This window comes from Vicia villosa, linkage group LG7 (assembly GCF_029867415.1).
Source record: "Vicia villosa cultivar HV-30 ecotype Madison, WI linkage group LG7, Vvil1.0, whole genome shotgun sequence".
Classification (NCBI taxonomy): Eukaryota; Viridiplantae; Streptophyta; class Magnoliopsida; order Fabales; family Fabaceae; genus Vicia; species Vicia villosa.
The window spans coordinates 44801544-44873632 of NC_081186.1; the positions used below are offsets into that span (position 1 = coordinate 44801544).

The window sequence follows — 72089 nt, forward strand, 5'->3', positions numbered from 1 at the left end:
TGTTGAGTAAGGGCATTCACCATTTCATGGTTGCTTTCGTCTATTTGTTGTCTGATTGACAACATTGACGTAGTACTTAGGGATGGCAAAGCTTGGTTAATGTAACCTATGCCTGTAGGTCGACCCCCTGGATTTGATGTGCTTGTTGCCATCATATTATCGGAATATAATAAAGGATTCGTGTGTAAACCTTGCATCATAGAAGTGGGCATTCCAAACTGAGGGTTAAAACCTGGTGGAGGTATCATTCCTTGAAACGGCAGTCGTAATGGGTTAAATGGTGACCGTACATTCATTGGCGATGATACCAATGTTGCTGCCGTCGATCCACCAGTATTTGTTGTTCTAACTGGGGACGAATTTGCAGCATTTTGTGATGTTGTTCCGGTTAGAACAACTCCTTAATTTCCAGAAAGGTCAGAATCATTTGTATTAACTTCAGACATGTTAGTTAATTTTCGACCACTTCTTAGTATCATACATAACTTTTACACTAACAAATATCAAACAAACAGCAATTGACGGGTCCCACCGGGTGTGCCAATTTGTTTACCCAGAAATATGGTAAACAATCGCTAGTTTCCTTTTTAAAGGTTACTTTTGCATAATCAACTAGAATATTCCAGGACTAATTGCTTTTATTTGTCTATTATGTGTATCTGGTCTGTATTAAATGCAGTAATAACCTTAAAGTAAAAGTATATACTGAAGTTTAAGACTTTAAAGTAAATGAAAACGATAAAATGCAGTAAATGTGCACTGAAAGTAATGCGTAATGTAAAATGATTGCATAAATTAAATTGGTACGCATACATACATTCCAAAGTTGCACTCGTCATTCATTTTTGCATAGAGATTTGAGTTTACTTGTGTTTTTGTAGAAAATGCGGACCCCAAACTGTTCATCTAGAACTTGCTTAAATAGTGAAAATAAAATAACTACTACTAACGGTCGACTGATTACTAGCCAACACGTGTCCTCGACATGCAGCACCTTCGTCTGTGAGGCTTCCACGCGTCTTTTAGAAACTGCTGAAAACTGTCTGAAACTGCTTCCTTTTACTTCTGATGTCTTCCGACTTCAAAACTATACTTGGCAAAACGCCTAAGTTTTCTGCATACTTTAGTCGACCATGCATGGCAAATTTGCCAATTTTAGTCGAACCACCCCTGGCAATGATGGCATTTTTAGTCGAACGGTAGTCTTGACTAAGAAAGTTTGTTAATCAGACTGCTTTGCCTTAGACTATTTAATAATCTCATATATCTTAGAGACCACTTACCATTATTAGCAAGTCGAAATCCTAGGGTAACAGCGGCGCAGTTACAATTCCATGCACTATTGGGAATAGAAGTTTCAAGAAGGCCTTGATTGACTTGGGAGCTAGTGTAAGTTTGATGCCTTTGTCCATTTACAAAAAATTGGTTATTGACACGGTTCAAGATTCTAGGATGAGACTAAAGTTTGAGGATCACTTAGTTAAGAAACCTTATGATGTGGTAGAGAATGTCCAAGTAAATATAGACAAATTTGTTTTCAATATTGACTTTGTGATTCATGATATGCTTTAAGATGAAGAGATCCCTCTCATTTTGGGGAGACCCTTTTTAGAGACCGGTCGGTGTATGATCAATATCGAAGAAAGAACAATGACCCTTAAAGTCTATGATGAAGAATTGAAAATTGATGTTTGAAACACGATTAAGTACAAAGATGATGTTAGTACTAGTCACACTGTGGAAGTAATAGACAACGTGATTGCTCAAGGTATTTTGATGAAGACACTGTAGCTACCGATAGAGCGGGTTTTGAGTTTGTAAACTTTTTAAAGTGATGAAGAGAAGGATGAAATAGAGTTAGAAGTTTTAGCCATGATGGAAGCAGAACCTCAGTGGATCTGAAGAAATGTGCCCTGATATTGTTAATTCAAAATTTAAAGAATCCCAAAAGGGAAGAGTCATCCAAGTACTTAAGAAATACAAGAGTGCTATTGGATGGGCTGTAGCAACCTGCCCTAAAAATTAAAGATTTTAGAGTCGCCACCTATTCTACCAGGGCGAATAGGAAACCCTACGCAGTATAAAGATTCACGGTAAGATTATTATAATCAGGTCGAGGGAAGGTGTTAAGCACCCTTAACCCTTTCCTAAGGTTTGCATCTTAAAGTAAAGGTTTGTGGCTAAACATAAAGAAAGATGACAGAAAGTTAATAGGGTAAATGACAAGATTTAAACCTGATTAGAATTTTGAGGAAGGGGACTCGCCGTGTTGCCAAGTGCCTACGTACCTCCTTATGGAGGATCAGAGTCTACGTAGTTCGGGGTAGGGTTGTACGCCTTAGAATTTGATATGAGGTTGTTTGAAGGTATTTTGAGTTACCTTGTCGTAGTTTTTGAAATGCGAAGTTCGCGAGGTATTTTGAATTACCTTATCGTAGTTTTGAAAATTGCAGTATTGAAGAGATGAATTTTGAGTATTTTAAATGTGGTGTACAACCCTGGTTTAATATGTTACCGTTAGTTGCGATGATCAATAGGTTTGATCACCATAGTTAACGGATTAGCAGAGGATTGCTAACAATTCTAATCGATAGATTCGATTATCACTAATAGCAAATAAATGTATTTTAATTATTTAATTTTATCGTTATCCCTCATAATCAATAGGTTTGATTACAAATAATAACGAATTTGATAAAGAAGAAATGTTAATCATCATAACCAATATATTTGATTAAAACCATTTAGCAAAATAATATGTATTTTTTATTTTAATTTAATTGATAATTAAATGATCGATTATTACCCATCGCGACCAATAAATTTAGTCGAAACGAATAATAAATTGAATCCTAATATTTTGGCCAAATGGCCAGTAGGATTGGGCAAACCCTAATACTTTGATAAGCCATCTCTAAGTTTTTTATGATTCTTAAACAAATAAAATTAATTAAATCAATTAAGTCGAATAATCGAAATAATCGAATAATCAGGAAAAATCCTAATATTAATTATATTATAATCCTAATTAAACAAATCAATTAAATTAATCATTATTAGTTAACTTTTAATCTAAATAATTAAATAAAAATATATATAGAAAAACCTGGTTTTGATTCTGTGTGGGGAGCCTCTGAATGTCCATGGTACTCCTCCAGCCTTGTGTGCGTCGGATCTGAATTGGGGGAGATCCAATGGTGCAGATCGAAGGGTACATCGTGACTACGTACGGACTGGCTGCATAGAATCTGTGGCTGCAGTTTTGACCGACCAATAGTACTTGGAGAGAAGCAAAGAATGTTTGACTGGCCAACCCAACAGTCACGTGTGGCTCGTCTTCTTCATTACTCTGACCGGAGCTTTGGCCATTCTAATTAGCTACGAAACCGCCGGGGATTAGCTGCGAATCCTGCAACTAATTTCGTAGCAAATAGCTCACGAAATCCAAACCTGCAAAAACAGCCATAAACAGAAAAACAAATTGCCCAGATCCATTAAATAAGGCCCTGTGGATTCAATGGTGGTCGGGGTTTAGAACGAAAGCGTATGAAACGTTGAGCACAGAGCTTCATCCTTCTCACGGCCTATCAATGGTGAAATTCAATTCTCGCACCAAACCTCATAAGCGAAACGTTGGAACATTCTTAAACATCATTAAAATCACGAATATGTGCATATAATGGTTCCATGTTGCTTGAAAATAAAGATTCGAACCTAGAAAATGTTACCACGGAAACCTTGGTTGGACGTGATGATTTAGTGAGCTGCTGACTCCAACGATGATTGAGATGTATCCCTGGGAATCTCAGAAGGACGATAGAATGCTTTGAACAACCTGAAACTGTCTGTAGAGAATTTTGGATCGTGCCCTAATCTTGCACAATTTTCTTCTCTTTGAACCCTATTCTCCTCCCCAATTTTTCGTCCCCTGGTGCACTAGGTATATCTCCATATTTATATGAATGCATTAGGGTAATATATTTGCATAGGATCCCTCTTGAATCAAAGATTGGAAGTTGATTGAAATTTGCCTTTAAATGTTTCTAAAATTAGCCAATTTGCTCCTTCTCTTTCCAATCTCAATCTCCACGAAATTTGAGTGATTGATGAGTTATTTTGTGATACCAATCTCATAGCAAATCATGGTCATGCATCTCTTAAATATTTTTTATGATTTAATTATTTTAAATTGAATTAAATTCAAAATAAAAATGAATAAAAATCATGGGGGGTGGAGAGATAAATTTATGGGCCTTAAACATTGTCACAAGCATGTTTAGAAACAAAAACATAGGCCCATTAAGTGAAAAATCCAAGTTTGCTCAATATAACCTTTGTGCATTTTCTCAAAATTTATCAACTTCATCAAGCCATAACTCTTCCAATTTTTGTCATATGAAGGTGTTCTATGACTTCTTGGAAAGATTAAAGAGTCCTCTAAATGACCCTTTTGGTTTCATCTCCATTGAAGTTTCCATGCTCATGTTATGGGCTTTTGAAAAAGATGACCTTTTAATGACTTTTTGGAAGACCTGTAATGTATTGGACCATATCTCTTGAATGAAGCATTTCTGGCCTTGGCATGTGAGAGACAAAGTTGTAGAGGATCCAATTTCCTTCAAAATAGGCTTTGGTTGGGAAATTTTTGATACTCCATGTGAAAGTTATGGCCAGTCAAAGTTTGTTGCACCCCAAAATTTGCCCACTTATTTATACCCAATCGGCTTTCATATCACATTCATGTGCATACCCCATCTAGGCCATTCATCCATTACATTCATCCATATCATCGTTGTTATTCAGAATTGATAAGAAAAGAGCCTCTGCAGAAGAAATTCCTGATCAAAATAACGGAAGATTTGAAGTCTGATTGTATGGCATCATTCCCATTTAAATCCTCCTAAAATCAGGGTTCCACTCTCTCCAAGTCAAATCTCAGGTTAAAAGAAACAAATTTCAGGTTCATCAGGGCTTTCAAAGTGGGGTTTTTGACCAAAGTCAACCTTGTTGACTTTTTGGTCAAAATTTAATCAGGAGATGACTCCTGGATATGAGAATATGGTTGTCTTGAAGAAATACCATGCATTGGGTTTTCTCTGGTTGAAAGTTGATTGAGAATTGGGTCAGAAACTGATTAATCGGGAAAGTCATCTGGAATCGGAAAAAATCAGGAAAATATGACTTTTTTGTCAAAGTCAAAGTCAACTGTCAAATATTGACTCGTGGTGGGAAATCGGTCAAAGGAAGTCAAGGAAATAATTAAAATCAAGAATTTATCAAAGTTGCCAAAAATGGAAGGTGGTTAAAATAGGAAATTTCCAAAATGGGCAAGTCCTAACACTTAGAAAATATTTGAGAGTTACAAATGTGGCTGAACAGCTTACTTCAGGTTCATTTTTCACAAGTTTCGAGGCTCCAATTCAAGACAAGTTCAACATGAAAAATGTTCACTTCGTGGCCCTCTACAATTTTATAGTTGGGCATTTTCCCAATTAAGGCATGGATCAAGAGTTATGAAAGATTAAAGTTGAAGGTTTTCATTTGATACAAGTCAAGCTGCCAGACAGGATTTCTGGGCAACGTTGGTATTTTTACAAGCACGTGGCGTGCATTTTTTGAAGTCAGTTATAGGAAGCTACAAAGGGGTTTTTGACTCAAGTTTGGTACTAATGCGCTCTATCCCATGTATTCTATCCAATGATATGAGAATCATGGATTTTGGGCAGGTGGAGTGAGAAATATGAAGGCTCAAAGTCAGGTCCTCACAAAGTCATGTGTTGCTTCGGACAAGGGCATATTTCCTGGGCACACGTGAGGCATCTGACCAAGCACATCGTGGAACATTTTCAAGGCAATATTCAGAGAATCATAAGAACTTGCTAAAGTCAAATGTGAGACCAATCCATTCACCTCCGTGCCCTCTATTCAGTGAGACAGAAATCACGGCATTTGAATGTGTAATGAGCAAGGTATCTGACCTCGAAGTCACGTAGTTGGAGCTGCGTATAGGCCGGTGCAAACAAGTCACGCATGCAAGACGTATTGTAACATTGCCCCTAGAGTTTTATGGTAGCAGCATCTCTTACTCGATATGGCCATACACCATACTGCATACGTAAAAGAAAAAGGGAAGCTGGCCGCATATGCACAAAACTTGCTTGCTAAGTTGATCAAGGAGAGAATCTACTGCAACCTCACCACACCATAACAATACACTCATCATATATAAGTTGAAACTTCATCACAACACAAAAGACACTTCATTTTTAGATTTTTCTTCTCACTCTCATTTTCTCTCTCGTGTCCTCTCTCCATAACAATAACAACTTCACTTTCTCTTTCTCTCCTCACCATAACTCCCACCATCATCTTCGCACTCACTTCTTGTAACAACCATCTGCAACCAACACCTCCACCTTCAGACTTCATCAATCACCACTGTCGCCTACTTCAGATTGTTCTTCTCCGTGCTTCCCTCAAGCAAACGTTCATCACCTCCATCAAGATTCAAGAATGGTACACAGATCTTGAGTTTATTTCTCAAGACGGAATCTTCTCAAAGTTTATCATCACTCTCCTCAAAGAAGCTCGGAAACTAAAGTTTTCTCAAGTTCGGAATCAAGAAATTTCAAGTGAGTTTCTGCATCCTTCTCAGCATTCTAGTTTCCATGCTCTAGGTTCATTTGCATCTAGCGCGCTCCTCACCACCGGGAGGCTGGACGATTAGCGTCAACTGTATGCGGTGGTTGCTTGTTGCATTATTGTTTGCAGGTTTCGGTTTTTCCTTTGAATGGCTTTTGGTTTCGTTTCAATGCATTTAAATGTCATGGCTATGATCTGCGCGTGATGGCAAGTTGATTGATATGCGTGGTCATGATTTTGTGGAGTGCTTGAACTTTAGGGTTTTATAAATGTGACTCGGATTGCGTATTAGAAGGAGAGTTAACGAAAACAAATGCTAGATTCGGTTTCTGCACGCGAAATCGAGTCAGAAGGTGGTGGCTTTATGTTTTTCTGGGTAAGTTTGCCTTTTCCGGCGGAGGAGGGATTGAGGAAGACAACCGGAGAAGGTATCTCCGGCGCCTGCATGTTCATTGTGTCCACCTCCGTTTTGCATACGTGTCACTGCGGGATTGGTTCCCCTTTCCCCAACTTTTGATCTTTTGTTTTACTCATATGATTGGCTTGGTTATGTGTCAGCTTTCTATTTGCTTTGAATTATTTTGTCTTATTAGACTTAAAATCTCATTTGACCAATTGATAAAGGTCCCTAGTAGTACCATGTCACGTTTCTAAATAAAAACCATAGTGATAAATAAAAAAAAACATACAATATAAAAATGCTGCATAAAAAAAGAATAGAACAATAAGACAGCCTGGGCCACGTTTTGGGACAAGGCCTTGCGCCACTTCTGATTCGCACCCCCCCCCCTGGATTAGGCCCAGATGCATTATAACATTGGCATAGTTCATTAGGCCTTTGCTAACACACCCCTAGTTCTAGACAGACTTAGATTTTATTTTTAATTTTGTTTCTTCCATAACTTTTGATTCATAAATCTGTTTTGGTTCAAATAAAAAATCAATAAAAATATTTTTTAGATAGTTTAATGTGTGTAATAATTGTAGTATTTTTTCTAGATTTTTAGAAATTGTTTTCCTATTTTTAATAAATCCTTTCTTTCAACATGTTCATTGTGTTTTTAAGTTTGATCGGTTTTGCAAATTAATTTTGTTTAATACCTTAGGAGTAGAATTTAATTGCCATTTTTTGGGTGATATCAGTAGACTCATATACCATATGGTGTGAAAAAGATAAAAGTCTAATTCTATGTTTTGGTTAGGTTTTCATTAGATTTTCTATACCCGATTTATGTACGTTCCTAAACGGATAACCATGTGAATTTGACCTATAATTTGCTTTGCCTTTATGCAATTGACTTAGTTTCTTTTTGTACATATAAGTAGGGATGTTTAGAGGTCCTAAGACCTGGATTTGAATTTTTCAAGCCATGTTTTCTTATGTTACTCGATTTTTCTTTCTCGCATGTAAATAACTTGCTTTTGGCCAACGATTGTATCAAAATTTATCCAAATGACCTATAATTTTGTATGAAACTTTGTGACTTGATTCCATGATTGTTTAGACACATATTAGAGGCTATTTGCTACTGACTTCCATCATTTGAATACATCTTTCTAACTTCATTCCTAATTTGAATTCTATTAACTAGTTTTGACCTAGTTTTGTATAGCTTTGTTAGAACTTTGTTTGTTTCAAGTTAATTGACTAACATAGATTGGTATAAGATCTTGGACCTATAAATGAACTAATAGCTACTGACTTTAAACTTTATTCATGCTTTTATTTGCTTTTTGTTTTGATTAATGGATGTTTGTTCGCTAATTGTTAAGTAACGATTCATGCGATACTTTGGTAACTTCTTGCAAATATTTTCGTGTGATGCCACGATGCTTTTGTGTTTGATTTAGGACACTTTTTCCTTGGTTTGCTACTGCCCTAGGGCTTTCTTCCCTCTTTCTCATGCTTTGCCTCTTCTTATACACTTTGACTGTTGTTAGTTTAAGAGGCGACGATTGTTTGTTCTTCCTCCACCTTTTGTGGATTGTTTTCTCTTGGGATTCATTGTGTGTAGTCTCTCTTAGGAGTAGACTTGGTTAGGGACTTCATTAAGTCACCTACCTTGCTTGTTGCTTTTACTTATCTCTTACTATATGCTTACCATGTTCCCTTAGGGTGGTGACTTCAATCTTCATTAAGATTAGTCACATAAGAACAACTTAGGTTGTAGTCTACGCATGATAACATAGGTAGAGATCCCTTATCCTTGACCTTAGGGCCATTTGTAGATTAGAATAACTTAGATTAGAAGATAGGTTAGTTCCCCTTGTTCATTCTTTTTCTTTTTCAACTTTAAAGCACTAATAAATAAAGAGGCGAATCACATTAAGAAAGTGATAGAGAAATGAGTGGGATTCATTCCCTAATCTGTTTCTCAATCACTTAGTGGCATAGAAATGAGTGGGATTTATTCCCTAATCTGTTTCTCGGTCACTACTTAATGGGAGAGAAATGAGTGGGATTCATTCCCTAATCTGTTTCTCAAACATTAGTTAATGGGATAGAAATGAGTGGGATTCATTCCCTAATCTGTTTCTTGAACATTATATAATGGGATAGAAGTGAGTGGGATTCATTCCCTAATCTGCTTCTCGATCATTATACATTTTTATGTGATTCTAATCGCAAAGTAAATTCCCTTAAAAAATACCCAACCAAAAACACTTAAAACACTTAATAAAGGCTCGAATTAAAACAAAGTGACGAAGTGGTGCGAAACCTTGTATTGGGTTTATTTCATCATGTAGTTACATAAAAAACACAAACCCAAGTTCATTCTTTTGCCTTGTTAGGCGCTTAAGAGCATGTTGAGTCCATTCCAAATTAGGCGTATAAGTCTCCAAAGGTCGAGCATCGTGGGTTGTGACCTTAACCGCTGTTCAACTAAAAAACACAAAACAAATGGAAACTATGGAGCCGAACTACGGTCGTTCTGATTCCTGAAAAGGATACGTAGGCATTGGGTCGCGGGGCCTAAGCGAACACACTTGTAAATAATTCCTTCTTTTCCCCGTAATTTCTTTTGCATTCATTCGCATTTAGATTTAGACATAGATACACCCTTTAGATAGAAACAAACATAGGTGGATACCATCGAGTACGATGGGCGTGAGGGGTGCTAACACCTTCCCCTTACGTAACCGACTCCCGTGCCCTGTTCTCTGGTCGAAGGACCTTGTTCTTGTTCTGAGTTAGGTTTTCTGGTATTCCTTTCCCTTATGGGATAAATATATTAGTGGCGACTCTGATTCCATTTTTCGCGGTAGCGACAGCTGGCGACTCTGCTGGGGACGTTGCTAGACCTGTGCTGGTCCGTTCTTAGCGAGTCGATCCTAGCCTTTGTTTGTTTGTTTGTTTATTGGGTGTTTCTTTGTTTGTTTGTTTATTTGTTTACATGTTGTATATATGCTTGCGCATCATGTTTATTTTCCGCTTGCATATCATGCATCTGGACTATATTATGGGTCCCCGTGGGGACCACATATTTTCTGCTTTGTTTTGCAGATTGGGTGGGATGTTTTATGAGGTAAAAGGCCCAATACCCAGGCCAGAGTTGACACATAGGATACCTAGGATAGAGTGGATAGTCATGACGCCAACAGAATGTCAGGTTCTGTTGATTGCGATCATGAGACCCACGACCAGCCGAGACTCGAATGGGATACCGTTGTTGGCATGTATTTGCAACAATGATGGTGTTTCAGGAGAGTTGTTAACGCTGGAGACCTTTTGACCTACCCTGACCTAGATTCACCTGTGAGTGGGGTGGGATATACATGACAGGTACCGTTGGTGACTATTCTATTCTGTTGGTGACTATTGGTTCTTCTGGTATTCAAAAAGGTGTCGGACCTTTGATTTCATGACATTTGACCTACCGAGGCTTTACATCAGTTGTTCAGAGGATTGTATAGTGGTTACTCGGATTATATGGATCTTGATCCCATGCTTTTGCATTGCATAACGTCATTATTTTATCCGCTTCATTTGTGGGGGATTCTAAAGTCTATTTTCAAAAAAAAAAAGGAAACGAAAAAAAAGTAGAAAAAATAAAAGATGGAAAAAAGAAGAAAAGATACTATATGCAAAAAAAAAAAGAATAAAAGAGAAACAAAAAGTGTGTGAAAGGACTTTAGGATCCCTTGTAAATGAAACATGCATTCATCCTATCATTCATTTCATAGTTCTCTCAGAAGCTTATGAGGGCCCTTTCCATTCAAATTCTGACTTCAACAACAAATTGACTTCTCACCGCTACTTGCTCGAAAGTTAATGATGGAACAACTTCGTGAGTACTTGAATGAGATGAGGACAGGAATGGGGATTAACATGAATCAGTGTATGGAGGTTATTCAAGCCCTTTTGACAAGAAGAATTGAGACAAGTTCCTTAGAGGCCAAATGACAATGTTAACTTCACCTCAGGGGAAGTTCTTATGAATTAGAATGTCTAAATTATTGTTGAGGTTCCTATTCCTGTTAAGGAGTCTTCACATCATGAGAACAATTTGGAAATTGAAGTCTTCAAGTTTCCGATTATTGAAAAATGAAAAAAGGTTCCATCTATTGGAGAAGAGGTTGAAAGCCATAAAAGATTGTGACTCCCTTGGTTTAGATATTGTTGGTTTGCGCCTAGATTTTGATGTCAAGAACTCCAAGGATCATTCATGCTCATTCCTGATGGTTTGGATATGCAAGCCGAAGTGATAATCATCTCTTGTACATATATGGAAGTTGCTTGGGGATCCCGACCGAGGGATAAGCAAGACCTTGTCTATCTTGAGCATTGCACTATTCGCATTGCTCGAATCCCTAAAGCATTACAAGTTCTTGTGCAACTTCGTCAGAATCTTTTTCCATGTAATAATCAAGAAGTGTTCTACGAAGACATTCCTCATTCTCAAGGTTCCTCTTTATGTCATGGGCTTCCTCCTTACGGAACTTCCTTCTCAGAAGCCTTTGCTCGTCAACAGAGAAAGAAAGAATATGAGAAATAAACTGAGGTAATTCTAATGCCTTGTGCCCAATCACATCCTTGCTAGTCAGAATCTCAGTTGGTTAAGATTTGTGTTGTGGGTATTCCTTACCACATATAGCTCTCCTGAGTTTGATGATCATACTAGCTTCTTCCATTTATATTGGTGATTACTGTTCTAGAATCTATATTTGGGGCTCCCGACCGAGGGATAAGCAAGACATTGTCTATCTTGAGTATTTGCATCATTTGCATTGCTCGAATCCCTAAAGTAAGGCAAAAATGCACCACTCTTGTACGCCTTTGTTGGAATATTCTTTTGGGAAGTAATCTAAAGTGTATGGAAGGAACATATGATAATGCTAAGTGGTTACCATGCTGGGGCACCTAGCTATTCAACTGAAGGTGGTAGGACATTCAAAGGCAGAATTCAAGTATTCGTTGATTTCAGAATAATCACATCCACTCCAAGAGGTTTTATGCACAAATTGAAGTCTCGATGGGGTATCAAAACTGCAAAAGGCATTCGAGAGCAATAAGTCCATACGGAGTCAAGTCTCCTCAATAATGAAATTCATTTAAGATCTTTATTGCATTCTCATTTGTAATATTTCATTGTTTGTTTAAGCATTGATTGCATGTAAAAATTTGTTAATTTTTGAATGAAAATCATAATACATTGTTTATGTTTGTCTTGAAGTAATCCATTCGTTTTCACTCATAAAAATGTTTTGGCTTTACGATACCAACTTTACTAATCTCTTGCTTAGGCAAAGAGCGGAGGGAGAATGATGAAAAAAAATGCAAAATCTCTAATTGTGTGTTTTTGAATAAAACCCTACTGAGGATGTACAGGCATTGTTTCAAATTCCCAAACACTGGAGATATAAGGGAGATAGACCCTTGTCAACCCCTTTGAGCCTTGAAGTAGGAGTTTCTTTTCTGGAAAAAAAAACCCTCATTTTTAACCCTGGGGCAGGGTAGTGTTCATTTAACTCGACCGAGTGTTCAAAACTCACCAAAAAGTATGCATCTAAGGATACAACAAGGGTTATCCTTCAAAAGGTTGAGGAAAGTCAAGATCGCGATGGTTATCCTTCATCTACCAAGAGGACAAAAGATGACAATACCACAATGGTAATTCTTCATCAATCATGGAATGAGGCAGTCGCAATCACTTCCAACGAATCAAAGACAATGTGAGGTCACACGACTTGTTCAAAAAAAAAAAGAGCAAAAAATATATGATGAAAAAAAATGAAAAAAAGTGATGAAAGAAAAGAATATAGCAATAAAAAGAAAAAACGATGGGGAAAATAAAGCAAGAACAAAGTCGTGTGATAATGAATCAAAAGAATAAAAGGTGAGCGACTGCCATGTCCGAAAAACCTCATTGATTCCTCAACCGTTTCAAAAAAAATTCCTTGTGAGGGATGAGCACTCATGTTGAGTTAATTGAACTTAGGAGTGGAGAACATCACGAAGGGGGTGGGCACCAAATAATTTTGAGCCTAAAAATCCTTTGTTTCTGAAAACCGTGAACCCGGCCAAGTTACAACCCTTAAAAGTCCTAATTGAAGTAGGGTTTATTTCGAAGACACACTCCGGAAAGATAGCGTTTAGCTGACTCCCCATGAAGCGTAACACATATCCATGTTGGTATCGTATGCCCGCTTTATCATTTCATTCACAAGAGGTGGCCACCTCATTGCATAAAAAGTTTTTAAACTTCAAGACTAGCATAGGCTTTGAATTAGAATTGTCATTCTTATAATTAACATTCTTTTGCATACAAGACATTTGCTTAAACATCAAGGAAATTTCCATGATGAGAATCCATGAAGAGCTTGATCATGTCAAAATAAAAGGACTTGAGAACTCCTTAGAGTAAAAAGAAATCATTTCAGAAACTGATATCAAGGGGCATGTTGCCTGAAGACCCCATTGAGCATAATCAATTGATACTTTCTTTGATTGGTTACCCAGAGGGGAGAAGTCTGAATACTGTATTGAGTATGAGCAGTGGATACTCTCTTTGATTGATTACCCTGAAGGTTTTGAATACTCTATTGAGTATGGTAAAGTTACTTCCACGATTTGTGGGATCTTAAGGGAAGTAAACTTGAGGATTCTGATAAGATGTACATAATTAGGGGCAGTCACGACGAGGAATCTCTCTCGTGAGTTCATCCTATCTGGGGCAAGCAAGTCAAGGTTTGACATCTCAAACTCAATCAATCTGGGTTAATCAAGTCGAGGAATCTCTCAATTGATTTCAATCAATTTGAAGTAGTGACGTCGAGGAATCTCTCAAGCTCACTCAATATGGGGCAATTACGTCGAGATTCGACAAATCTCTTCAAGGATCCGTGGATCAAGAGAAAGAATAGTTCAAAGGTATGAATATGCTGGGGCATAATTTTCTCAAGTAATGGGGGTGTAAGGATCTTCTCGAGGCAAATGCCTTTCCCCGAGAGTTAGTTCCATTCCTCAAGCATAGGAGTTTATTTCTCCTAGAAAAGTCTCTCCCCGAGCATAGGAGTTTATTTCTCCTGGGAATTCATTCTTTCCCCAAGCATAGGAGTTTATTTCTCCTCGGAGTTGTTCCAATCCTCTCAACGATGGTTCCTCATCAGAGTTCTCATCTCCAATATGGTAAATTGAGGGAATCTCCTCAAGCTAAAAATTCTCCAAGTCATGGCACATGGTGAGAAGTCAGAAGTCATTCTTCAAGTCAACGAAGAAGTACATCTTGCAAGTCAAAGTCCAATATCTATTGGCACCCCCACAGAGTTCACAACACTAAGGGGATTCTCCCTTGTGTTTACCTCTCCCGAGGTCAAAGACGAAGTTCGATCAACAAGTCAGCGAAATATTCTTTAAAGGGCCCTCGTCATCTTTGCATATAGTAACCATTGCATTCGCATTGCATCCTCAAAAGCGTAGCATTTCCATGAATATGGAGCATTACGTAAAGAAAATTCAAACATGCATCAATGCATAAGCCAAGTTTGTATGTGCTCTAAAGGCACAAGATAATATATTCCCAGAAGAAGTCTTGTCCTCCTCCTCCAAGGTGGATTGGATACAAAGTTAGTCCTCATTAAGATCATGTTTCATTGGTCAGTTTTCCACTTGCCGTGTTCAATAAAGTCTAACTAAGGTTAGCACCTCCTTTTTCTAAAGTCTAACTAAGGTTAGCACCTCCTTTCTCTTTTCAAAGTCTAACTAAGGTTAGCAATTTGGTTGAGTCGTCTAAGGATGGTTCTTCCTTGTAAAGTCTAGCTACGGTTAGCACCCTCTTTTCAAAGTCTAACTAAGGTTAGCAATTTGGTTGAGTCGTCTAAGTATGGTTCTTCCTTGTGGAGTCACGCTACGGTTGTGTCTTCTTTTCAAAGTCTAACTAAGGTTAGCAATTTGGTTGAGTCGTCTAAGGATGGTTCTTCCTTGTGGAGTCACGCTACGGTTGTGTCTTCTTTTCAAAGTCTAACTAAGGTTAGCAATTTGGTTGAGTCGTCTAAGGATGGTTCTTCCTTGTGGAGTCACGCTACGGTTGTGCATTCTTTTCAAAGTCTAACTAAGGTTAGCAATTTGGTTGAGTCGTCTAAGGATGGTTCTTCCTTGTGGAGTCATGCTACGGTTGTGTCTTCTTTTCAAAGTCTAACTAAGGTTAGCAATTTGGTTGAGTCGTCTAAGGATGGTTCTCCCTTGCGGAGTCACGCTACGGTGGTGACGCCTCTTCTTCAAGTCTAACTACGGTTAGCACTCTCCTTTTCAAGTCTATCTAAGGATAGCAATCTTTTCAAAGTCTAACTAAGGTTAGCAACTTGTCTGGTCCACCTTTGATGCTATTCAACACCTTTGCTTTACCACAGAATGCAAATTTTGATGGTACTTTTGGGTATTCAATCCACTTTCACCCCTCATGTCTAGAACTTGTGTCGTTCGTACATTCAGGTCCAAGCAGATTGAATAGGGGCAGCTGTTGCACCCCAAAATTTGCCCACTTATTTATACCCAATCGGCTTTCATATCACATTCATGTGCATACCCCATCTAGGCCATTCATCCATTACATTCATCCATATCATCGTTGTTATTCAGAATTGATAAGAAAAGAGCCTCTGCAGAAGAAATTCCTGATCAAAATAACGGAAGATTTGAAGTCTGATTGTATGGCATCATTCCCATTTAAATCCTCCTAAAATCAGGGTTCCACTCTCTCCAAGTCAAATCTCAGGTTAAAAGAAACAAATTTCAGGTTCATCAGGGCTTTCAAAGTGGGGTTTTTGACCAAAGTCAACCTTGTTGACTTTTTGGTCAAAATTTAATCAGGAGATGACTCCTGGATATGAGAATATGGTTGTCTTGAAGAAATACCATGCATTGGGTTTTCTCTGGTTGAAAGTTGATTGAGAATTGGGTCAGAAACTGATTAATCGGGAAAGTCATCTGGAATCGGAAAAAATCAGGAAAATATGACTTTTTTGTCAAAGTCAAAGTCAACTGTCAAATATTGACTCGTGGTGAGAAATCGGTCAAAGGAAGTCAAGGAAATAATTAAAATCAAGAATTTATCAAAGTTGCCAAAAATGGAAGGTGGTTAAAATAGGAAATTTCCAAAATGGGCAAGTCCTAACACTTAGAAAATATTTGAGAGTTACAAATGTGGCTGAACAGCTTACTTCAGGTTCATTTTTCACAAGTTTCGAGGCTCCAATTCAAGACAAGTTCAACATGAAAAATGTTCACTTCGTGGCCCTCTACAATTTTATAGTTGGGCATTTTCCCAATTAAGGCATGGATCAAGAGTTATGAAAGATTAAAGTTGAAGGTTTTCATTTGATACAAGTCAAGCTGCCAGACAGGATTTCTGGGCAACGTTGGTATTTTTACAAGCACGTGGCGTGCATTTTTTGAAGTCAGTTATAGGAAGCTACAAAGGGGTTTTTGACTCAAGTTTGGTACTAATGCGCTCTATCCCATGTATTCTATCCAATGATATGAGAATCATGGATTTTGGGCAGGTGGAGTGAGAAATATGAAGGCTCAAAGTCAGGTCCTCACAAAGTCATGTGTTGCTTCGGACAAGGGCATATTTCCTGGGCACACGTGAGGCATCTGACCAAGCACATCGTGGAACATTTTCAAGGCAATATTCAGAGAATCATAAGAACTTGCTAAAGTCAAATGTGAGACCAATCCATTCACCTCCGTGCCCTCTATTCAGTGAGACAGAAATCACGGCATTTGAATGTGTAATGAGCAAGGTATCTGACCTCGAAGTCACGTAGTTGGAGCTGCGTATAGGCCGGTGCAAACAAGTCACGCATGCAAGACGTATTGTAACATTTCCCCTAGAGTTTTATGGTAGCAGCATCTCTTACTCGATATGGCCATACACCATACTGCATACGTAAAAGAAAAAGGGAAGCTGGCCGCATATGCACAAAACTTGCTTGCTAAGTTGATCAAGGAGAGAATCTACTGCAACCTCACCACACCATAACAATACACTCATCATATATAAGTTGAAACTTCATCACAACACAAAAGACACTTCATTTTTAGATTTTTCTTCTCACTCTCATTTTCTCTCTCGTGTCCTCTCTCCATAAAAATAACAACTTCACTTTCTCTTTCTCTCCTCACCATAACTCCCACCATCATCTTCGCACTCACTTCTTGTAACAACCATCTGCAACCAACACCTCCACCTTCAGACTTCATCAATCACCACTGTCGCCTACTTCAGATTGTTCTTCTCCGTGCTTCCCTCAAGCAAACGTTCATCACCTCCATCAAGATTCAAGAATGGTACACAGATCTTGAGTTTATTTCTCAAGACGGAATCTTCTCAAAGTTTATCATCACTCTCCTCAAAGAAGCTCGGAAACTAAAGTTTTCTCAAGTTCGGAATCAAGAAATTTCAAGTGAGTTTCTGCATCCTTCTCAGCATTCTAGTTTCCATGCTCTAGGTTCATTTGCATCTGGCGCGCTCCTCACCACCGGGAGGCTGGACGATTAGCGTCAACTGTATGCGGTGGTTGCTTGTTGCATTATTGTTTGCAGGTTTCGGTTTTTCCTTTGAATGGCTTTTGGTTTCGTTTCAATGCGTTTAAATGTCATGGCTATGATCTGCGTGTGATGGCAAGTTGATTGATATGCGTGGTCATGATTTTGTGGAGTGCTTGAACTTTAGGGTTTTAGAAATGTGACTCGGATTGCGTATTAGAGGGAGAGTTAACGAAAACAAATGCTAGATTCGGTTTCTGCACGCGAAATTGAGTCAGAAGGTGGTGGCTTTATGTTTTTCTGGGTAAGTTTGCCTTTTCCGGCGGCGGAGGGATTGAGGAAGACAACCGGAGAAGGTATCTCCGGCGCCTGCATGTTCATTGTGTCCACCTCCGTTTTGCATACGTGTCACTGCGGGATTGGTTCCCCTTTCCCCAACTTTTGATCTTTTGTTTTACTCATACGAATGGCTTGGTTATGTGTCAGCTTTCTATTTGCTTTGAATTATTTTGTCTTATTAGACTTAAAATCTCATTTGACCAATTGATAAAGGTCCCTAGTAGTACCATGTCACGTTTCTAAATAAAAACCATAGTGATAAATAAAAAAAAAACATACAATATAAAAATGCTGCATAAAAAAAGAATAGAACAATAAGACAGCCTGGGCCACGTTTTGGGACAAGGCCTTGCGCCACTTCTGATTCGCACCCCCCCCCCCCTGGATTAGGCCCAGATGCATTATAACATTGGCATAGTTCATTAGGCCTTTGCTAACACACCCCTAGTTCTAGACAGACTTAGATTTTATTTTTAATTTTGTTTCTTCCATAACTTTTGATTCATAAATCTGTTTTGGTTCAAATAAAAAATCAATAAAAATATTTTTTAGATAGTTTAATGTGTGTAATAATTGTAGTATTTTTTCTAGATTTTTAGAAATTGTTTTCCTATTTTTAATAAATCCTTTCTTTCAACATGTTCATTGTGTTTTTAAGTTTGATCGGTTTTGCAAATTAATTTTGTTTAATACCTTAGGAGTAGAATTTAATTGCCATTTTTTGGGTGATATCAGTAGACTCATATACCATATGGTGTGAAAAAGATAAAAGTCTAATTCTATGTTTTGGTTAGGTTTTCATTAGATTTTCTATACCCGATTTATGTACGTTCCTAAACGGATAACCATGTGAATTTGACCTATAATTTGCTTTGCCTTTATGCAATTGACTTAGTTTCTTTTTGTACATATAAGTAGGGATGTTTAGAGGTCCTAAGACCTGGAGTTGAATTTTTCAAGCCATGTTTTCTTATGTTACTCGATTTTTCTTTCTCGCATGTAAATAACTTGCTTTTGGCCAACGATTGTATCAAAATTTATCCAAATGACCTATAATTTTGTATGAAACTTTGTGACTTGATTCCATGATTGTTTAGACACATATTAGAGGCTATTTGCTACTGACTTCCATCATTTGAATACATCTTTCTAACTTCATTCCTAATTTGAATTCTATTAACTAGTTTTGACCTAGTTTTGTATAGCTTTGTTAGAACTTTGTTTGTTTCAAGTTAATTGACTAACATAGATTGGTATAAGATCTTGGACCTATAAATGAACTAATAGCTACTGACTTTAAACTTTATTCATGCTTTTATTTGCTTTTTGTTTTGATTAATGGATGTTTGTTCGCTAATTGTTAAGTAACGATTCATGCGATACTTTGGTAACTTCTTGCAAATATTTTCGTGTGATGCCACGATGCTTTTGTGTTTGATTTAGGACACTTTTTTCCTTGGTTTGCTACTGCCCTAGGGCTTTCTTCCCTCTTTCTCATGCTTTGCCTCTTCTTATACACTTTGATTGTTGTTAGTTTAAGAGGCGACGATTGTTTGTTCTTCCTCCACCTTTTGTGGATTGTTTTCTCTTGGGATTCATTGTGTGTAGTCTCTCTTAGGAATAGACTTGGTTAGGGACTTCATTAAGTCACCTACCTTGCTTGTTGCTTTTACTTATCTCTTACTATATGCTTACCATGTTTCCTTAGGGTGGTGACTTCAATCTTCATTAAGATTAGTCACATAAGAACAACTTAGGTTGTAGTCTACGCATGATAACATAGGTAGAGATCCCTTATCCTTGACCTTAGGGCCATTTGTAGATTAGAATAACTTAGATTAGAAGATAGGTTAGTTCCCCTTGTTCATTATTTTTCTTTTTCAACTTTAAAGCACTAATAAATAAAGAGGCGAATCACATTAAGAAAGTGATAGAGAAATGAGTGGGATTCATTCCCTAATCTGTTTCTCAATCACTTAGTGGCATAGAAATGAGTGGGATTTATTCCCTAATCTGTTTCTCGGTCACTACTTAATGGGAGAGAAATGAGTGGGATTCATTCCCTAATCTGTTTCTCAAACATTAGTTAATGGGATAGAAATGAGTGGGATTCATTCCCTAATCTGTTTCTTGAACATTATATAATGGGATAGAAGTGAGTGGGATTCATTCCCTAATCTGCTTCTCGATCATTATACATTTTTATGTGATTCTAATCGCAAAGTAAATTCCCTTAAAAAATACCCAACCAAAAACACTTAAAACACTTAATAAAGGCTCGAATTAAAACAAAGTGACGAAGTGGTGCGAAACCTTGTATTGGGTTTTGTTCATCATGTAGTTACATAAAAAACACAAACCCAAGTTCATTCTTTTGCCTTGTTAGGCGCTTAAGAGCATGTTGAGTCCATTCCAAATTAGGCGTATAAGTCTCCAAAGGTCGAGTATCGTGGGTTGTGACCTTAACCGCTGTTCAACTAAAAAACACAAAACAAATGGAAACTATGGAGCCGAACTACGGTCGTTCTGATTCCTGAAAAGGATACGTAGGCATTGGGTCGCGGGGCCTAAGCGAACACACTTGTAAATAATTCCTTCTTTTCCCCGTAATTTCTTTTGCATTCATTCGCATTTAGATTTAGACATAGATACACCCTTTAGATAGAAACAAACATAGGTGGATACCATCGAGTACGATGGGCGTGAGGGGTGCTAACACCTTCCCCTTACGTAACCGACTCCCGTGCCCTGTTCTCTGGTCGAAGGACCTTGTTCTTGTTCTGAGTTAGGTTTTTTGGTATTCCTTTCCCTTATGGGATAAATATATTAGTGGCGACTCTGATTCCATTTTTCGCGGTAGCGACAAAGTTGAGTTGACTTTTCCTATAAAAAACTCTAATTTGAACCTTTTGACTTTGTTCATTTCTGAGTTTTTATTAATGGATCATGATCAACCTTTGATCAAATGATGGATATAACCTCAAATACTTGATTTTTGACCAAAAGTCAAGAGTTTTGACTGTACTTTGACCATAGTTGACTTTTAGGTCAAACTAGTCGATTGTTGATCATCTGAACCATTTGAGTGAGCAATCCTTTGAATTGAAGCTTGACTTTTGACATGGAGATGCTTTGAGATATATGAGATACCTTGAGATCCATTTGAGACCTTAGAGACTCAAACTCCTTTGATACAATGCAAACCCTAATTTTTGGAGATCCTTGATTATGCGGAGCTTTGACTGATAGAACCCTGAGTGCTCTTGGAAAATTGAGGAACCTTTGATTGAATATAAGAGGGAAAATTTTGGGGTATGACATGGGCCATTGAGGATTTGAAAGGTATTAGCCCGAAAATTTACATGCACAATATTTTGATGGAAGATAATCATAAGTCGGTGGTTCAGCCACAACAAAGACTTAATCCAGCTATGAAAGAAGTGGTTCGCAAAGAGGTTGTAAAGTTGTTGGACGCGAGGATGATTTACCCCATTTGCGATAGCTCATGGGTTAGTCCAATGCATGTGGTACCTAAGAAGGGAGGAACTACCGTGATCATGAATGAGAAAAATGAATTGATCCTAACAAGAACTATCATCGGCTGGAGAGTGTGCAATGATTACAGAAATTTTGAACATTGCAACAAGAAAGGACCGCTTTCCTTTGTCATTCATTGATCAAATGTTGGAAAGGTTGGTCGGTCACGAGTGCTATTGGTTCCTTGATGGGTACTCGGGGTACAATTAGATTACAGTGGCCCTTGAGGTTCAAGAGAAGACAGCTATCACATGTCCTTATGGTATTTTTGCCTTTAGGAGAATGACATTCAGGTTGTGCAACGCACCTGCCACATTTCAGAGGTGTGTGACATCCATATTCACTGACATGCTTGAAAAGCATATGGAAGTGGTTATAGACAATTTTTCTGTTTTCGGTTTATCTTTTGTTAATTGTTTAACTAACCTATCTTTTGTGCTAGAAAGATGCCAACAAACGAACTTGATCCTAAATTGGGGGAAGTGCCATTTCATGGTGCGTGAAGGCATAGTGTTAGGATACAAAATTTCCAACAAACGGATAGAAGTCGACAAAGCCAAAGTGGAGGTAATAAAAAAGTTTCCACCATCGGTGAATGAGAAAGGTATAAGAAGCTTCTTGGGACATGCGGGATTCTACCGCCGGTTCATAAGAGATTTTTCAAAGATTGCCAAACAGTTGACTAGTTTTCTTATGAAAGATACGCCTTTTCTGTTTGACAAAAAGTGCAGCGAGGCTTTTGACCTCTTGAAGAGTAATTTGGTGTTTGCTCCTATAGGGATTTCACCTGACTGGTCTCTCCCTTTTGAGATCATGTGTGATTCCAATGTTATTGCAGTAGGGGCATTACTAGGACAGAGGAAGGAAAAGCTCTTGCATGTGATCTACTATGCAAGTCATGTTTTGAATCATGCCCAGATGAATTATGCAACCACTAAGAAAGAGTTGTTTGCAGTTGTATATGCTTTCGACAAATTCAGGTCTTACCTGTCGGGATCCAAGGTAATTGTTTATACTGACCATGCTGCTTTGAGATATCTTTTTGCTAAACAGGAATCTAAACCGAGGTTGTTAAGATGGATCCTACTTCTATAAGAATTTGATGTGGAAATCAGGGACAAAAAGGGATGTGAAAACACTAATGCTGATCACTTATTTGGGTTGTCCCCGATAGAAGAAACTGAGGAGACACACCCGATAAAGGATGAGTTTGTTTATGAACGAATCCTTGTTGTCACGTGTGTCCCATGGTTCACAGACTATGTGAATTATCTAGTAGGGGAATAATACCTGATTGTTTTTATTCTAACAAGAAGAAAACGTTTTTGCATGATTGCAGGTTTTATTTGTGGGACGACCCATTCCTATACAAGAAAGGGATATACGGGTTGATTTGAAGGTGTGGTCCATAGGAAGAACAGAGGGACGTCCGTCAAGCATGCCATGACTCAGAATATGGAGGACACTTTAGTGGAGATAGAACTGCGGCAAAAGTCCTCCAGTCTGGATGTATTGGCCTATACTATTCAAAGATGCTCAAATAATGGAATCAATTGGATGCTTGAGGAAAAATATATGACCTTAAGGATTTAAGGTCAAGACCTGGAATTTTGGGTTTTGCCTTGCATCAAACAGATCATGCCCAAGTTTTATGCACAAAGGGCCTAGGGTTTTTGAATGCCTTAGAGCATGAATTTGGCTTTAACCTTTGAAGATGAAATGTTCTCCTATTTAATATGGACATTTGGAAAAAATAATCTCCCATAAATTTTAAAAAATGAGATAGCTATGCACTTTTCAAGATTGGCATGCCATACTTGAAAAATTCACTAAGTCCACAAGATGAACTATAATGTCTTGCATTGTTTCATGATCTTCCACTTAGAATTTTCTCTTGATCTTAAAAGATGGATTGAATTAGACTCATTTAAGATTAATATTAAAAATAATGGTATCAAGATGATAAAAATTGACCAAGTTGTGATCTTTTGAAGTGGACACACAATTCCTTGAACTTCCAAGGGAGACCTATAATGTCTTCTTACTTTTAATGACTTTCTTCACAAAATTTCCTCTTGACTTATGAAGAGAAGTTGTTAATGATGTCAAGGAGAATAATTTTCAAAAAGAGTCACTCAAAAATGTTTCAAATTGAAGGAGTAATGTTCTTATGATCATGGGATCAAGAACTTGTCAAATTAGGTCAAACTTCTTGAATCAACTTTGAATCTCTTGAACTTTCCTTGTATCATAAAGCATGAGGAGATACATAAGACCTTGAAATGATGTCCTCTTGAATCACACTTGTTTATAAGGCTCATGGCTTGATGAAACCTGTTGAAGAAGGCATGGAAATAAACTCATGAACCTATGAAGTATCTTGGTGAATCAAGCCACATAATCTTGAGATGAATTTGACCAAATGAAGTTGAGAGATGATTCAAACATGGTAATTGATGATCATAATATCTCTCCTGTGGTTTAAGCCATTTATCTTCCATGAATGATCAATTGATTGAGGGTCGATCCTCAAAACCCTAGGTTTAGGAGAGAGTATGGATGCTCTTGATTCAATCACCTACAATGCACAAAGCTTTGAAAGAAAGAAACTTATTTTTGAATTTTGGTTAGTGTAACACAAGAAGAAATATTCACAAGTTAAACAAACATGGGTTCTTGGTGATCCCCCAATGGTGATGTGGGCACAAAGCTAAAGTTGAATCACAAGATTGTGATCTTGATATGAGGTGGGAATGCAATATGATTGGAATATTATGGTCAAAAATTGGGGTATGACAAGTTACACGCGTTGACTGGTGGTTGCTTCTTAAGTTTCCTCTTATGCTTCTTAATGGGTCTCTTATGCCACTTAATGGGTCGCTTATACTCTCTAGAAGAGTTATCCATCGGTAGGGAAAATTGGATACTTCAATCAGTGGCAAGACTTGGTTTCTAAATTGAGGGGGAGTTTCGTTTATCTTCTTCCTCATGTACACCAAATGACTTTAGGACTTTCTATTCCTTTCTTGAGGTTGTTGTTTTGTGATGTGTGGAAAATGGAGCTCATTCAAAACATTGTGCGAAGATATCAAACGTAAAGTCCTGACAACCTTCATATGAATGAGAAGAAGACTAACACTCTGACAGTTGAATATGTGCTAATAATGTTTCAAGTGAGCTATACTTGTGGAGTGCATGAGGTGTTTGGAATTATGTGGGACATTTAAGTTTTCTTTATTGCTGCTGAAATCTGGATGTAATATTTAAATTTGTTTTAGCCAAAATTTGCCAAAGGGGGGATTATTAATTCTCTAAGTTTGTATGGTTGGCATTAATTTTAGTAAAACAAATTAGACAACAACATGTTAGATAAAATGTTTCAACATTGAAGAAAATATATGTTGATCAATATGTTGAACAAGATGTTCTATTTATTGCATCTGGTGTAACATGTCGAACAAGATACCCTATGCATGATCATTCGACATCGTGACTAAGTGTTAAGTTGGGCTTTTGGATTTTGTTTAAGTGGTTACAGATGCATAATATATGGAGAATATTATGCAATCCAATCTGGCGCTAAATCTGAGGATAAAAGATTTTATCTGTTATGAAGATTTTCATGCTTTCTAAATATGGAGATATTTAGGAAACTAATTATTAAAGACCTATTTTTAGGAGAATACTTTTCATATTTCTAGCAGTCTCCCTACTGCATTTTAAAGCCCAAGTCCAGACTAGATGTGTGCTATAAATATCAAGCTACAAATCTTTTGAAGAGCACAACTTACGGGATTAGGTTAGGGTTTGTCCTTTAATTGTGAGCCTCTCTAATATCATTTTGATAGAAGAGTATGACTATTTATGGAGTTGTAAGTTTTGTCATGCATTCATAATCTGCTACGTATTAAATGTATGTGTGTCACTTAGGTATCATTGATACAATTATCTAAGTGTGTGATGCTTTGATTCAAGTTATTGTTCTTGATTAAAGCTTTTAAGCAAGATCAAGTATGTGTTGATTTAGAGATTCTTAATCATGTATTGTTTGTAATTGACAATTTTGGTCAAGGGTCGTCAATATCATTAACGTGTGTTGTTATTATGAGACATCACTGCGGTGATTGGAAGTAAGAGGGGTTTCTCTTATCTAGGAAGTTCTTAGGTAGAATTTGCACTGGGTAGGGATTAAGTGAGAAGTTGTAAACCGAAGGTTGTTTAGCTTCAAATTGATACTGCTAATAATGGATTTCCTTCCTGGTTTGGTAGCCCCCAGAGTAGGTGTTGTTGTACACCAAACTGGGTTAACAATCCTGTATGTTCTATTACTTTCCAGCATTGTTTTAATTCATGAATACTTGTCTGTTGTATGATGTATCATATCAGATGTCCCAACAGATCATAGGACATCTTGAGTCTGAAGGCCATAATTTCAAGCTTGACCTTGAAAAGTCAAAGCTAGTTGAAAATTTGCAGATCTAGAGATTAACTATTCAGTAGCCGAAGGTAATGAAATTGCTATTGAAGAACAAAAGGTCAAAGGCTCAAAAGATGATCAACCAGAAGCTGTTGAAACAAAGACTCCTCCGTGGAAGCACAGACAGAGATCATCACATTCTAAAGCTCCTGGACAAGGATTGGATTATGGATATTCAAGAAGAACTCAAATCACTTCTCAGAAAATGATGGCTTGTATGGAAAAGACGTGCTCACAGCGTGAAGCCTTCCAAAATGTGTATGGACTTCTGAGGTACGTATTATTCTTTTTGTTGGCTTCTGGGATGTGATGCTTCATACTAGTGAAGTTCTCATATATCAGAAGTATCCATGGTCAGAATATTCTCTTGAGAATACCACTGTCCGTTGGAAACTGAAGAGTTTACTTTATTAAATGAGGTGTCAATATAGTAAAAGGTTAGTGATTCAATATAAGACAACTGTCTTTTCTGAACCACGCCTATCATTTAATGTGACGCGTTGGGAGACAAGATTATCTTGGGATTAGGTAATAAATCCTTACGTTTTACCCTGTCATGTTTTTTTCTATTCTAGTTTCTTAATCATTACAAAAACTATTTATAAAAACCACTCACCTCACTTCACACACTTTCTCTACATTGATCCTACATTATTGGCTAAGTTGAAAAAATGATTTTGGATGAATTAATTTTGTAAAATTGATTTTGACTAAAAATGAATTGAATATAAAGTGATTTATGTTTGGATAGATTTTTGTAAAAGTTATTTCAAAAAAGTATTTCAATGAAAAAATCATATTTAAACTCAAAAACCACAAATTATAACTTCAAGTATAATCAATTCTAAAAAAACATAATCAGTTTTACTAGTGATCATCGATGATAGAAATTATGGGTGTACTTTTACAAGTACAAATATTATATTGATAATTAGATATGAAATATATATTTTTAAATGGTTAAGCTTTTTTTATAAACCTTGGACCCAGTACATAAACATAAAATGAAATTTGAATTGATTTTTAAATTGTTAAGTTTTTAAATTGATTTTTTGTGTCATACAGACTTCCTCCAAACTTTTCGTAAATGGCTGCATCACAACAGGTGCATTAATTTGGACATGTGGGGCTTCCGGGACAGTAGCAGATGACACTTGCCACTTCCGGGAAGACAAAACCAGATTTGCTTGGGCCCTAAAAGTTGATGCATCTGCATCAAATGAACTGGCATCGGCTTGTGGTCGCGAGGGTTGGTTTTTTCCCTACGAACAGATGCATACTAGGACACTTTATTAAGCCTCAATTGATCTTGGTTGTCATCCACGTTACCTATAATTAAATCAGACAAGCCAAACAAAGTAGAAAAATTAAACCTAGATGAAACACATTCAAAATCAAGTCAAACAATGCTGACAAACTAAATGTGGAAATGCATTGTTGTATTCTTTGAAAATCAAATGCTAAAACCATACGGAAATGCAATTTTGTATTCTATAAAAATAAAATTCGAAAATCATATGGAAGTGTATTTCCGTATTTACCTGCAACTCGGAAAAAAATGCAAATGGCATAAATGCATGGAAACCAAAAATACTCAAAACGCATTATTCATTTATAATACCTAACAAACACATTGCTCAGTTATACTACCTATATATTGATGTATATTAGACAATCTAATGCTCGGTTTCTAGAATTGTATGTATAGAAAATCAAATATGGAAAATTTGGATTAGAAAACTTACCAAATGTGAGTTTGATGTTGAGCACATCAATTGATTGAGAGTAAAAACTTTAAAGTGACATAGGGAGTTTGAGAGAGTTTGTTGGAAATGAGGAAGGTGGGATCTCGAGCTTTTTTAATTAAAAATTCGTCAAAATGTGCACTTTAGTAAATTACACATAAATGTATTTTCATATTAATTTTTGTCAAAATTTATAACCAGACTCACTTACAAATGGATTGAGTGTAAATTGTTGTACGTTCAGAAATATATTTCCATATTCAAAAAGTATAGTTTTATTTTTTACAGGATATAGAAACAACAATTAGGAAATCAAAAAAAATAAGGGAATTTCTTTGTACACTCCTTAACCTTCTTAGGGGCCTCTGGCGAAATTTTAGTTTTACCCCCTGAATTCGAAGATGCATATCCGAATGCACCACATTTCATTTTTATAGGGGAGTTTTCGGAGATGTATTTCCGAATTCACCCAAGGTGGGTTCCAGAAGTACATATCCGAAATAATGGTTTCCAGAAAACAAAACCTAAAAACCCGAGAAGATTAACATAAATTTAACATAGATAGTAGAAATTACGTAGATATTGAAACAGAAATTTAACAATACATGTTGTTATAAACGGGTAACTGAGGATGTTGCAACATTTTGATAACATCTTCTCTCGATCTCTGAATCTTCGCATCCACTTCAATCGGATCCTTAGTTGAGTATCAGCGAAAAGTCCTCCACATAACCTTTAAATCGTAATTTGTCTTCAGTGCAAACTGGGTGAACTGTACATTTCCTTCAGTGTCAAGTGATGGTGAACAATACTCGAGCCTTACTACCTTTCGATTTTATGGATATTGCAGGAGAGAATTGAGTATGGTAATCAGCTCGGCGAGAGGCGTGTCCTCGAAGAACCTAAATTGAAGTGACGGCTTCGCACCATTGAAGTAAACAAAAGTAAGATGAGGATATGTTTGAGTCATCTCTGATTTGTAGTGTGTGATGTTGAAGAAATGGTTTGGAGACCCTGTTTATAGAAGATTTTGAGCAATTTGGAGAACCTATTTAAAGTCCACGTATTTTAGAAAATTTGGATACTTGACACACAAGCTTTAGAAATGTACCACATTCTCAACACACAACTCTTCTGTAGAAGAATTTAAAATATTTGCCCATGCATCCATTATATTCTCCACCACAACACTAGATTTAACCATGTTTCCGTCTTCACCCTTGAAATCTTTGGTGCCAACCGCAGGTTTGAGCTTAGCTCTCACATTTTTTGTTATATGATACCGACAAAGTAATGCATATGATGTAGGAAACACATTACCAAACGCATTCATAAGGGCGTTATCTCGGTCGGTAACAATGACACTAGGCATATTTTGTGGATCCTTCAACAAATTCTTGCATATATCCAACTCCCATGTAACGCTGTCTTCTTTCTCACATTCGAGAAATGCAAATCCAACCGAAAATGTCTTCTTCGTAGAAGTGACACCAACAATTTTTAGAAGTGGAAGCTTATACTTGTTGGTCTTGTACATTGAATCAATTATAAGGACGGTTAGAAATGTGTTGAACAATTTGATACTTTCTCTATGAGTCCAAAAAATGTCACAGACACTAACTTTATCATCACACACTTTGTACCTTGAAACATAGTGGTTATCATTCAAAATTTTCAAAAGTTGATGCATTTTGGATCTCAAGCCTCTGCTCGCAATGTTCCGTTTATAACGTTCATTGTATACCTGTTTGATATTTGAAACACTTTGTAGTCCTTTCCGTTTCAAATTTGCAAGTATGTTTTTTGGCGTAACTTTGATTATCGACATTTCTGAAATAATTTATTTCTCCTCCGACTTAAGTCGACCTATAATTGGATGACCTTGTAGCTTGGTTTCCAACGAATGATTATGTTTACCTGAAATAACACTAAACTGCCATGTATCATCCACCCTAGTTGATTCGCGCAATTTAAACGGGCACTTACATTTTGTCAATTTGGTGTCATCATGTTTTGACATCCAAATTTTTGAAACATATTTTCCACCTCTCTCGCATCTCATCGTTACAAATGCATGCATTCTACTAGTGTCATTGTCGGATCTTCCAATCACAACGCCAAACCCGAATTCGTTAGCTTCCATTCGGACCCATTCAAGCATATGTTGACGAGCATTGAAAACTTTATCATTTGTAAATTGTTGCCGAACTTCTATCTCAACAACAAGCATTTTAACATCGTCCTTCACCTCATCCGACTTAGCATCATCATTCACCTTGTCCGAAATAGATTTGGGAAACAGGTCGGGATGCACCATATCTAAAATGGGCAAAAACAAAAATCTGTTAAGAATTATGTTTCTGTAACAAACAGTTTCGAATATGCACTTCCGAAATAATTTAGGTGGATTTTGGAAGTACATTTACGAAGAGACGTGGTTTTTTCATCAATAAATCAGCTCCAATACAAGAAAATTAGAGATTAAATGATGAAAGTTTACCTTAAATTGCAGCTTTGTATGCTCTCTTTGACATGATCAAACACTTGAAACTTGGTTTGAAGACAAAAAATAGATTAAGAATGGATGAAGTTTTTTGGAGGGTTTAGGTTATGGAGTGAAATGAGGAGAATTAAATAGTTCTTGTAGCAAGGTGGTATAAGCTGAATATTTTCATAAATCATTTCCAAAAATATCACTGAATGTTTAAATTTAACGTTCAAGTGTAAATATGATGTTTTCAGAGATGCATTTCGGAAACACCTTGAAATTTGATTTAGGATGTGTTCGAAGACGCATCTCCGAAGGACATTTTGGAGTTAGGATGCGCTCGAAAATACATCTCTGAAAAATATTTTAGGGTTTTCAGAAGAAAAAAATTCACCCCTACAAAGTGTACAAAGAAATTCCCTAAAATAATCTCATAATCGTGACACTTCAAATTGTTATTAATATCATAATCTATTTGTTAACTTGTGAGATTTATATATTTCTACTACCTTCAAAATTTTAATTTTTAAATTTCTTTTCTATTTTAAAATTAATTAATTTTTAAATAAAAATTAATAATTATAAACGGCATCAATTTAATATTTAAAAATAAAATAAATAAATATTACCATATCCAATTTGAAGAAACCCCCATTCATCAATTTTAACCGATTTGCACCAATTTTCAACAATTTAATCATATGACTAATCTAATAACTAGATCAGGTATGTTATTTCTTCGATTCAAGTCAATTTTTAAACCGTCGATGATTCAAATCAGTTTTTAAAACGTTGTCTAGGTTATACATGATACATAAATACCAATAGATTCTAACCAATATAATAAACTATTGTATATTTTAGATTTCAAACAAATATATAACAAACTTCAAAAAATAAAAATAAAGAGATTAAAAATAATACACTATCAGTGATTTACATTATCATTCAATAAAATTATAACATTCAGTCATGTTAACTTAAAAGTATGACTTGATAAGAATACTTGATAAGATTCACATTCCTGATTGATTAATAGTGTAAATATTTACACTGTCAATTCATATTGTTTTTTCCCAAAAACAAATACCAATAGTAATTAACATAATTATGTATTTTAAATTTATATAAAATTGCATGTTTGATCATTAATATATATATTTTATATCAAAAGTAAAATTCATGTTTATGATAAGTTATTAATACTCCTAGAGTCTATATATGTTATAGATGAGATAAATAACTAAATTATCATCTGCATTGCATAAAGAAATCAAGATATCTGTAAGCAACAGCATAAACTAATATTACAAAACACCTGAGATTCGTTTTAAAGTGTTAACCTCTCTTGGGAGATATTTTTTTCATATGCACCAACAAAAAATCAAATTCCCAACCAAATGCTTGCGAAATTCGAAGAATAAAACACTTGTGCTACACTGTTGATAAAATGATTGTCAAAACCATGACACGTTGCAAGGCTCTCAAAAACAAAAATTATAACTACACTAGAAGGAGGCAGGATTCTGTACAAAGTCAAGTCTAATAATGCAGTCATGGTTGTACAAGCTCTGCTGCTTCCCCGTCTTCGCAAAATCTTTAGCACCATAAGGATGAAAAATACAGAAACTGTCATGATAGTTCGTGTCAACAATGGGGATCACAGGCTATTAGTAATGTTCATATTGGTTTCAGAACTCGTACAAGCGCAAGCACAAAACAAGTTTACAGAATGAAGTGAAACTACCAGGTGGTTATTTATTACCTTGTAATGCTGCAAGAGAATAATCATCATTTCCACATCAATCATCATCAATACTTTCATCATCCTTCATGTACTTCTCTTGCACTGCTGCAACTGTAGATTGATGAGTTAAGGGAATCTCATAATTATTGAAAACTATAATATTGTGTGATCGCCAGAACATAGTTGAGAAACGTGCGATTGCCAGAACACTATCATCAGGTCTGAAATGCAATTCAAATATTACTGTTCTAATCCCTTTTATTTTGAATCATCCATGGACTTGAAAAGCCTCTTTCAGCATTTTTGAGGACTTAGATTGACCACTCAAATGTATCTAAAGTCTAAATAAAAACAATTGATAATTAATGAGACCTGAAATATGTCACCAAAAATTCTTCAAATGATATTGAGAGCAATGTCAAGATTTCTAAATCAGATTAACCATATATACAATGGACAACATATATATCATAAGCAAATGTTCAAAGGCTGGCCTTTTAACGTTCGATTGAAAAATAAGGGCAAACATGCCGCAGCCTACCTGAGCATAGTCACTAATCTTATTATGAAGTTTAAAAGATGCTGAGACAGCAAATAGTACACAATTTCATAGACAGCAAAAGTATGATTTTGATATAAACAAGAGAAAAATGTGTGTAATGCTGAAATGCACAGCTTTAACTCCACAAATGGGGCCTGCATTTCCTTTCCTTATTCAGTATAAAGCCGTTTTTTAACAACTGACTCGCGGATCTCGTAATCTTTCCATAACCATGGAAGAATAGCCTATAGTAGCGTGACAATCCTAAGAACTCTCTCAATCCTTTTGTATCTCTAGATGTAGGCCATTACCATATACACTTTGCAATGACCTATCAGAATAATAAGACCAGAAGCACCCATTTCCCCGGGGAAGAACCTGTTTCTCTACTCAGCCTACGAAAAAGAATCATCTGTATTTCTTATATCCTTTCCTCTTGTATCCATGTCCTTTTTTATTCTTTCAGTCAACTAACTATAACATTAGTTACTACCATAATTCTTGTAACAGTAGTTATAGTGTTTCATGTTTATAACGGTTGTCTACTAAACCACTTTATAGGCTAGTATTGGCTTACTATTTAAGGGTCTCGACCTAACATTATTCCGCCAACAAGAACATTTTCCAAAGAGCTTATACATAAATCCCTCAAGCTACAATCAGTAATTTCTGCCAACTAATGGAAAATAAATTTGGGGTTCATAATAGTGTAGAAGACATGTTTCCCAAGGAAGGCAACTTCTGAGTTTATAATACATACACTGTCTCTTTTGTTACTAGCAGACTTAAAAACAGTTCAAAAAGAGAATAAACAATCAAAGCAAGAATCTACTCAGATTAAAAGGGCAGAATTGTAATTCTGTTGATCAAATGCTGAGCAAGTGATGTTATTTATTATAGTTACTAATTGCAAGGTAAAAAGATAAATCAGTCAGAATAATCAGATGAGAAGGGGAAAAAGGATATCTATAATAATCCCAGTCAGTAGTTCCCATAGCAATCTTGCTAAACTCAACTGCACTTGCATCTATGCCAGCAAATATGTACCCGTTGGTTTTGTCTATCAGCTTCACTAAATTCCCTACACTTTCTTTGTCCTGTGAAAGAAAAATACAACTTAGAATTCTTCTGAACGTTTGATGTGAACAAATGAAAAACCTATGCAAATCTAACGTACCTGAATATCTAAGGTTGTAAAGTTCACAAGACTAAAGTGTTCAACGACATCACACAATTCCTTTGTGAGCTTTCTGCAAATATAATGCAAAAAAATTCTTAAAAAAACTTGCATAATAAAAAAAACTGTATACCCTAAGGATGAAATAGATAACATGACAGAATAATAACTTCTATTTGACCAGTTTAAGCCAACTTCAACCACCATTTCTAACTCTTCACTTCAGTTTTAAGGTTACCATTAGAGCTAGTCATATGGTGCACGAGTGAGATAAGTCTTGCATCATACACAAGTTAGATATCCGTTAACGCCATTGGATCAGTAAATCCTACAATTGGGTCAAATGAGATATGATGGGATCTACTGATCCAATGGTTAAAAACACACTTGTGCGTGGTGCAAGACTATTTTACTTATTTATGCACATTAGACGAAGCCAACTATTAGACACTAAACAATCAGGGAATTCAGTACATCAACAAACACACAATTTCACATCAGGACAATTTTAACAGCAGTAGTACACTATAATCATTACAAACGAGGAAAGTAAACAAATGGCTTGATTCCAATATACTTTTCAATGTCATTATAAGCTCCTACAGTAAAAGGAGCACCACAGTTCACAATAGAGAGATAACACAACTTTAACCGAATCAAGGAGTATTGCCATCTATTATCTATTCCATATTTTATATTAGTGTCTCTGATCTTCAAAATTCAAAATAAGTATCCTTGCTCGTTCTAGTTTCATGTTATATAGAATCTATCAATAAAACAAGGAAAATGATTATTAGTGAGAAAGTATGAAAGCAAGAAAGGCAAGAATTAAATCTCAACCATTCATTACTACCACTACCCCATGATTCCCATTAAAAAGGAAATTAAATTTAAAATAAATTTGAAATTATCCTCTAAAATAATGACAAGTATACATTCTCGTCTTTCTTGCTCAAATGATTCTTACTATATAACATTACTCATAAAACAACTTCGCAACATTTTAATATGTCATGAAATGCCCAGCATAAGACAAGAAAGATAACAAAATACAACCAGTGTTGTTAATATCGGATCGCGGAAAATATCGGGTCACCAAAAACCCGATATGAGAAATATCGGATATCGTAACGGGCAAATAGCGGAAACCATAAAGGCGGTTAAAATAAACATTTATATATAAAATAAAACATGAAAACATATAAAAGCTACTAACATAAACAATTATTAAAAAAGTTTTGATGCTTCACCGCCACTTTCCATACTATAACAAATGTATAAAAACAGAGGGTTTAAGGACTTGAAAACAGAGAACCCAATGGAATGGAATGAAAAAAAACTAGTTTGAGAAAACTAGAAGAAATGAATTAATATATGGTGATGGACTATGACTCCTATTAGTCCTATATATAATAACACCAATTAATATACCTCTTCACATTCACTTCTATTTTCGAGACTACCAAGATTATGTTAATATCCATACAGCTCTCCACTTTATTACTCCCTCTGTCTCGCAATAGCTGTCCTCTTTGCAATTTTGAGACGGAGGGAGTATTACTTTACCTCTTCACATTTTCACTTGATTAGTCTGCACCTCTTCACCCTTCACAGCCTACTTACTAATAATTACTGGCCACGTCTCCACCTCTTGGTAGCCTACTTTTTCCTTACACCTCTTCACATTCAATATTTCAATTATTTTTTAATATAACTTATTAAAAAAATGATCAGAAAAATATAAATTCTGATATGAACTTCAAAACCGGTATACTAGAAAACGGCCGAAATGCGGAGCGTCGCGGAATTGAAACGGAATATCGGATATCGTATCGGATAGGCAAATTCCGATATGAAAAACCGGTATATCGGCGATATAACCGATATTTAACAACACTGAATACAACTTAGAAAGGTACATTTTAAAAAGGACAAAGACCACAAGTTCTAACAAATACAAAACACTGCATTATTATGTCTCACTAAGAAACTTCAAAATCTAAAACTGCTACACTCAGAAGAATAGACAGTAGGTACAGAATCTCCACACAATAAATCACACCTGTACTTAGCAGAGCGAGGATCTTTATCGAGTTGGTGTTGCAAATACGACAAGTCTTGCACATCAGTATAAAAGTCAAGGTTGAAAGCTGCAACAATCAAATGGTAAAATCAATATACAAATTTGTCATCTAGTAACCAACTTTAAAGAAAATACACTTAAGTTAACCACTGAAATCTAAAAGCAATTACAGCACCTAACTTTCCATAGCTCTCAATTAAATCAATTTTTGACAAAACATTTATGTGGGGGAGTTCTAGATGTAGCATAGTGGATAAGGTTAGAAGCAATGCACTGATGTACTTCCCAGGGTCACTGCAAAGATGGGCATCAACCAAATGCACCGCTGTTAACTGCAAAGAAGAAACATACAGATTAGTTTTTTTATAATAAAACATGGTTTGACTCTAACAAGACGGGAAGAACCAAACTATACCCGTAAGTTTAATTTCTTTATGAGTTTCGTGATGACATTCTTGGCATTTGAATGAAGAAAAAATAGTTCCACTTGGCCAGGAAAATCAAAGAGTAAGTAATGATCTGAAACGTGAATAATATTGTCAGAACACTTGAGTAGTTTAGCTGAATAGGAATAATAGTAGTTAGTGAGAGTATTTAAGAATGATTTAGGATGTAAATCTACCAAATAGAGTATAATAATATAATAACCTTTCAGAAGAGGTTTCAGTTTTTCTTCCAACCAGTCAATATTTTTCTCTAGATAATCCATACAGTATACAAGACCTGCTTATACAACACAAGTGAAGCTTCAGAATATGCATACAGTAAGACACAAATAACTAATAAAAGGTAGTGTTGTCCTATTCAAAAGAAAATTGACTTGCATATTGAGTAGCTTGCTATATTTCTCGTATTTGTTCTAAATAGTAAACTTCAAAAATCCATCACCTATGAAACAGAGAGACCGGAACACAAGCAATAATTTACGAAAATTAAAGTGATTGAAAGTAACGACATTGTCAGTCTTGTGGTTCTAAAACACGGTCCGTTACCGCGAAAAATAGCGGCGACAAAACGGTATCGAAAGGTACCAATACCTATACCATTATTTACCGTTTTATAGTGAAAAAAATTGTGGTTAATTCACACCGCGACAACCGCAATCAGTATTGCAACACCCACAACACATGTACCAACCGAAACCACGAAAACCTTTACGCGACCGCAACGTGACCGTTATTTAAAACCTACCACACATTCAAATCTAAAGAATTGATGCTATGTATCATCACCCACGCCTACACTTCAAATATGCCATCACAGAGTACTATTGGTTGCGAAATCAAGGCGAGCAAAAAATTAACGATAAATAAAAACTTCAAATAAAAAAAAAAGCAATAGACTTACCTCCATTGGGACCAAGAGAATGTTCTATCATGACATCACTAAGTTTCACAAGATCCTCAATGTTCACAGCACAGTCATATCTATATTCATTATTAAGGTAAACCATATATCAATTAATTCAACTATATACAACTAAAAAAACCTATAAGAATAACAACAATGTTTGAAAGAGATAAAGAGGAGGATACGGTAATGAATCATTAGCTGGATCCAAGTTGACAATAGCAACCTTCCTGCAATAGGAAAGCAAAATACAAAGGCAAATTCAATACCCAAGTCAATAGAATCCTCTATAGCACTTACACCTCTGAAAAAATATGTTTCCTTGTAATTACATTTAATTTATTATAAATTTCAAATTATTACTGGTATACGTATCAGTGTCAATGTCGTATTTCCAGTGTCCGTAGAGATCAAAAAACCCTAAATTTAAGTAATAAGATAACATATTCTAAAGAGTAAAGGTTACCTTCCAATTAGATTGAGGAACTGAGACATGCCATTACAGTATGTTGTTTTTCCAGAGCCAGGAGGACCAACTACTACTTGACCAAACACCATTTTTCTTCCTACCTTTCAATCTTGAGCTAGTAATAACAATAGTAAGTAAAAATTAACCATATAAATTTTCAATTGCACAAAAACTTATTCGATTTTGTATTTTGAGAAAAAACAATAAGTTGGGGTTTTAGGGCTCTTGAGAGGGATTGAGGAAAAAATTGATGCGGGAGAGTGAGGGACTAACCTTCTGTTGGAGAGGGAGGAAGACGAAGTGAAAATGGTGAGTTAACTCCTTGCTCGTGAGGAAGAAGATACTGATTGACTCACCGCGACCGAGTTGGTGACTCAGTAGAAAAGAAACAGTGAAGTAGATATGTGCTATAACTTTTATCATGGTTAGAGAATTTAATTATATATTTCTCGGCTAAAATGTAGATATATCTTACTCAATTTTATCTACTACTATAATAAAAAAATTGAAACCTAATCTTAAAGTAATTTATGAATTGATCAATTTTTAGGGTTAAAAACGTCATTATGGAATTTTTAAATTTTAATAAATTAATTTAGTCAATATTAATCATTTTTATTCAGATTAATCATTAAGATTTATGTTCCATAAACCTTATCAACAACTCTCCTATTCAATAAAATGCACGTTCCAAAAAGAAAACAATCTCATGCTTGCTGCTCTGCACATTCAATGAGCGGCTAAATTCAATTCTTTTTGTTGAGGGCTGTGCAAGTAATACATTGATATTCCAACCTATTGATTCATTACTATTGAACACAATTGTTGCATTAGAAATACATCAAAAACCTTTGGAGTCCCCATTCATTTCATTCATTCAACCTATTGATTCATTACTATTGTACCTACTAATTATTTCTTCTATTTTTCTTCCACGGCCTTTCAGCTTTTCATCATTCATTCTTCTCTACCACGACTATTTCGTTCTCCATTTTCATTGTTCTTTGCAGCGACTTTTTCATTGTTCTTTGTCCTTCACCTTTCTCTGTTCTATGCAATGACAATCAACCGTGCAACGATTAATTCAACGTTCGAGTTATTCTTCACTTCACTGTTCGCTATACTTCGTCTCTTCACCATCGTCGTATCTTTTCGACGGTCCTCTATTTACCATTACTTTGACAATCTTCGATAAAGGGAAGCTAAACACAAATTATTAAATTTGTTTCATTCGTTTGGTCTTTATCTGTTTAATTTTTATAATACAATAATTTTGTGTGGTGGTATTTTTTGTTGTTATGAAATGCACTGTAGATGTTTGATAATCATGTTTAAATCATGTTATGGATCTTTAACTAAAGTGTAAATCATGTTTAACTAAAGTGTAAATCATGTTTGAAATGCACTTTTGTTATCATCTATTGTTATAGATCTTTAACTAAAGTGTAAATCATGTTTAAACTCCTATCTAGTTCTTAATTTGTGAATGACATCAAATTGATTCTTTAGTGAGAAAGCAAAGATGCTCAAGCTGATTTTTTTTAAATCTGAGCCTTAATTTTCATTAGATATTTTAAATTTAAATTTTCAAGTTAATCTTAATATGTTCTTGCTTAATCCCTAGGCTGCACAAGAGCATATCAAGAACCCGGGGCTGATGGACAAGATCCAAAAGACGTGTATGGTATTGGGGAACCCTTAAGAGTAATTTCTCGATTATGCACCTTCAGTATATTTTACAAAACTTTAACCTATATATAACTTTCTGTAACTTTTTTATCCTCATAGATATTTAAGATCATGTTGAAGTTTATGAAATTCTAATTTTTTTTATTTTTTTTTTTGTTTTTTAAGTTCGTTGTGAAACATGGAGACGAATAAATTGGTTGCTGTTAAGAAGATAGTGAATAATTTTCATAATCACATGCATGTGGAGCGTACTATTTGATTTGTATTTGGAATTTAAATTTTCTTTCTGCATCTTCTTTTTCATCTTCATTCATATATCTACCATTCTGCCATGTCGTCAAGCATACAAATCCTATCCAAGGTATTCAGCCTTACCCTCAATCAAACAAATTGTGTCGTCCAACAAATAAACCCTCAACAAACAAACCTTATCCAAGGTATTTCGTTGTGTTGTCCAACAAACAAACCCTATCCAAGGTATCTTTCTTCCAATTAGTTTGTTTATCCAAGGATTATTTATTTTGCAGAGTTGTTATTCTCTAAATTGTTGAAGATAATGTCAAATTTATTGTGTCTGAAGAGAGGGATTTTCTTCGGACCTTTTTGTTTATCTAAATTTAATTAATGTTGTGAGCTCTTTCTGTCACAAAATGAAAAGTTGTGTCACATGAACTCCTTATTATCCCATATTATCTAACATACGTGAATTACTATGCTTTTGTGTCATTCATCACCCATACATGATAAAGTATTACCATTATGGAGTTTGAGATCAATATGTCTGAAATGCCAATTCGAAAGAAAAAGTAGTTGAATCTACGGATACCGTCATTCAAAAGTTTTGCCAATTTAAGTCATCTGATACTTTTGATTCTTTTCCTGTGTATTTAATAAACATCATTTTGTTATAAATGAGTTTGAGTTGAAGTAATATATGTTTGAATTTTTTTAATCTTGATGTAAATTTGATGGGAGACTAATTTTCATATATTGTCATGAAGTGTATATACAGTGAATAAAGAGGCTTATTTGAATGGACCTCAACACTTTGAGCCGTATTTAGAAGATCTCGAGATTGCAGCCATTTGTGCCTTTCTGGAATTACAAACTCTTGGAATGAACTCCTCTTTTTAATTCTACTCACAACATACAAATTTTATAGCTTTTGTAAATTATTAATAATCGGATATGGTTTTAATTTTATTGTACAAAGACTTTTTTTTTTGCCCAATTAGGTATGCGGTTGCAGTAATTAATGATAGAATGTCATTGCATGATAAAGGTTGCTCCTACTCAATAACAAAATACATAGTTGGATACTTTAATTTTGAATTTGGCATCTTCTCACTGAACACTTTTATCTATTTAGTAGGATTGCGACAATGAGTAAGAATTGTTCTATAACAATAAAATAAAATTAGCTGTTCTTAAAAATAGAAATTATAATATGTGAACACCAACCAATTTCAACACTGTATATTCACCATACACTATTCTCTCTATTATAAAATGTTTTGTAATTTATGTCTATATTGACAACAACTTGCTATGTCATATAATAAGTTATGACTTAAATCAAATAGAGTAAAAAAGCAACCTTAAAGACAATTTGGTTTAAAGACAATGGATGTGCTTATTTATTTATGTATTTAATCTCAAAGTTGCTCATTCCATCATATTTGATGTGTTGCTATTTTGTATTGTGTTTACTTCTTGATATGTTTTCTTCCATTTATTGTTGTTACGTGATTGGATGGGGACCGAGTTCCGTCGAGATTGTGGAAGCACTCTGCAGGATGACAGCTTCGAAGGTGGTTCGATGGCAGCACTCTAACAATCAACTGTGGTTTTACGACAAAGTCCCAACAGTCTACAGGGGTCAGGATGATGTTATGTATATTTATTTTAATTTTAATATTTATATAAACAAAGGATCATTGTATAGTTAATGAATCAATCAAGTTTGGAACCATATTCAACTATGTATATAAGTGCTTAAGCTAAAGCCAAAGTGTGTTTATAATTCAGCTTTATGCTGGATTTGCTTAAAATTTGGTACCTAACATGATGGAGTGAATTGACATGTTTAGTATTTGATTCTCACTCTATTTTTTCAAATTTATATTTATTTGTCTACATACTGTTACATTTGTTTTGCTTCTTAAATGGTTCAATATATATTTTCAAATTTATTTTTATTAAATAGTTTGTGTGGAGCAAAAGTAAGTGGTTGACACCATCACAGTTTAATGAATAAGCAAACCAGTTGTCTTTTCTGAAAACACATTTTTCAAACATCGGGTCTCTGAAAAAATGAAAGTGATTAAATGCAATAGAGTGGGTTGGTTGTTGGTAGAGAAAATACATTATCATGCTGTTTAAAGATGCTTTTTTAGATTTCGTGGAAGTTGAATGAAAATCATACTCTGGATGTTAGTTTACAGGAATGATTGCATCTAAATTTCGAGTTCATAATAGGACTATCGCAAGTGCTGGAACATATGCCAATAATTTTTGTGTCGTTTCTGCAATAGGAAAAAGAAAAGCAATAATCCATGCGGCTGTAGCATGAGACGGGACTGTAATGACGGAATTCAAAGGCCTTTCATTAAAGTAAACCACTGATTGTATTGTACATTAGCACACATCGAACCAGTGCTATTAGTTTGATTATTATGTCTGCTGCAGGTGAAGTTGCAATGTCTTATAATACAACAGGTATCTTTAGGACATGTGCTACTGGAGATGGCTATTCTAAAGTTGCAATTTGACAAGATATTAAAATTGAGTTATTTAGACACTCTTCTAATTTCTAAACTTAATCTGCTGTGACATTTTTGTTGATGATTCATGTATGTTTATATCATACATATATGTATTTACTTCTGATTATAATTAGGAATTACTGCATAAAATATTGGATGTAAATCTCATTGTTCATTTCATTTGTTAAACAGTAAATTTATACATATTGAATGAGGTTGTCGTGGATTGTAATCAATGTAGGAACAAATAACAAATTGGGAAAAGAAAAATCATCACAAGTATGAAAAAAAAAGGAAGAGATGAATGACCATAATTTTGTTAACGAAGAAAGAGGGGGTGAGTTTTATGATTCTTTTTAAAGGTAGTAAAAATACAAGGATGTAATTCATGCATCACAAGCAGCTTTTGAGTCAGCTGCATTATGTTGCAACTGCTACTAGAGCAACATTAGAACTTGCAAGATAGCGAGATGTTTATGCTGATGAGGAATAAGAAAGCTGGAGAGTTAGAGAAAGCATATTTTTAATTCAAATTTAGATGCTGGTGAGATTGTTGATTTAGTGGATGAAGAAATTAAGCTTGATTATATTAGTATTAAGAGTGGATGATTTAATTTTTGCAAGATAGATAAGCATGTATTGCCTCAATAATTAATTTTTTGTTTCGTAAGTTATCCTTGCAATTTTTTTTTTGTGTATTTTGGTTCCTATGAACAATATGGTTAGTATTTTAAAAAATAAATTAAATTGACTATTATTACATATTAATCATGCTTCATTCAAATAAATTTTAATTATATTTTATTCAAATAATTTGTAACTTCACTAATTTATTTTATTATTTTTTTCTAACTTCACTAATTTGTAACATTTTTTTATTAATGTGTATATCTTTTATATATATATATATATATATATATATATATATATATATATATATATATATATATATATATATATATATATATATATATATATATACTTAACCATCAATATACTATATTTATTTACTATTTATAACGATATTGTGTGATCTATGGTGCACGGATAGATGATAATTTAATTCTTTTTGCATTTTATATACATTTTTAACCATCAGTTTACTATATTAATTTACTATTTATAACGACATTGTACGAACCGTACGAACGCACAGGTAAATGATTTCTTAATTATTTATTTTACTTTTCTACTAAAATATACATTTTTCGACGGGACAAAGCTACTTAATCTGTATATATTTTATTTACATTTTTAACCATCATTATATTATATTTATTTACTACTGATAGATGACTACTTAATTATTTCCTTTATTTTTTATATGTACATATTAACCTATAACTAACATTTTTGAAAAAAATAAATCTATTAAATATATTGAAATTTTTATTTGAAATAAGTGAAAAAGATTTCAAATATTTATAATAAAATAGGGGTATGAGTGACAATGAACAAAATTTGGACAAAAAAAATTTGGTACCTGTTACCAAATCAAATAAATATAATCACATATATTATATTTATTTATTATTTATAACATTGTGCAATCTGTACGTACGCACGGGTAGATGACTACTCATGGTAGATATGTAACATTATTGTATGATACGTGTGAACGCACGGGTAAATAACTACTTCATTATTTCATTTTTTCTATACTAAAAAAATATATTTCTAACTAGATTAAATTAATATTTATATAACAATTATAATTTCAAATGTTTTTTTTAATTTGCGTATCTTTTATATTGTTATGAATATTTATGTTAGTGGATGTCCATCCATCTCCTAGGTTTTCATCTTCCTATTCCATACTTAATATGTGTTTAATATGTGTGATTTTCTATCTCCCTTGAGTCTTATAAATAGAGATTCATATTACAATGTAAAGCACACTTGAAAGAAGATGATAATACAGTATTACTTTTTCTCTTCTCTTTCTCTCTTTCATCTCTATATTGTTTTGGTTAATTTCATAACACGTTATCAGCACGAAACTCTACCGTGTGAGCGATTTTATGTTCAATTTGCATAATCATGTTTCTTCTCTTTCGAGTAAGTTTTTAAGATTTTTCTTCATCTTATAGATTAAATTTTAGCATGCTATTCTATTATTTTTTTTGTATAAGATTTCATTGGAAATTTTGTTTAGTTAACACAATTATATATTTTGAAGTTGTCTATCATCGATAAGTTCTTGAAGCATCCCTGAAGGATTGCATGAATAACGTGCATCCTGAAGGATTATAAATATTATTATTTTTATTAGTAAACGATTTGTGATTGAGTTCCTGAAGAACTACAAAATGTGATTGAGTTCCTGAAAAACAATAAAAAAATTGTGATTGTGATTGAGTTTCTGAAAAACTACACAAAAAAAAAAATCTCTCTTAAACTAATATTTAGATATCTCAAGAGGATTACTTAAAGAATTATTTTTCTTAATCGATGTGAATATTTGTGACATGACTTTGAAGGGATTTTTTTTGAGCTTCCTAGAAGGATTATACAAGTAATTGTTTCTCTTTATCACTACGAAGATCATTTGTGATATATAATTCCCGAAGAGTTAAAGTTTTAAAATAAGGATTTCTCACACCTTAAAATATTGTATCTATAATATTAGAAGAATTTCATCATGATATTAATGAATCCCAGAAGGATTGCATCTATACTAATAACATATCCCTGAAGGATTGCACAAAGAATAATTTTTCTTGACCGTTGTTTATGGAAATAGTTAGTGATGTGATATTTGTAGAACTAAAGATTAATATTAAACTATCTCCAAATTATTGTTCAAAGATTGAGTTTAATCGATTATTGTGTTTATAATAATTGATGAATTCCAGAAGAATTCAACGTTCAATCACCTTTAAAAGGCCACATCTATAATATTATTGAATCCTAGAAGGATTGTATCAATTATGTTAAAAATCTAACAAAATGATTGCTTAGATAATATTATCGAATTCTAAAATGATTGAATCAATAATATTGAAGTATCCCAGAAGGATAATTTTGAGGTATGATTTTGAGGATGACCTTCATGCATCCCAAAAATATTGCAAGAGTAATATTAAAATATCCTTGAAGGATTTCATAAATTTTTGTTGTTGTATCGATCTAAAAATTTATAATTTGTAATACGCTCATAAAAAGATTGTTATTCCAGAAGAATAACACAAATAATTTTAACGCATCCCAGCAGGATGGTTATATGTCTTCGATCATTATTTATAACAAATTATTTATATAGTTACTGAAGATCTTATCAAACATCCCTGAAGGATAGTAAAACAACATTATTATATGATGATATGATTTTGTACAATTTTGATAATTATATGTTAATATGTGCATATGCGTGTGTATGATTAAAATTATTAATCATGGGTACTATTATATTGGTTTTGAATATATTGTCAATCATTACACAAATTAGATATAGTTCTTGATGCTCCAAAATTTGGATAATCAGTGTTTAATTTATGTACTCAATTGTAATACCTCATATTAAACAAAGTCTTGCTGATACAATTTCTTTATTCATATTATTTCTAAATATTGATATTTTAACAAGAGAATTAAAACATTGCAATCTATTAAAGAATATATCAATAGTCTAAAGTTTCTACATATTTTAAAGTTGTTATAATAGTGCTTAGATTTCTCATATAAATCTTAATTATACTATTCTTTTCTTTTTACAAGTACAGTGTATGGATGACATTTGTTAGTCTATCTTAAAGGCACACGAAAGTAATCTCATATTTTGATAGAGTAGAGATTCGAATGAACTTTAATTCTTTATATTTTCTTTTTGTGTGTTTTCTTTATGTCTTGCCAAATATTTTTTCGTCATAGATAATTCACATGAATTATATTGGAGGTATTAAATATCTTTATATTACACAAATGAATTTGGACATAAAATGTATAATAGAAAAGCTATCGGCTTTTCCCTCGGGCTTGTACTACACTTATATTAGTACAATTCAAGTACATGTCATTGTAAACCAGTAGTTTACAAATTACACTTCAATGTGTCCTTGGTAAAACCGGTTGGGTCATCTCGGATTTAATATGATGCGAATAATTTGTATTGAAGAACCAGAAGTTTCTTCAATCCAGTCAATTTTTGTGTGTTTCTAAAGGAAAATAAAAATTTGAGAAATTACGATTTTATGACATTAATTATTGCATCGACTAAAATATCATGCATATGTCTCTACTCACAACCAGAAGTTTGTGAAATTATTTTCTCAACTAATTAGACTAAGATCTTGTTTTCTGGATTTTTTTTAAAAAAAATCCTGTATAAGTATCACATATATTATTAAAATTGATATTGAATATCATATAATATATGTTCATAAAAAGAAAATGGACCCGAAGATCCATATTCTTTAGACATCTAAAGTTAATTATATGGTTGATACTTATGAGATTATCAATTCTAAATTATATATTTGAAACACCCAAAGTATGATATTAAGATATTTATTCGCATTAAGCCAACAAGATACTATATCTCAGTCTTCCCTAATTTATTCTAATACTTCTCATCTAAGTGAACATTTGGATGTGTTGTGTATATTTCAATTGCTCCAATATAATACATTAAGATGAGTCATAAAAGAATATTGGAAAAATATAATTAATATGACTCTCAATTTTGAGGATATATTTTGAGAAAATAATCAAATACTTGATTGCAGCCCAGTAGGCTGATTATCACTTGATAAATTAATTTTCCCAATATTAGGGGGAGGGAATAAGCAGCTGAAATCATGAACAAGAAGTTCAAATGAACAACTGAAATCATGAACAAGAAGTTCAAATGAACAATTTAAAATAAACTGTTGTCTTGATCCTCGTACAAATCAATATGAACCAAAAGTTCAAAATATTATTCATTTGCAAAGTTTATGAAATAAATTATCAGCTGATAATACTCCACTCAAAGTGGATTCTCTTATTGGATAATATAATATTACAAATGAGTTGTTGTTGCGCCTGAAGCGTGGTATGAAAGTCGGTTCCAATGTTAAAAGTCCTCTACTAAGAAAAGAAACTAAAGATGACCCAAGTGAGGATATGAAAATACTAAGAGCACTTTGACCTAATTTAATTTTCAGTTCCAGAAGAACAAACCAAGTACTTGAAATATGAAATAAAGAGATCTCGATAAATTATGTCATGAATGAAATGGAATGGAACCGAAATTGAGATAACCAAATAAAGTCAATATTGACAATGTCGTTGTATACAATATAGCGCTAAAAGTGATCAAAGATAACGAGGATCATGAGTCAAAGTATATTAAAGATTATAGACTAAGTAAGAATTGGCCAAAATAAATAAATTCAATTGAAGAATTAAACTTACTTTACAAGTGACTCACTTTTGGACCTGTAGTCCAAACACCTCAAGGTGTAAAACTAATGTGATATAAATGAGTTTTTGTGAAAAATAAAAATAAGAATGATATAAAGTTTGATTTATTGCTCAATGATTTTCACAAAGACCTAAGATTGATTTTGATGAAAACATATTCACCTGTAGTGGATTCAATCGATTTTTGATAATTAATTAGCCTTGTAACACATGAAGGACTTAATTCGAACATGATGGATGTTATGACATCTTATTTATATGGTTCACTTTATAGTTACATTTACATGAAACTTCCTGAAAGGTTCAATATACTAGAGGCGCATAATTTTGGATCTCGAGAAAACTACTCCATTAAATTGAACAAGTTTCTCTATGGGTTGAAACAATTTGGACGCATGTGGTATAATCACCACAGTGAATATTTACTAAAGGATGGATATACAAATAACTCAATTTGTCCTTGTATTTTCATAAAATGATGTGGAAAAGTATTTGCAATAATAGTTGTCTATGTGAGTGACACAAGTATTATTGGAACTCCTAAAGAGCTTCTAAAAGCTATAAATTCCTTAAAGAAAGAGTTTTAGATGAAGGACCTAGGAAAATTAAAAATTATGTCTAGGCTTACAAATTGAGAATTTGGACAATGGAATATTTGTATATCAGGAAGATTATATAGAAAAGTGTTGAAACACTTATATATGGACAAATCCCATTCGTTATCTACTCTAATGATTGTTATATCATTAAATGTAGAGAAAGATCCTTTCAGGCCTCAAGAAAATGATTACAGAAATTGTTTGGTCCTGAAGTACCATATCTTAGTGCAGTTGGAGCACTAATGTACCTTGCTAATTATACACATCATGATATATCATTTGAGGTCAATCTACAAGTAAGATAGAATTATTCACCTACACGAAGAAATTGGAAAGCGGTCAAACATATACTTTGTTATCTTAGAGATGCAGGTTACTTGTCAAATTCTCACAATGGTAGATCAGAAAGAGGTTATTTGTTTACATATAATGGTACAACCATTTCTTGGAGATCTATGAAACAACTCATGGCAACAGCTTCATCAAATCCTGCATAACTATTAGCACTACATGAAGTCACTTCGAAGAAGACATTTTAAGCAACGACTACAAAGAATATCGTCACACGTATAAATGTTTGCATGAGGGGGAGAAATACATATGTTTTTCATTCTTTTTCCCTTCACCATGGTTTTGTCCCACTGGGTTTTCCTGGTAAGGTTTTTAACGAGGCAATTCACATTCAAAGGATATCGTACTCTTTTTCCTTCACTAGAATTTTTCCCACTGGGTTTTTTCTAGTAAGGTTTTAACGAGGCATATCCTCAATGGACATCCAAGGGGGGGTGTTATGAATATTTATGTTAGTGGATGTCCATCCATCTCCTAGATTTTCATCTTCCTATTCCATACTTAATATGTGTTTAATATGTGTGATTTTCTATCTCCCTTGAGTCCTATAAATAGAGACTCATATTACAATGTAAAGCACACTTGAAAGAAGATGATAATACAATATTAGTTTTTCTCTTCTCTTTCTCTCATGCATCTCTCTTTCATCTCTATATTGTTTTAGTTAATTTCATAACATATATATATATATATATATATATATATATATATATATATATATATATATATATATATATATATATATATATATATATATATATATATATATATATATATATTTATTGTCCATTGTTATATATTTATTTATTATTTATATCGACTTTGCGTGACCCGTGCGAACGCACGGGTCCTTTACTAGTTGTTAAGTAAATATTATAACAATATATATGCTTTTCCTAAATATTATTTATTGATATTTTTATAATTATATTAAATTCGTAATTAAATATAAATTTAAATAATTATATATAGAAAATAATCTTTTAATAGATTTTTTATTCATAGAACATGAAAATTGTAAATAGGAAAAAAAACTAGTTGATGAGACACACTCAATTTTCAATTTTTGTAGTTATTCCGCGAGGAAATCAGAATTAATCGGTGATTAATGGAGATAGATTGCAATGGTGGACATGAGATTCTGGTATGGTGGAAGAGGGTTGTCTTGCTAAATTAGCATTTTAACGCTCAAATCAGTATGAGAGTAAGATGAGTGAAGGAAATTTGAATTCAAAAAGTACTTGAGTGATGGCGTGTTTCACTTCTTATATAGTAGGGCAATTATAACAACTTGTTAATCGTTGGGTGTGGAATGCGGAGATCCATCTGATGGATCTGGGACTAAGATCGCATGCACTCTAGTATAAGATAACATACATGTTCTACAATGGATCATTAAGATCTTTGGGCTGCAGTTATTTTTCATTCTCGTTGGCACTGAACAATTGCTCTAAGCTCATGCCTCTGCTTTGTAGGGTAGGGGCTTTGTTGTGTTTGTCCTCTTTTGTAGATTGTTGTCCGACTTGAGTGAAGAGACGTGATGTGACGTCATTGTCATGGGAAATTCGCACCATAAAAGTACCTCGTACTCTAGATGTCTTTTCGCATGCTTTATCATGATGACATTTGGGAACTAGTGTACTTAAATATTTTTCTGAAGAAATTTGAACCGTTGATAGTGCATATTTCCTCTCTTTTGGTAAGACATTGCACGATCTTTTTAGAACAGGTATACATTTTCTTTGTCGGTCACCCTTGTTCTTTCGTCATATGCATTCTCGCAACATACTATTTTTCTTAAATGAGTGAAGTGGTGGTACCCACCATGCATTAAAAAGCGAAGGGAGATGCTTCTATTATAACACCCAGAAATTTTTGAATAATGATTTAACCGAGTTTTAATAATTACTAGTTAGAGACCCGTGCTGTCGCACGGGTGCATTATTTATGGTGTAGTATATAAAATGGAAATTTATCATTTAAAAAAAATTTACTAATAAGATATTAGTAGTATGAAAAATAGGTTCTAAGTTAAAATAAATGTAATAATTTGATAGTGACCCGTAAGATAAAAAATTAGTTGTTTGAATGACTTAGTATTATTTAATTTGATAAAATATATTTTTAATAATAAACAAAAAATATGACTAAAAATTAATGATAATAAACAAAAAAACATCATTAAAAATATTGAATTAATACATTTTAAAAAAGTGAATATAAAGGATTGTTCATTAAAATAGTGATTATAAAGGATTGTTCATATGGTTACATATAATAAAATACAATATAAAACTAATTAAAATCCAATATGTCTTATGCTATGTGAGAACTATAATACATGCTCAGAAAAATTATAATGAGCCTAAAAAGATAAAATACAAAATTTCCTAGATGTAATACCTGTCAAGTTGACATCATTAGAAAGACTACTCATCAAATATTTGGTAGAATCTAGGCAATTGAAAGAATTTCTACTATGATATGCAAAACAAAATAGTAGGTGGATTGACTTTGATAAAAGAAGTTTATTATACATCTCTCGTATCAAGTCCACGCTTTATCTTATGCCTCAGACAATTTCCCATGTTTCCATCCAATCCCGCAGCAAAGGAAAATTCCAATATTGAGTAACCTAAAAGGACCATGAATGAAAAACAGAATTACAACTAAAAGTTATAGATACAATAGATGGGGTGCCAGTCATGGGAAGTTTCTATCGCAGTACAATTTTGGAAACTGATCCATTTACTAAAGATACAAATTCTGAATCAAGAATAGGTATGATATTACATGAGATTACTCCCTTAACAATTCAAGATCTAATAATTCAAAACATTTTAGTGAGATTATTAATACTAAATGTGTTTTCCTTTTAAGTCTACTTAAAACATTATAGTGAGATTATTAATATCAATGTCTTTTTTGAATACTCACTGCACGCAACCAGATAGTAGTTTTCTGTTATAAGAAAATATTATTTTAGATGATAGCAGTAACCTTTAACAAACTTGGATACAAAGTAAGAGCAAGTTGAGCATGACACATTAATTGAAACTGCTGCATTTGCAACTGATGCATTTTCAATTATTGTTCTTTCACTTCAATCTACTGAGTCTAAAATTCAGAAATGAATATATAATTATCAATGACTACTCTATTTAATGAGATAAAAACAATATTATTTAAGGGAAGGATAACTATTAAGTGAAGGCTCATGAATTTTTTTTGTATCTAGCATCATTAAAACCAAATGAAGAGAAGAGAGGTACCTCTAAATATGCTGCAACATTTTCAGAATGTTTCTCATTTGTCCTTGCAATAAAAATATCCCAGAATACAGACGACCACTAAAAAGTAGATTCATGAAACCTCTTATGCTTTAAATTTAAAAGACATGTCAAAAGTAGTGAAAATGGGTTAATCCTTTAAAAGACCTGTCAAAAGTAGTGCAAATGGGTTAATCCAGAAACATACCTACAAACTCCAACCATTCAAAATATGTAACCAAGTTGTATATGTAAAATGACATTGAAAAAAATTGTTCACATATTTCCTCAATTATCCGCATAAGAGTCATCTAAAATATCATTTTTATAGAAAAATTAGCCTCACTAATAATAAGACAACGCATTAAAGAAATCAAGACCGCATAAAATATGGTCGGTTAGTTCTTTAGTAAGAAGCAGTCATCAAGTGTTCCAGTATGTTTTGCCCAAAGTGACATCTTATATCCATGGATCTACAGTACCCAAAGTAATCCAGTCATATTATAACATACAATGATGGAGTCAAACATATATGCAGAAAAACAAAAATCAAAGAGACACCAATGAAAACTGTAAGGCCAAATCATTAAGAATCTTTAGACCAAATACATAACATGATTTTATGGCATGGCAGTGATCTACCCCCTAACTTGTTGACATTGGAATATAATGGAAAATTCAAACAAATGTTTTTACACGACTAATATATATTTAATCATGTTTCGCAACTTCATCTTTTCTGCTTGAGCGCCACAAGTGAAACATGAAATTGGTTGTTTTGCATAGAAGACAAATATTAGTAGCCACTGATGTAAAAAAGTATTCTTACTTGTCCAAGTATATAGGAAGTATATTTTTTCAACAAAAGGAAGTATATTTAAAGGCCTATCTCATATCAACTATGTCACAAATTCTATCTCATATCATAAAGAGTATTTTATGAACATCTCCTTTTTGTAATACAGAGTATTGAAATGCAGCAATAAGGTTGATAGAGAAATTGAATCAAATACTCCATCAACACGGATGAGCTCGTTAGCAGCTTTAGAATTGTGAAAATTCTGCTATATCATCAACATTAACCATCAAACATAAAATTCGGCTATATTAATATGAAAATTTAGTGGATACGAAGCATAGAGATTTCACGCAAACAGATATATTGTCACTAAGTCACAGATATGGTAAGCATAACTTTGCTGTATGGAAAACATATATATTATAAGGAAACACACTTATCTTTGGGTGGAGGCATCGTCCTCACGATTCATCTCCGACGTAATTGAGATAGCAAGCATGATTACAAGGGCTCAACCTCAGTGTCATAAAGTCATTTAGGCTGTAATTTTTAACGGTGGTGACGGTATCATGACTCTTATCTCAGCTTGTTTTATACGGCTACTGGACAATCTATAAAGGCCGGACGTATAAATTGCTTTAGAAGCTACAAATAATGTGAATACCGACATATCCATGACTTGATCATCCAACTCTACAAATCAAAATGTAAGAACGAATTACATGACAACAAACAATATAGTTAGTGTGGAAAAACAGCAAAACCGTCAATATTAGATTATTCTAACCTATCAACATAAGCATCACCATACTGTGAAACACTGCCCCCATAATCATATTCCATCCAAGCTCTTGATTGAAATTGTTCTGTAAGACGTTTTATGAAATAATGGAACCCTTCTATAATTTTAACATTTTGCAGTGCCAACCAAACTAAATTTCATGGATAGTGTCATTGATAACGCGTATATACTTTGAATTATTATTAGTTAATATAAAGATGATAACGCGCATAACCTACAATCATGGCAGTCCATGCAATTACATCGCGACATTTCAATGAATCAAATATCTCTCTTGCCGGATTTACATCGCGATATTTCAATTACAGTAACCACACCAGTCAACCCGAGTTTTACAACAAAATATGGTTTGATAAAAATGATGGCTTACTAAAAGCATGCTAATTTTAATCTATTTTCATGCGATAAAAGTTGCCTACTAATTAGTAAAAGTTGCAATAGTAACCTCATACACCATAAATCATTTTCATTAGTTTGAAAAATGCATAAATAAATACACAAATCTGTAGCAAAAGAGGAATCACAGTCAAAAGATTCATTGAGAAAAGACTTGTAAGACTAACTAATTGAATCATTAATTGTTTCATTACACTTTTCATACCTCTTTTTCTATCAATAGACAGAACAAAACATATCAGAATTGTCATCAATAAAAACAAAACAAAATCAGAATTAAGAAATACTAACTTTATTGCTCCACTAAGTCCAAATGGGATCATCCAAATAGCCACTTGTAGTTTAGAATAGAAAGAAAACTGAAAGGAAACTGGATAGTCTTGGGCAGAAACCTAAAACAAAACTATAAGAAATAATGAAGTCAAATGGTTAAAAAATGTGCAAATCTGAAAGGTAAATGTAGGTTCATGAAATCAAATAATGAAACTAAAAGGTAACCTTGATGAAGATATAGTTCATGAAACCAGAACAATATAGGTGCAAATCTGAAGTGATGCTACAACCAAAGCTCAGACCGACAAATACATATGTTGAATCGCATCAGCAATCACTTATCCATCCTCAAAACTCACAGATCCAAAATCTTGCAAGAATTTGGCTACCATCCGCTGTCTCAGTTCCCGTGAACATCTTCAACTGCCATACAATGAAGAACAAAATCATAAGGCAAAAATATAGAGGTGAAGTGAACAAAACACAAGAACACGAAAATGGAAATCATGTGCTATTGGTTTAAACATACCATTGTCTCAGCGGTATGAGGCACCGAGGAGAATGAGGAACCCGCTAGGGTTTGTAAGGAGAATAGAAAGGGGATTGGAGGATGTAGATCTGAGGAAAATCGATTAGAGAGAATGGAGAGGCGGAGGTTTTAGGGTTTCTGTGAAAAGAAAGAGAGGAGAAGACGATAGAGAGAGAAAAGTGATTTGGGAGGAGGGAAAGGTGATTTTAATCTGACCAATCAGCAAACAACACATGGCAAGTGAAAAAATTCAATTTGTTAATTACTGAAGTAACCTTTTGTAAGGGTAGAGTATTTTTGGCTCAAGGTTAAATTAGGGAGTTTGGTCAATTTTATAATATTGGGTAGATAGTAGATTTCGGATTATATGTGAATTATGATGATTATTTTTTATGAGTTATAATGTTTGGTGGTGCTATTGTGTGGGTCATTGAGGGATAGGGAGAATTTAAATAATTCAGTGGAAATTGTTTAGATTTAATAATAATATTAGAATTATTATTTTTTTAATAATTTAAATTAGAGTAAGTGAGGGCAAATGGGGAAAACCGTAGTAAGAGTCCAAGGGGCAAGAATGACAAAAGGAAGGGAGAAGAGAAAGAGAGTCATTCTTACGGTCGTGAAAATTAGAGAATATGTTGTGGAGAAGAGATAAGGCACTAAGGAACAAGGAGATTATGTAGGAACTCGAAGAGAGGATTGATCGGAAAAATATCAAGTGTATTATTTTGCCTTTTGTAATAATAAGGGCAAATGCCCCGAATGTCCATCTCGAGGACTACGTAGAAATATCGAGTTTAAGTTATGTTCAATTAAACAAAAACTAGCATTTAGGTTTAGTTTGGCAAAATTCTAAAATAAAAATAAATAAATAAAAGATTGGTTTTGACAAATATGAGTAACATGCCAGGGTAGGTGTGTGCATTAACATGTAACAACTCGGAATCCTTATTTCAATAACAAGTTCTAAATGATCAATTACGGGTTCTTAAGGGTGTTTACTCCTAAGTCCTTAGTGAGAAAACCTTTAAACATTCAATCCTAATCCCAAAGTCCTTCGAAATTAGTGATGAAATCGAGCATTATTATAATCAAGAATGTTCCCGTTACTATAGTGTATCCCTAGTCCTAGGTGATATCTATTATAGTATAATCTATCAAAGGATTTAACAATGGCGGTCCATGTAACACCCCATATTTTCCATTATTTAATTTAATTAGATTTTAAATTATTTAATTGGATTAATTGGCATTTTTGGTAAATTATTGAGGAATATTGTAGAAATAAACAATTGGGCTTAGTGTAGTGGTTAGCAAAAGGGAGATGTTAACTATGTAAGTCTATTGAGACATTTTCTATTTTTCATAAAATAAGGGAAATTGGAAAAGAGGAAGTTAGAAGCAAAAGATTAAAAGCCTGAGAAACAGAGAAGATACGTGAAAAGGAGTGTAATACGGTGAACTGACTTTATTGAAATGTCGCGGTTAAGCAAGAGTCGCCACCGACTTTTATTTTATCCAAATAATAGAAAGGCTAAAAGAACAGGAAAAACCTTTTAAATAAAAACTGAGTTCGGGGGGTAATTTATGCAAAGGGAAGGTGTAAGGCACCCTTTGCATCCATGGTTATCCATGGGCTCTTAATTGCTTTGCTCTTTTGAAAAGAAATGTAGAAGAAGAGAATACGGACTTTAGCTCGTAAATGAGCGTAGCCTTATTGAAGGTTTATGAAAAAAATGTAGAAAAAGAATTTTAAACCAGAGCAAAGCAATTAGGGGCAATAACCTGGTTAGATGAAAAATGTTCTTTAGCCTTTCAGGGTGAAAGGGTCTATCCATACCATAAGAGGGCAGGAAGTCTTTCGTTTGGATGTTTACGGGTCATCGAATTATCATTCGCCATAAGACTGTCCCATGCCATAGAGGGGCAGGTAGTCTAAGGGAAAGATCAGAATAGCCTTCTTCATTAGGCAACCAGAGGATACCTCAGCACTTCGTAGGCAACTTCGAGGGACGAGGTCATATTTGGCGAATCGAAGGCAGCATCATTAGGGACTTATGACCTTGAGAATGAACTGAGGGCAACATTACTGAGGTATCCTCGTATTCGAGGGACAAGGCTATTCTGCAAAAACACAAGGCAACAGGCAACAGGCAACAAGAGGGGTACCATAAAAGGTGTGTGGGTGCAACAATCACGTGATTAATTCAGCAATTATCTTATAATTAATTATTCTAAGTTCAATTCAAGGTTACCACTCCCTAGGATTACTAACCACACAATAATATGGGGAAGGGGAAAAGGAAACCAGCGGACCAGCAGTGCAATAGGTTTGACATAAATAATAATTAAGACAGAAAATAAATGAGGTTAAGATTTAGGGTTACCGACTATTGAGCTTTGGCGGTTAGCAAACCCTGAAAATTGGAAAAGGGAGAAATAAACAGAAAGGAGTGAGTGCATTATCAATTCGTTGACATATAAAGCTAACCCTAATTTAATAAAAAATGGCAAAATAAAATTAAAAATAAAATATAGAATGAATATTTAAAATAAATATGAAGTAGGACTTAACTTTTTGATTTGATGTGATATGGTTCGTAGTCGGGAGTAGCCTCGAGGTTAACCCTGAAAGAATGGCAAAGGCAGACAGAAAAGGAGGTGAGTGTAGGCGGAGTTCATTATATTTGAAGGCAAACCCTAATTTTAAATAAAATAACAAACATTTAAATAAGGATTAAATCGGGACTTAGCTTCGTAATAGGCGAGGCGCATCGTCGGAGGAAACCCTGTTGCTAACCCTGAAAAACGCACAAAGAAATATTTCTTCAGTGTAGGGAATGATCTTCATAAACCCTGATTAGGGTACGAATTAATATGATAAAAATAAATAAAATTAATTTAATTAATTATTGGTTTTCAACCTAATTAATTGAATCGGTGAAAATAGAGCTTCGATTAAATATCCTAACCCTAATATTTATTTTTTTATCAATGAATGCAAATTAATAATTAAATAAATATTTCAAACAATTTTAAATTAACTTGAAACAATTAAAATAAAATTATTTAATAATAACAAATAAATATATTTTATTATTTATTATGTTTTTAGAGAGAAAAAAAAAAGAAAATAAATTAAGCTTTATATAAAAAGAAAAATTTGTTTTAAAAGAGTTTTAAAAATAAATAAACAAAATAAGAAGAAAAAGCTAAATTATGTAAGTAAAATATAAAAAATTTAGAAAAACTTAGCGTTTGATCAGGTGTGGCGCATCCCTGGAAGTCTATGATGTGCTTGCATACTCTGGAACGTAGGATTTGTTTCGCTCATGATCTGATGGTTGATGGAGTTGGGTCTACGCGTGTGCATGCGAGCGAGGAACACCGGATCAGAAATCCATCCAACCAAAAAAGCGCGCCAACCAAGCTTTTGAATGGGCCAACCAGACGCAGCCACGTCGTCATCTTCTTCACTAAAAATCTGAAAAGGATCTTTTACAGCGCTTTTCCCACGCTAGCTATAAAAAGCTTGCACCTATTATACCTGCGAAAGCATAAAGACCACAAAACAACACAAAAATATTTCGCACCCCTATAGATACAATCGTCCAGATGCCCTGAGTCCAAAAACACCTTTGATTTCACCTAATTTTACCTTAATGAGAAAACCCTCTTTCGAGCTTAGGAACCCTAACTATGGCGCATCATTCATTCAGGCACAGAAACGCAATTAAAGCTCCAGAAACCATAAGAGCATTAGTATGATCATGAATATGCGAACAAAATTCAATTATAATGCATGAATTATCGAGATCGGAGGAGTTTAAAAAAGTGCAAACCGCGAGTTCTGGAGACGTATTCTCGAAGTCTCAGGGCCTGGGAACGACTGGTACTGCTTTAGGGGAGATCAGGGAATGTGTATGAATGAACAAAATTCCTTGAATTAGCCTGCAACTATGAAATCGATTTTGGAAAATTCTTGATTCATGCAAGCTCGGTTAGGGTTATAATCTGCAGAAATTCGTCCCCTTCTCATCTGGAGTGATTGTGTATATATATGTGATGTAATTAGGGTAACAAAAACTCCACAAATCTTCATAGAATCAAAGATTGGAATTTGATAAAATTTGATTTTTCACTCTTTCTAATTTGGTCCAATATTGATTTTCTCTCCTCAATCTCCATTAATACGAATTTGAATCCAATAATCTGTATTTGGATGATTTGAGAATGATTAGAATTGAATCAAATCTAATCTCTTTTTATTTTTCCTTTCAAAAATTTAATTAAATCATGATTTAATTGAATATTAATTCATATAAAATCAAATTTTAATCAAAAATTCGTGGCCTTCTGGTTAGAGCTTCTAGATAACTTGTTTTGCAAGATTGGATCTTAAACTCATGGGCCTCTTTGCAAAAAAATCCATTTGGAATCTTTTTTTCTTCACATTTTTTCCTTCAAAATGGTCCAATTTTGACAAGACCTATCTCCCTCAATTTTTGAGGTATGGAGGAGTTCTAGGACTTTTTAGAAACCTTAAAGAGTCCTCTAACCAATGTTTTTGGTCTCATGTCAAAATAACTTTCCATGCTCCTTGTGTGCTCTTTTGAAAAAGATGACTTTTGGTTGACTTTTGAAAAGGACCTATAATGTTTTAATTCATATCTCTTAAATGAAGCATTTTTAGACTTCGCTTGTGAGAGACAAAATTGTAGAGAATCCAATTTCCTTCAAATTAAGCTTTGGATGGAAAATTTCTGATGTTCCATGTAGGAGTTATGGCTGGTCAAAGTTCAGTTGACTTTCTCCTATGAAAACCCTAATTTGGAAACTTTCGGAATTGTTGATTTCTGATCTTTCTTTGATGAACCATGATCAATTATTGATCAAATGGTGAATGATACTTCAATATGAGGATGTTTGACAAAAAATCAGGAGTTTTGACTGTATTTTGACCACAGTTGACTTTTAGGTCAAACTAGTCGACTGTTGACTTTCTGAGCAATCGAGTGACCCACTCTTTGAATTGAGACCTGAAATTTGCCATGGAGGTAGTGTGGGGTATCCTAGACCATATGGGATACCTTGGAGCCTTTGATTCATTGATTTTTCCTCATAGCAACAAAACCCTAGTTCTTGAACCTTGTTTAGGAGAGGGTATCTTTGAGCTTTGTACCTTGATTTGAATTTTGAATAGGAGAAATAGTATGGGCAAATTTTGGGGTATGACAGCTTCCCCTGTTCAATTTTCTTAAACCTGAATATGTAGAGTGGTTTGTATGCCAGTCGGAATCTGAAGGTAGAAGAGGATTGAACACTAGAATACCCAGGAATTTGCCCCAGCTGATGATTAAGGGACTTTCGTCGGAGATGGGCTTGAAGATGCCATCCAGATGTTTGGAAAAGATGTATGATGGAGATGGGCTTAAAGATGCCATCCAGTTTGATAGACTTGAGAGTTAGAATACGTCGTACGTTAGATTGTATCTGAAGGATGTACTTAGGATGAGTCGTACGTTAGACTGAATATGTGGTGTCAGAATTAAGTTGTTGGCTAGAATGCCCAGAACTTCAGGATCATATAAGTGAATTGATTGTTGTGACTCTATTGTCGTAAATCCCTCGTTGTGACTTCATTGTCATGACTGTTTCTGAATTGAATACCGGGAATAGATATGTGACTCAATCGTCGTGACTCCATTGTCGTGACTCCATTATCGTGATGCCATTACCGTGACTCTGTTGTCGTGATTCCAATATCATGACTTAGTTGTCGTGATTCCATTATTGTGACTCAGTTGTCGTGATTCTATTATTGTGACTCAGTTGTCGTGATTCCATTATCGTGACTCAGTTGTCGTGATTCCATTATCGTGACTCAGTTGTCGTGATTCCATTATCGTGACTCTGTTGTCGTGATTCCATTATCGTGACTCAGTTGTCGTGATTCCATTATCGTGACTCCGTTGTCGTGATTCCATTATCGTGACTCAGTTGTCGTGATTCCATTATCGTGACTCAGTTGTCGTGATTCCATTATCGTGACTCAGTTGTCGTGATTCCATTATCGTGACTCAGTTGTCGTGACTGTGTTGTCGTGATTAAATCTATCTCTTTCTTTGATCGTGTCAGTATCGTTTGTAGTAGCCGAATTAGATCTTTGAAGGATGATCGTGTCTACACCATTCGTGATGATAGGACTAGATCTTGGAATATTTATCGTGTCAGCACCGTTCGTAGTAACTGAATTAGACCTTTGGAAGGATGATCGTGTCCACACCGTTCGTGATGATGGAATTAGATCTCTGAGAATTGACTGTGTCAGTACTGTTCGTAGTAACTGAATTAGATCAGAGATATTGTTCAACTGCTTGTTCTTGTATCCTGAAAAAGCTAAAGTTAGTCTTTATGCAATGTCATGATGCATGTATTATGTGACTAGTTTTTCATGTTATGTATGAATTTATTATGAGGTAATGTATGCAATGTATGGATATGTTTATGATATATGATGTATGATTTGTCCTGTCTTGATTGAGAAAATAAATCTCTGTGTCATTGTGATTTTGATATCTGATCTTGTTTTGAAGATGCTCAGCTGGGGATTTATGATTTCTGCTTGGGGATGAGAGCCATTTGTATGAATGATCCTTGATGCACCTTGACTTGGGATAAGAGAGATGAATAACTTTGTTGTGGACACAAGAAAGGTATCGGAGAACCAGCAGTGTTAAAGATGTGAACTCCGTTGAGGAACTAGGTTTCTGTTGGACGAGGACATTTGACGATATCTTTTTGAGGATTACTCTGTGGGGATATGATCTTGTGAAACCGGCTTTGTGGGAAGACGTGGATGTCTTGAATGTTGCCCCCAGTATTATGGTAACCATCATTCCCGAATTTGTGTTGATTGGAAAACACCAATGAGTATTGATAGAAGTGTTGAACATGCCTGGCATAGCTTTGCCCCAACTATTAGGGAATTTGAAGAGATTCGCCTTGCGAGGACCTAATGAGATGTGTACTATGGGTGACATGCCCCCAGTAATCATAGACTTAGGATGATGCCCCATGTCAATTGGGAAGTAGCTTCAGACCCACTTGGATGCATGCCCCTGATTGTTTGGCATTCTTGAGAGATTCTCGGAATCTTGACCTGATTGCCCCAGATCGACTAGATAAACTGTGTCATGCCCCTTGTATACATAAGAGACATTGGTTCTGAAGTGGTTTTGTCTGTCGGGATAACTTTCAGTCATTAGTTGTACCATTTGCAAATTCTTCCTGATGCTAACATTCGAAATTATGTAGCAAAATATGTTTAATAATGAATTCATGAGATGCAGTGCATATGTCTGTCTTGATTCTTTTGAAAGCATTAAAACAGAAGATGTAAAAAGCGTTATGTTTATAAAAACTTGATGTTTGTAAAAACGAAATATCAACTCCGCGTTTGTGGTAAACCTTAAGGAGTCAGGATACCTATTTGGTGACAGTATGCTTTCGAACTAACCATGCTTCAGTTAGGACTTTCAAGGGTTGTAACGTGGCTTGGTTCACGGTTTAAGAAACAAAGGATAAAGGCTTAAAATTTTATTTATACCCATCCCAATCCTCGTGATGTTCTTCGATCCTATGCTCAGTTAACTCTGCGCTTAAGCCTTAGCAACACTTGAAATTGTAACATTGATATTTGATGATGGTTCAAGCACCGAGAGTTTATTTGGACCAAGCAGCCATCCTTTTTCTTTTTCTTTTGTAACATGATTTTTTGTCGAGGATTTGTAGTGACCTCTTTTTTTACTTTGATTTTGTTATTCCTAACTTTTGCCTGAACTGTTTATTTTGAGGTTACAGTCAGCGGGATGTTTCGTTTTTTGATAAGTCTCCTTCATAGGTTTTGACTTAACAGCTTTTTCTTTTTGGTGGATATTGACTGCCTGACTTAGTGGTTGCGGGAACCCATCATTATTTGTGTAGACAACAGCTAAGATAATTGAGTTAACTGAGTAACTACCCTGCCCCAGGTTATGATTAAGGGTTTTAGATTGTGCAAGAAAGAAAACTTCTACTCCTTAGGCTCAAAGGGGTTGACGAGGGGTTAACATCCTTATATCTCCACTGTTTAGGAATTGAAACAATGCTTGTACATCGTCAGCATAGTCTGTTCAAAAGCATACTGTATGAGGTTGCGGTATCGTTTTCGTCATCCTCCCTCAAAAGGCTTACAGCTTAGCAGGAGTTGAATATCATAAAACACATGCAAAGTAAAGACATAATTTAAAATGAGTGATAGCGAAATAATTTATTCAAGACAAACATATGCAATGCACTAATGATGATTATTAAAACAGATAATGTCTATCATAAGTCGAATGTTCAAACAAATAGAAAAGAAACTTGTAAATGAAAGTAGATCTAATGATCTAAAAAAAGTTCATCCTTCTAGACATTAATCCATCTTATCGTGGTTAGGCATGGGAACCGTGATCACTACAGGAGTCTTGGGATGGTTGAATTCAATTTCACCAGCATCGATCATGTCTTGGATCTTGTTCTTAAATGGCCAACAATCATTCGTATCATGTCCAGGGCTATTGGAGTGATATGCGCACCTCGCATTGGGATTATAGCTAGGAGCGGAAGTGTTGGGCTTCACAGGAGGATCCCTCACAGTAATCAAGTTTGCTTTCAACAAATGTTGTAATGCCTGAGCCAGTGACATATTGATCTTTGTGAACTGACGCTTAGGTGCACCTGACTTGCGTCTTTGTTGTGGAACGTGTGTAGAGACCAGAACTGTCCCCACACATTGGTTGTGTTCATTGCGACCTTTCCGATTGTACACAGCATTAGTCACGTAGGGCTTCTCAGGTGAGTTAAAGTCAATGATCTTTTTGTCAATTAAATCTTGGATCTTATGCTTCAACGGTCCACAATCCTCTGTATCATGACCGGGACTATTCGAATGATAGGCACATCTCGCGTGATACTTGTACCCAGGAGCAGGGTTCGTAGGAATTGAATACGGAGGTAATAGGGTTATCAAGTTATGATTGAGCAGTTGTTGCAGAACTTGAGACAGCGACATGTGCAACGGAGCGAATGATCGCTTGGGTTTGGATTTCCATTTGTCTTGACCATCTTGCTGCATATGTTGGTCCCTCTCTTTCTTGATCAGAAGTGTCTTCAATTCTTCTTGTCCCTTGGCCAAGTTAAAGATCATTTCTTGGAACTGGTTGTTCTGAGCCTGAAGATTTTTGACTGATTGCTCGAGATTCATGATGCTGAAATAAACAACGAGGAAGGATGAGAGACCTATTGCAAGAAACCTGTTATGCGATGTTATGAATGCAGATGCAATGTTTTTAAGGATCTTTAGGAAATTTAGTTTGCAATATTTAGACATTGAATCAATCCCAGCTTCGTCTGAAGAACTTTGACTGTCGTTTTGGCACGTCCTTCTTTGAGAATCAAGCACCACCATATCGAGTGGGTCATCGCCTCTGATTCGGAAGGTTTGTGGCCATAGGAAAATAAATCCTCTTGCCCCTTGATAGGTATCGAGTCTCTGAATTGGAAGGTATGTGGCCATAGGAAAATAAATCATATTGCCCCTTGATTAGGGATTCAGTCTTTGATAAGGGCACCTGAAATTGTGCGCCCTAAATTCCTAAGATCCTTGAAAGGGTTAGTCAACATGTTATGCTTATGATGTCATGATGTCATGATGTTATGCGACTGCAGTTCATTAGGCTTAGTGTGAGATAGTAAGGACAAACAAGTCCTTTTAACAAAACCTGCAAGGAAACGAAGGTTAGTAGCAAACACAAACAAGTCACAAAAGTCACACAATTTCCTTAGGCTTGTCTTGCATGGAGTTTAGATCATGTGAGATACCCTTCCCCAAAGGTATTTCTAAGGATAAAGATGATATCAGCAACGGGTTCTATGAGTTATCCAGAATTATCAGCCCTTCTAAAGCACCCTCGGACATGATGCATTTACACCATGCAATGATACTTTGAGAGAGAACCTATCTGAATTGTAGCATCGGGTAGCGACTAGTTCTCAACATTTGTCAAGAGTAGTCCCCCCACTACGTTCCTAAAGGCCAGGATGGGTTAAAGGTGACTAAAGGTCCTTGAGCTCCGGCGCACCCACAGGCACATACATAGACCTCCCTCATTTGAGAAAGGTGTGCATATGGCTATGGAGTCCTAACTCAAGCATGAACTTCATATTGACTCATCTCCCACATATGTGAAAGAGGTCGCCATGACTATGCCACTCCTAATCTTAAGTGTTCTTGAATCTGGGTATAGGATTCGTCCTTCATTTAATTCCCGAAATAGCCCTGAAAAATAAAGCAAGCAAAGCAAACAATAGAAAACATTTAAGTGAATCCTAAACTTTTAAGGTAACCCCTCTTTTATTCGAAAAATCCCCAGCAGAGTCGCCAGTTCTGTAATACGCTGAACTGACTTTATTGAAATGTCGCGGTTAAGCAAGAGTCGCCACCGACTTTTATTTTATCCAAATATCGGAAAGGCTAAAAGAACAGGAAAAACCTTTTAAATAAAAACTGAGTTCGGGGGGTAATTTATGCAAAGGGAAGGTGTAAGGCACCCTTTGCATCCATGGTTATCCATGGGCTCTTAATTGCTTTGCTCTTTTGAAAAGAAATGTAGAAGAAGAGAATACGGACTTTAGCTCGTAAATGAGCGTAGCCTTATTGAAGGTTTATGAAAAAAATGTAGAAAAAGAATTTTAAACCAGAGCAAAGCAATTAGGGGCAATTACCTGGTTAGATGAAAAATGTTCTTTAGCCTTTCAGGGTGAAAGGGTCTATCCATACCATAATAGGGCAGGAAGTCTTTCGTTTGGATGTTTACGGGTCATCCATTTATCATTCGCCATAAGACTGTCCCATGCCATAGAGGGGCAGGTAGTCTAACGGAAAGATCAGAATAGCCTTCTTCATTAGGCAACCAGAGGATACCTCAGCACTTCGTAGGCAACTTCGAGGGACGAGGTCATATTTGGCGAATCGGAGGCAGCATCATTAGGGACTTATGACCTTGAGAATGAACTGAGGGCAACATTGCTGAGGTATCCTCGTATTCGAGGGACAAGGCTATTCTGCAAAAACATAAAGCAACAGGCAACAGGCAACAGGCAACAAGAGGGGTACCATAAAAGGTGCGTGGGTGCAACAATCACGTGATTAATTCAGCAATTATCTTATAATTAATTATTCTAAGTTCAATTCAAGGTTACCACTCCCTAGGATTACTAACCACACAATAATATGGGGAAGGGGAAAACGAAACCAGCGGACCAACAGTGCAATAGGTTTGACATAAATAATAATTAAGACAGAAAATAAATGAGGTTAAGATTTAGGGTTACCGACTATTGAGCTTTGGCGGTTAGCAAACCCTGAAAATTGGAAAAGGGAGAAATAAACAGAAAGGAGTGAGTGCATTATCAATTCGTTGACATATAAAGCTAACCCTAATTTAATAAAAAATGGCAAAAGAAAATTAAAAATTAAATATAGAATGAATATTTAAAATAAATATGAAGTAGGACTTAGCTTTTTGATTTGATCTGATATGGTTCGTAGTCGGGAGTAGCCTCGAGGTTAACCCTGAAAGATTGGCAAAGGCAGACAGAAAAGGAGGTGAGTGTAGGCGGAGTTCATTATATTTGAAGGCAAACCCTAATTTTAAATAAAATAACAAACATTTATATAAGGATTAAATCGGGACTTAGCTTCGTAATAGGCGAGGCGCATCGTCGGAGGAAACCCTGTTGCTAACCCTGAAAAACGCACAAAGAAATATTTCTTCAGTGTAGGGAATGATCTTCGTAAACCCTGATTAGGGTACGAATTAATATGATAAAAATAAATAAAATTAATTTAAATAATTATTGGTTTTCAACCTAATTAATTGAATCGGTGAAAATAGAGCTTCGATTAAATATCCTAACCCTAATATTTATTTTTTTATCAATGAATGCAAATTAATAATTAAATAAATATTTCAAACAATTTTATATTAACTTGAAACAATTAAAATAAAATTATTTAATAATAACAAATAAATATATTTTATTATTTATTATGTTTTTAGAGAGAGAAAAAAAAGAAAATAAATTAAGCTTTATATAAAAAGAAAAATTTGTTTTAAAAGAGTTTTAAAAATAAATAAACAAAATAAGAAGAAAAAACTAAATTATGTAATTAAAATAAAAAAAAATTAGAAAAACTTAGCATTTGATCAGGTGTGGCGCATCCTTGGAAGTCTATGATGTGCCTGCATACTCTAGAACGTAGGATTTGTTTGGCTCACGATCTGATGGTTGATGGAGTTGGGTCTACGCGTGTGCATGCGAGCGAGGAACACCGGATCAGAAATCCATCCAACCAAAAAAGCGCGCCAACCAAGCTTTTGAATGGACCAACCAGACGCAGCCACATCATCGTCTTCTTCACTGAAAATCTGAAAAGGATCTTTTACAACGCTTTTCCCATGCTAGCTATAAAAAGCTTGCACCTATTATACCTGCGAAAGCATAAAGACCACAAAACAACACAAAAATATTTCGCACCCATATAGATACATTCGTCCAGATGCCCTGAGTCCAAAAACACCTTTGATTTCACCTAATTTTACCTTAATGAGAAAACCCTCTTTCGAGCTTAGGAACCCTAACTATGGCGCATCATTTATTCAGGCACAGAAACGCAATTAAAGCTCCAGAAACCATAAGAACATTAGTATGATCATGAATATGTGAACAAAATTCAATTATAATGCATGAATTATCGAGATCGAAGGAGTTTTAAAAAGTGCAAACCCCGAGTTCTGGAGACGTATTCTCGAAGTCTCAGGGCCTGGGAACGACTGGTACAACTTTAGGGGAGATCAGGGAATATGTATGAATGAACAAAATTCCTTGAATTAGCCTGCAACTATGAAATCGATTTTGGAAAATTCTTGAATCTTGCAAGCTCGGTTAGGGTTATAATCTGCATAAATTCGTCCCCTTCTCATCTGGAGTGATTGTGTATATATATGTGATGTAATTAGGGAAACAAAAACTCCACAAATCTTCATAGAATCAAAGATTGGAATTTGATAAAATTTGATTTTTCACTCTTTCTAATTTGGTCCAATATTGATTTTCTCTCCTCAATCTCCATTAATACGAATTTGAATCCGATAATCTGTATTTGGATGATTTGAGAATGATTAGAATTGAATCAAATCTAATCTCTTTTTATTTTTCCTTCCAAAAATTTAATTAAATCATGATTTAATTGAATATTAATTCATATAAAATCAAATTTTAATCAAAAATTCGTGGCCTTCTGGTTAGAGCTTCTAGATAACTTGTTTTGCAAGATTGGATCTTAAACTCATGGGCCTCTTTGCAAAAAAATCCATTTGGAATCTTTTTTTCTTCACATTTTTCCCTTCAAAATGGTCCAATTTTGACAAGACCTATCTCCCTCAATTTTTGAGTTATGGAGGATTTCTAGGACTTTTTAGAAACCTTAAAGAGTCCTCTAACCAATGTTTTTGGTCTCATGTCAAAATAACTTTCCATGCTCCTTGTGTGCTCTTTTGAAAAAGATGACTTTTGGTTGACTTTTGAAAAGGACCTATAATGTTTTGATTCATATCTCTTAAATGAAGCATTTTTAGACTTGGCTTGTGAGAGACAAAATTGTAGAGAATCCAATTTCATTCAAATTGAGCTTTGGATGGAAAATTTCTGATGTTCCATGTAGGAGTTATGGCTGGTCAAAGTTCAGTTGACTTTCTCCTATGAAAACCCTAATTTGGAAACTTTCGGAATTGTTGATTTCTGATCTTTCTTTGATGAAACATGATCAATTCTTGATCAAATGGTGAATGATACTTCAATATGAGGATGTTTGACAAAAAATCAGGAGTTTTGACTGTATTTTGACCACAGTTGACTTTTAGGTCAAACCAGTCGATTGTTGACTTTCTAAGCAATCGAGTGACCCACTCTTTGAATTGAGACCTGAAATTTGTCATGGAGGTAGTACGGGGTATCCTAGACCATATGGGATACCTTGGATCCTTTGATTCATTGATTTTTCCTCAGAGCAACAAAACCCTAGTTCTTGAACCTTGTTTAGGAGAGGGTATCTTTGAGCTTTGTACCTTGATTTGAATTTTGAATAGGAGAAATAGTATGGGCAAATTTTGGGGTATGACAAGGAGAAGAAGAGGACCTTCAAAGATTCAACTCTGAGGTAAGGGAGACTCTTCGGGTTAGTGATTATTATAAAATCAAGGGTAGTTGAACTGATTAGGATTGTTATTTAGTTCGATTCCATGTTTTGGATTTGGGGTTTTAGGGGATTTAGGTTGTTAATGTTGATTTGATGTAATTGATGAATTTGATGAATGGTTGGTGTTAGATGACTTCTAAAACATGTTATATTTGTATTATGTTATGTTATTTGATGAGGTTTTGGTATGGGACTGTTTTGGTGCGATTTGGATGAGATTGGGTGAAAAAATATGTTAAAATCGCAGAAAAATTATGCATCTGCGAAGTATGCGTCGACCTAAGCGTCAGATGTGTCGACCTATAGTGTCAGCATGCGCATACCCGAGGGGGACAGGAAATCTAATGCGTCGACCTGAAGGGGGTTTTGCGTCGACGCATAACATCCAATTTTTGACAAATTTTCTGAGGGGCATGACTTTCAAACCATACATCCGTTTTGAGCGCCGTTTTGAGCGTTGCAAAGCTAATTTAAAGCTTTATGTGATGAATTGATGAAATGGGCGGTGGCCCTACTTTATTTTAAATGTTGATTTAATTTAATGAATGGACTATAACATTGTGTACATATATGTGTGAATGTAACAATGTGTTGTTGTGGTGGTGTAGCCACTTGAATTTCATTTTGATTGGGTGGTGTTTTGACATGATTATATGTGATAATTGATTGAATGATTGTTAATACACGTGCATGCTTATTGGTGATGAGGCAGTGAGTTGTAATGAGACGATGCGAAGCATCGGATCGGTGGTGTTATAAGTATGACATATGTGTACATTCATTCATACGCATTTTTGGTGATGGATCCCGGTGATGTTGTGGATCATATGGTGGGCATAATTCCCATTGTGTGGAATTTGTGCCGGTTGGACTGTATCTTGATGATGAGAGATCAGTTGGATGGGTTTAGCCCATATATGGTACCACATGCATAGTGTCAGTTCATTCATGTGCATGATAATATAGTACGATCAAATGACTGTGTATTATACTTGGTGATGTATTCGATTTTGGTGCTTGATCAGTTGTTATAAATCCGAATACATGTTGTGATTGGGTGAATGATAATACTATGATGTTTTATTACTTATGACTGTATAATACTTATTAATTTCGAATGACACTCACCCTTACATGTTGATATTTTCAGATTAAGGAGTAGCGGTATCTTGAATTGGTGAGGATAGCTGATAGACTAGTCTGTAGTTCGTGTCGAGTCATGCTCTGTTTTGTAACACTGGGGAACGATAGACTTAAGAGTTACTTAGGATACTCTATTTAACTGTTTTTGGATTATGTATCGTTTGGTTTATATTTTGGTGATGTCTTACGATACCGTTGAATGACATTCCGCTGTGTCGATGATGTATTTTGATAATTCGTGAATCGTTCCTAATAAAGCATGACAAACGACTTATGGTTTTCATTATTTTTATTAATTGTGGCACCCTTGCTTTATGTTTACTCTGATTTTTATTTTAATTACCGTGGGGGTTTAGAAGGGTGTTACAGTCCAGCCCTAATTGTTAATCATGAATCAATCCTTGTTAGTCCGACAGGGAAAGCATTAAAAATATTAAAAGATTAAATCAATTATGAAAAACTAATATGTTACTGAAAATAAGGAATCAAGTGGTTTACAATGTCAAATCAGGGACACCCCCTAGCATTGGGGGTTTAGCCACACATATTGTTCAAAATAATTACAATATAGAAATTAGATATTACAAGGAATTGGAGAACTTTGATTTTCAATTGCTTCCGCTCATGAATCTCTTCAGCTTCCCGATAACCTTGATCTCTCCAATCTTCAATAGTGTAAAATTATTTGTGCTGTCAAAAGTTCTTTTTTCCTTCATGAAAACTCTTCTTTATAGTGAAAATCCATTGGTCTTTGACTGAACTGCCCAAAATGCCCCTTTGGGTCAACACTTAATAAAAAATCACAAAAATTAGTAAAATCAGCGTTTTAGCCAACACTGACTGTGTTAGGCAACACGGGTGGCCGTGTAGGCCCTCTGAACTTAAATTCTCAAAATCATACTCCCAGCAATGCTGACACGGGTGGCCGTGTTAGGCAACACGGGCCATGTCAGCCCCTAAATTCTGAATTTGGATTTGATGTCTTCATCAAAGTTATAGCCCTTTTCGTTAGCGAAAATTTGCCGCCAGTCCCACGTCATTCTAAGTTACGTCGCTCTAGTTATGATCAAAATACCACACACATGTCATGATGAAAAACATGCTGAAAATGTCCAGATCTACATCTTTCTGAAAATTCTTCGTGTTCCTTTTCCGGCCATAGTGTGGTGTCATTTTTTTTACCTCCTCGTTTCACTTGGGAGGACGGCATGCCGAACCCTTCACGCGAAATTTGGAAGGAGAAAGGCGCCATTGTGGGATGAATTTTATTTCAGTTCTTCCTACGATAGCACACAAACTTTTTAATTATCCTACAACGAGGAAGGGGAAAAGGATCTCAAATAAACCCTAAGAGTTTCTAGGTGTGGGGATTTCACCTAATCAGATGTTCTAGAGTCCGGGAGGTCGGTTATACATAGGGAAGGTTTTAAGCACCCTACATATCTGTAGTACTCTACGGAAACCTTCTCTGTGTCTATGTGTTTGTGTTTGATTTTTAATGGGAAAGTTTCTCCTTTGTGTTAGGAGAGAGAATTGAATTGAAAGACAAATGAACTGACTGTTTTTGGTTTTTGATTAGCTCGTTGAGATTCCTTGTGAATCTCATGCCTACATATCCCTAATGGAAGTCAGAGCTTTTTGTAGTTCGAGGAACTAATTAGGGAAATGAATTGATTTTGGGTGCCTTGTTTAAAGCTCAAGGTTGAAGCTTGAATTAAATCTCTTTCTATAGGAAAGAGACATGAAGTCATCTTTATAGAGAGGTATTTCTACTATTCCACCACAAACATTTGGAGTGACAAAAAAGATCGGTCTGTTTCATAAGAGAGGGACCTTACTTTTGTGTGCAAGTATGTCAGTCGCAGTCTCTTGAATGAAAGAAAGATTCTCAACTAGTTTAGGGAAAGGAAACAAGTCTGGGTGGGTGTGCCTCAGAGCATGCCTTTCAGAATCCTAAATGGGAGAATGTTTGAAATTAAAATGAAAATGTTTGTGTTTTTGAATGTGGTGAAATAGGAGAAATATCTCTCTATAGAGATAAATCATGTCTATCTACTGTATGAAAGATTTGAATTTGACTGGCTTGTATGAGGCCCAAGCTTGAGGCTTAAAAGAGTTTTGATTGATCCTGGGAGATGACTC

General features: G+C 34.8%; 2 protein-coding genes across 4 annotated transcripts; both read right to left on the minus strand.

The window, feature by feature from the left end:
- Positions 1–29570: 29570 nt before the first annotated feature.
- LOC131618965 (uncharacterized) lies at positions 29571–30047 on the minus strand. Its single transcript, XM_058890115.1, has one exon. The coding sequence runs from the start codon at positions 30045–30047 to the stop codon at positions 29571–29573; it is 477 nt and encodes a 158-aa protein (XP_058746098.1).
- A 1454-nt stretch (positions 30048–31501) lies between these two features.
- Positions 31502–38017, minus strand: LOC131620495 (GPN-loop GTPase QQT1). Of its 3 annotated transcripts, none has more exons than XM_058891592.1 (12): positions 37859–38017; positions 37583–37700; positions 37302–37346; positions 37114–37193; positions 36415–36489; positions 36182–36285; positions 35942–36098; positions 35746–35833; positions 33684–33756; positions 33472–33603; positions 31984–32077; positions 31502–31815 (listed from the first exon to the last, which is right to left on the minus strand). In XM_058891592.1, the coding sequence occupies exons 2-11, from the start codon at positions 37672–37674 to the stop codon at positions 32021–32023; spliced, it is 903 nt and encodes a 300-aa protein (XP_058747575.1). In that variant the 5' UTR covers positions 37675–37700; positions 37859–38017; the 3' UTR covers positions 31502–31815; positions 31984–32020. The 3 variants fall into 3 exon arrangements, with proteins under 3 accessions (XP_058747575.1, XP_058747574.1, XP_058747576.1); XM_058891591.1 differs by having other exon boundaries at positions 31502–31847; XM_058891593.1 differs by having other exon boundaries at positions 31502–31847; positions 37583–37694; positions 37859–38009.
- Between the last annotated feature and the right edge of the window lie 34072 nt (positions 38018–72089).

Excerpts from the sequence above, each read along its gene's own strand:
- LOC131620495 (XM_058891592.1), bottom strand. The coding sequence starts at position 37,674 with ATGGTGTTTGGTCAAGTAGTAGTTGGTCCTCCTGGCTCTGGAAAAACA. Across the intron at positions 36,286-36,414 it reads ACTGAAACCTCTTCTGAAAG|ATCATTACTTACTCTTTGAT; the intron begins GTTATTATATTA and ends TTCACGTTTCAG. Across the intron at positions 33,604-33,683 it reads TTACAACCTTAGATATTCAG|GACAAAGAAAGTGTAGGGAA; the intron begins GTACGTTAGATT and ends TTTCTTTCACAG.
- LOC131618965 (XM_058890115.1), bottom strand. The coding sequence starts at position 30,047 with ATGGTGCATCCCGACCTGTTTCCCAAATCTATTTCGGACAAGGTGAAT.